The 60948-nt window shown below is 43.6% G+C and overlaps 4 protein-coding genes across 11 annotated transcripts; 2 read left to right on the forward strand and 2 right to left on the reverse strand.

Annotated features, from left to right (window-relative positions):
• The first annotated feature begins 7548 nt into the window (after positions 1–7548).
• LOC311141615 (glycerol-3-phosphate acyltransferase 3-like) lies at positions 7549–32375 on the forward strand. 6 transcript variants are annotated; one of them, XM_084176999.1, is made up of 15 exons: positions 7553–7615; positions 15753–15916; positions 16137–16304; positions 17020–17086; positions 19103–19251; positions 25800–25945; positions 26195–26269; positions 26413–26502; positions 26684–26777; positions 29770–29885; positions 30408–30463; positions 30845–30930; positions 31063–31191; positions 31279–31358; positions 31511–32375. In XM_084176999.1, the coding sequence occupies exons 3-15, from the start codon at positions 16161–16163 to the stop codon at positions 31623–31625; spliced, it is 1347 nt and encodes a 448-aa protein (XP_084033125.1). In that variant the 5' UTR covers positions 7553–7615; positions 15753–15916; positions 16137–16160; the 3' UTR covers positions 31626–32375. The 6 variants fall into 6 exon arrangements, with proteins under 6 accessions (XP_084033124.1, XP_084033125.1, XP_084033127.1 ...); XM_084177001.1 differs by having other exon boundaries at positions 31477–32299; XM_084176998.1 differs by lacking the exon at positions 15753–15916 and having other exon boundaries at positions 7549–7615.
• A 5958-nt stretch (positions 32376–38333) lies between these two features.
• Positions 38334–40903, reverse strand: myl7 (myosin, light chain 7, regulatory; the record flags this gene model as incomplete). Its single annotated transcript, XM_084177009.1, has 7 exons — positions 40890–40903; positions 39415–39516; positions 39127–39202; positions 38944–39048; positions 38774–38852; positions 38632–38680; positions 38334–38438 (listed from the first exon to the last, which is right to left on the reverse strand). The coding sequence occupies exons 1-7, from the start codon at positions 40890–40892 to the stop codon at positions 38334–38336; spliced, it is 519 nt and encodes a 172-aa protein (XP_084033135.1). The 5' UTR covers positions 40893–40903.
• Positions 40904–43299: 2396 nt separating this feature from the next.
• LOC311141616 (hexokinase-4-like) lies at positions 43300–48566 on the reverse strand. Its single transcript, XM_084177002.1, has 10 exons — positions 48399–48566; positions 47536–47698; positions 47097–47251; positions 46837–46956; positions 46603–46698; positions 46353–46452; positions 46022–46205; positions 44606–44761; positions 44204–44437; positions 43300–44092 (listed from the first exon to the last, which is right to left on the reverse strand). Exons 1-10 carry the CDS (start codon positions 48477–48479, stop codon positions 43945–43947), a joined length of 1437 nt encoding a protein of 478 aa, XP_084033128.1. The 5' UTR covers positions 48480–48566; the 3' UTR covers positions 43300–43944.
• Positions 48567–53373: 4807 nt separating this feature from the next.
• On the forward strand, positions 53374–59398 carry LOC311141620 (synaptobrevin homolog YKT6-like). 3 transcript variants are annotated; one of them, XM_084177007.1, is made up of 8 exons: positions 53374–53540; positions 53820–54027; positions 54311–54393; positions 54488–54588; positions 54752–54856; positions 55036–55101; positions 55288–55389; positions 55593–59398. In XM_084177007.1, the coding sequence occupies exons 2-8, from the start codon at positions 53924–53926 to the stop codon at positions 55626–55628; spliced, it is 597 nt and encodes a 198-aa protein (XP_084033133.1). In that variant the 5' UTR covers positions 53374–53540; positions 53820–53923; the 3' UTR covers positions 55629–59398. The 3 variants fall into 3 exon arrangements, with proteins under 3 accessions (XP_084033133.1, XP_084033134.1, XP_084033132.1); XM_084177008.1 differs by having other exon boundaries at positions 53376–53540; positions 53824–54027; XM_084177006.1 differs by having other exon boundaries at positions 53393–53544; positions 53824–54027.
• The last annotated feature ends 1550 nt before the right edge of the window (positions 59399–60948 follow it).

The following is a 60948-nucleotide window of genomic DNA, read 5'->3' on the forward strand; positions in this document are numbered from 1 at the left end:
GTGAATTCATGCAACATATCTTGACAGGCTATTTATAATTTCACCACATCAGTACATTTGTTACGATAAAAATCCATATAAAGTACAGTAATTTGTTAAATTATAGGTAAGTGTAAAAGTGAAACCATTGTTGAAATACGATAAAAGACTGAGATAATGGGAAATCGAATGAGAGATGGCTGATCTTACTCTGTTGGAAGATTTGGCAGAAGCTGCATTTCGTAGAGAGAGCATTTTTAGAGACAGGTAGGACTTTTTTTGTAGAAACTACAGATTGGTATGGGGAAACGATATTTGATGAGCCAATCTTCTAGAATCTTTGCGAGGATTAAGATCTACTTTAGAAAGGCAAACACATGCCATTCCGCTGCACATCAAAGTGCTATCCAACCTCAGGTTTTTGGTAACGGCCACTTCAGCCGGAGCATGCCGATAGGCATCTCACATCCATCAGCAAAACGAACTGTAACCTACAATTCCATACACCATCCCACAACAGGTTGAAGTCAAGAGGGGTTTCTTTACCAAATGGGTTCCCAAATAATATGAACGCAGCGATAGATGGCACCCACGTCGCCATAAAATAATCATCCCAGAACGAGTTTAACTATGTGAACAGAAAAGGCTTCCACTCTTAATGTGCAGGTGATAGGTTATGTGATGCGCAAAAAAACGCAGGCAGTTTGGAACAACTTAAAAATTAGACGTTTGAGAAAGATAGATGAATATCTAATTCTGATGTGAGACTGTGAGAGCTTGTTGAAAAAACGCTGCTCAATGTGGTGGCAAGATGGCCAGGTGGAACACATTACTTGTTCATTGTGCAGAACAGCAATGTTGGCCTATACGCCTACAGGAGGGAGCTGTTGAGGATGGATGGCTTATTGGTGAGTGTTGCCTGCTCATTTGACGTATATTTGCCATTGCTAAAGCAACTTGAATTGTCCTAATGGTCTTCTCTTTGCAGCTATGTTTTCATTTTTACTGGTCAAACCACAACTGAAGAAGCCAAATAAAACATTTTGGTTGTACCCAATCTATGACACTAGCACCTCTACTTCAGTCTCGAAAAATTATTTTTTTCTTAGCATTTTGGCGTTGTATATTCCTCACGAGCTTTAAAGGGATGATTTTGACCATATATGGTTAATTAGGGGCATTTCGAAATGCAAATAGCCAAGGTCATGCACGAGCACTGAGGCTGAGAACAATATTGGTATTTATCAATGGTTATACAACGGGTGGGTCTAATCCTGAATGCTGATTGGTTAAAACCGCATTACAGCCGGTGTCTATTCCACAAGTTACTACCAGCTAAACCTATGATGTTAAAATGCCTATTTACCCTGTTCCATCTGACTGCACAATCCACTGTCTCATCAGGCCAGCCAGGCAATTTATAAACTTGATCTCCACTATAAAATGCATCTAGACATGATCTCACATTTCTTTTAGACTAACATTTAGTTTTCAACAGCAGAGGTTTGTATAAACCTTGCTGTCTGTCTCTCCGACATTTGCAACATTGTTTCAATATTCAAATTCGATCTCCAGATGTCATATAGTAATGAAAGAGTCGGGATGAGACAGACAGGCAGGCAGCTTTTCTCAGCCAGTCGAAATCATGAATCAGCATAATCTTTTATGGATATACAGTATCAGTCAAAAGTTTGGACACACCTACTCATTCCAGGGTTTTTCATTCTTTTTTACTATTTTCTACATTGTAGAATAATAGTGAAGACATCAAAACTATGAAATAACATGTATGGAATCATGTAGTAACCAAAAAAGTGTTAAACAAATCAAAATATATTTTATATTTCAGATTCTTCAAATAGCCACCCTTTGCCTTGATGACAGCTTTGCACACTCTTGGCATTCTCTCAACCAGCTTCATGAGGTAGTCACCTGGAATGCATTTCAATTAACAGGTGTGCCTTCTTAAAAGTTAATTTGGGGACTTTCTTTCCTTCTTAATGCGTTTGAGCCAATCAGTTGTGTTGTGACAAGGTAGGGGGGTATACAGAAGATAGCCCTATTTGGTAAAAGACCAAGTCCATATTATGGCAAGAACAGCTCAGATAAGCAAAGAGAAACGACAGTCCATCATTACTTTAAGGCATGAAGGTCAGTCAATACATAACTTTTCAAGAACTTTGAACGTTTCTTGAAGTGCAGTCGCAAAAACCATCAAGCGCTATGATGAAACTGGCTCCCATGAGGACCACCACAGGAATGGAAGACCCAGAGTTACCTCTGCTACAGAGGATAAGTTCATTAGAGTTACCAGCCTCAGAAATTGCAGCCCAAATAAATGCTTCAGAGTTCAAGTAACAGACACATCTCAACATCAACTGTTCAGAGGGGACTGTGTGAATCAGGCATTCATGGTCGAATTGCTGCAAAGAAACCACTACTAAAGGACACCAATAAGAAGAGACCTGCTTGGACCAAGAAACATGAGAAATGGACATTAGCTCGGTGGACATTTGTCCTTTGGTCGGGAGTCCAAATGTGAGATTTTTCGTTACAACCGCCGTGTCTTTGTCGTTGAACGGATGATCTCCATATGTGTATTTCCCACCGTAAAGCATGGAGGAGGAGGTGTTATGGTGTGGGGGTGCTTTGCTGGTGACACTGTCTGTGATTTATTTTCAAGGCACACTTAACCAGCATGGCTACCACAGCATTCTACAGCGATACGCCATCCCATCTGGTTCGGGCTTAGTGGGACTATCATTTGTTTTTCAACAGGACAATGACCCAACACACCTCTAGTGTAAGGGCTATTGTACCAAGAAGGAGAGTGATGGAGTGCTGCATCAGATGACCTGGCCTCCACAATCCCCTGACCTCAACCCAATTGAGATGGTTTGGGATGAGTCGGACCCCAGAGTGAAGGAAAAGCAGCCAACAAGTGCTCAGCATATGTGGGAACTCCTTCAAGACTGTTGAAAAAGCATTCCAGGTGAAGAGAATGCCAAGAGTGTGCTATTCTGTCAAGGCAAAGGGTGGCTATTTGAAGAATCTCAAATATAAAATATATTTTGATTTGTTTAACACTTTTTTGTTTACTACATGATTCCATATGTGTTTTTTCATAATTTTGATATCTTCACTATTATTCTACAATGTACAAAATAGTAAAAATAAAGCCTTGAATGAGTAGGTGTGTCCAAACTTTTGACTGGTACTGTATACAAAGAAATACCAACAGAAAACAGGTAAAAGTGTCACACCCTGGCTCTGGGGACTCTATATGTTGAGCCAGGGTGTGTAGATTCTATGTGTTTATGTTCTGTGTGGGAGTTCTAGTTGTTGATTTTCTATGTTGGCCAGAGTGGCTCCCAATCAGAGGCAACGAGTGTCAGCTGTTGCTGGTTGTCTCTGATTGGGAGCCATATTTAAACAGTCTGTTTCCCTTAGTGTTTGTGGGATCTTGTTTCCGTTTGGTTGTTTCTGTGTTAACCGTAGGACTGCACGTTTCGTTTATTGTTTTGTTGTTATATTATCACTTAAGATAATAAAGTTAAGTAGGTTCGCAACTAACGCTGCGCATTGGTCTACTCTCTACGACGATCGTGACAGAAGATCCCACCATACCAGGACCAAGCAGCGTGTCCAGGAGCAGGCAGCCTGGACGTGGGAGCAAATATTGGACAGGCAGGGGTCCTGGACCTGGGAGGAAATCCAGGCCGGGATGGATCGCCGTCCATGGAGTGAGACGGTAGAGGCGCGACGGAGAGAGGAGCAACGGCGTCAACAGTGTCGTCGTCGTCGGACGGACGAGAGGCAAAATTTTAGGGGGGGGCACATGGCATGGATGACGGGGCTGCTGGAGGCAGATAAGGGCCGAATTCAGAAGGCCACCAGGTTACGGGAGCCATTGGTGAGAAGAGGGAAGGAAGATGTAGAGGCGCGGCGAGAGGTACTGAGGTGTATTGCCGGTCCGGCCCGTTCCTGATCCCCGTTTAAGGCCAGTGGTGTGTGTTCCCAGTACGGTCCGGCCTGTTCCTGCCCCTCGCACCAAGTGTACGGTGCGTGTCGCCAGCCCGGCCCGGCCTGTTCCTGCTCCTCGCACCAAGTGTACGGTGCGCGTCGCCAGCCCGGCCCGGCCTGTTCCTGCCCCTCGCACCAAGTGTACGGTGCGCGTCGCCAGCCCGGCCCGGCCTGTTCCTGCTCCTCGCACCAAGTGTACGGTGCGCGTCGCCAGCCCGGCCCGGCCTGTTCCTGCCCTTCGCACCAAGCCTACGGTGCGCATCGCCAGCCCGGCCCGGCCTGTTCCTGCCCCTCGCACCAAGCCTACGGTGCGCGTCGCCAGCCCGGCCTGGGCTGTTCCTGCCACTCGCACCAAGCCTACGGTGCGCGTCGCCAGCCCAGCCCGGCCTGTTCCTGCTCCTCGCACCAAGCCAGGGGTGCGAGTCGTCAGCCCGGTACGGCCCGTTCCTGCTTCACGCACCAAGCCAGGGGTGCATATCGTCAGCCCGGTCCGGCCCGTTGCTGCTCCACGCACCAAACCAGGGGTGCGCATCATCAGCCCGGTCCGGTTCGTTCCTGCTCCACGCACCAAGCCAGGGGTGCGTATCGTCAGCCCGGTCCGGCCCGTTGCTGCTCCACGCACCAAGCCAGGGGTGCGCATCGTCAGCCCGGTCCGTTCCTGCTCCACGCACCAAGCCAGGGGTGCGCGTCGTCAGTCCGGCACAACCCGTGCCTGGGTCACCGGTGCCTGATCAGGTACTGGTCAGCTGCTCCACAACGGAGCTCAAGCAATCCGCTCCTTCGATGTCCAGTCCAGCTCCAGCCAGCGGGGCCAGACCGGACCAGGGGCGCTACGGGGGGATTATTGAAGGGTGGTGGTCAAGCCCGGAGCCGGAACCGCCTCCGAGGAGGAATGCCCACCCAGCCCTCCCCTGTTTGGGTTTTGTTGAGGCGCGGTCGCAGTCCGCGCCTTTGGGGGGGGGGGTACTGTCACACCCTGGCTCTGGGGACTCTATATGTTGAGCCAGGGTGTGTAGATTCTATGTGTTTATGTTCTGTGTGGGAGTTCTAGTTGTTGCTTTTCTATGTTGGCCAGAGTGGCTCCCAATCAGAGGCAACGAGTGTCAGCTGTTGCTGGTTGTCTCTGATTGGGAGCCATATTTAAACAGTCTGTTTCCCTTAGTGTTTGTGGGATCTTGTTTCCGTTTGGTTGTTTCTGTGTTAACCGTAGGACTGCACGTTTCGTTTATTGTTTTGTTGTTATATTATCACTTAAGATAATAAAGTTAAGTATGTTCGCAACTAACGCTGCGCATTGGTCTACTCTCTACGACGATCGTGACAAAAAGGAAATTAAGTGCAGCTAGTTTGTTGTCTTTCCAGCTTCAATTTGAAGTGATTGTGTTAGCTGTGTTGTTGACTAGCTCCTCTAAGCAACAGTGTCCTGACGAGAGAGTGACAGTACAGGTGCATCAAAGCTGGGAATGAGAGACTGAGAAACCTCTATCTCCAGGCCATCAGACTGTTAAATAGTCACCACTAGCCGGCCTTCGCCCAGTGCCCTGCCCTGAACCTTAGTCACTGTTCTAGCCGGCTACCACCCGGTACTCTACCCTGCACCTTAGAGACTGCTGCCTTATGTACAGTGGGGAAAAAAAGTATTTAGTCAGCCACCAATTGTGCAAGTTCTCCCACTTAAAAAGATGAGAGAGGCCTGTAATTTTCATCATAGGTACACGTCAACCATGACAGACAAATTGAGATTTTTTTTCTCCAGAAAATCACATTGTAGGATTTTTTATGAATTTATTTGCAAATTATGGTGGAAAATAAGTATTTGGTCACCTACAAACAAGCAAGATTTCTGGCTCTCACAGACCTGTAACTTCTTCTTTAAGAGGCTCCTCTGTCCTCCACTCGTTACCTGTATTAATGGCACCTGTTTGAACTTGTTATCAGTATAAAAGACACCTGTCCACAACCTCAAACAGTCACACTCCAAACTCCACTATGGCCAAGACCAAAGAGCTGTCAAAGGACACCAGAAACAAAATTGTAGACCTGCACCAGGCTGGGAAGACTGAATCTGCAATAAGTAAGCAGCTTGGTTTGAAGAAATCAACTGTGGGAGCAATTATTAGGAAATGGAAGACATACAAGACCACTGATAATCTCCCTCGATCTGGGGCTCCACGCAATATCTCACCCCGTGGGGTCAAAATGATCACAAGAACGGTGAGCAAAAATCCCAGAACCGCACGGGGGGACCTAGTGAATGACCTGCAGAGAGCTGGGACCAAAGTAACAAAGCCTACCATCAGTAACACACTACGCCGCCAGGGACTCAAATCCTGCAGTGCCAGACGTGTCCCCCTGCTTAAGCCAGTACATGTCCAGGCCCGTCTGAAGTTTGCTAGAGTGCATTTGGATGATCCAGAAGAGGATTGCGAGAATATCATATGGTCAGATGAAACCAAAATAGAACTTTTTGGTAAAAACTCAATTCGTTGTGTTTGGAGGACAAAGAATGCTGAGTTGCATCCAAAGAACACCATACCTACTGTGAAGCATGGGGGTGGAACCATCATGCTTTGGGGCTGTTTTTCTGCAGAGGGACCAGGACGACTGATCCGTGTAAAGGAAAGAATGAATGGGGCCATGTATCGTGAGACTTTGAGTGAAAACCTCCTTCCATCAGCAAGGGCATTGAAGATGAAACGTGGCTGGGTCTTTCAGCATGACAATGATCCCAAACACACCGCCCGGGCAACGAAGGAGTGGCTTCGTAAGAAGCATTTCAAGGTCCTGGAGTGGCCTAGCCAGTCTCCAGATCTCAACCCCATAGAAAATCTTTGAAGGGAGTTGAAAGTCCATGTTGCCCAGCAACAGCCCCAAAACATCACTGCTCTAGAGGAGATCTGCATGGAGGAATGGGCCAAAATACCAGCAACAGTGTGTGAAAACCTTGTGAAGACTTACAGAAAACGTTTGACCTGTGTCATTGACAACAAAGGGTATATAACAAAGTATTGAGAAACTTTTGTTATTGACCAAATACTTATTTTCCACCATAATTTGCAAATAAATTCATTACAAATCCTACAATGTGATTTTCTGGATTTGTTTTTCTCATTTTGTCTGTCATAGTTGACGTGTACATATGATGAAAATTACAGGCCTCTCTCATCTTTTTAAGTGGGAGAACTTGCACAATTTGGTGGCTGACTAAATACTTTTTTCCCCCACTGTACATTGTCATTGAACACTGGTCACTTTAATAATGTTTACATACTGTTTCACCCACTTTATATGTATATACTGTGTTTTAGTCATGGCTCATCCTATATAACATATTTGTTTATTTTTCTGAATTGTGTGTATTGTTATTTTTTTATTGCTAGATATTACTGCAGAAAGCTAGAAAAACAAGCATTTCTCTGCACCTGAGATAACATCTGCAAATATGCGGATATGACCTATAAACTGTTATTTTATTTGGCCAAGGGATGGCGCTGTTCTACCTGACAGCGCGCTTTTACTACAGCGGTGGCTTGCGGTCTCAACCTCAGTCACAGTTATTTGTATGAGTTCTACAGCAGGGAAGGGCATGATAGTATGGACTGGAGTTTGACAGGTAAGATCCACAACGCGCCGGCCTGAATATCAGGGAAATAACTTTGTGATTGTCCAGCCAGGTCTTGAAAATTCGCCCACGGTTATTTGTCTAGCGATTTGGTGAAGTTGTATATTCATTGTATGTTTATATGATTGCCTATTGTTGTTGAATTGGGTTATTGGTGACGTGCGTATATGTTGCTCAAGCTCAATCAAGTTGGTAGGCTTTCTTTGAAATGTCATTGCCCACTGAGCCTACCTACATTTGTGAAAATCAAATGTTGAGCTTCTTTCTATCGCATTTGAAATTGTCACGTGTTGCTGTTATTTTAGACATGCGCCTTGGATGTGTTGAACGCTCATTTTGCGTTTGATCAAATAGTACACTTTCTATGTTATTCATATATTTGTTTCATTCTGCTTTACGTAGTCACACACTTACCTGCTGTGAGCCCATGTTCTGCCTTCTTCCTGAAAATCAGGGTTGTATCATTTTCTTACTTATCTAGCCTATAGTTAAAGGGATAGTTCATCCATAAACCGAAATGACAGATTGGTTTCTTTACCCAGTAAACAGTCTATGGACAAGACAGCGATCCATGCTTTGGTTTTGTTAACCTGGCCACTGTCTCCAAAAGCTGACTTTTCTAGCATTTGTTGCACAAATCCAATGCAAGTCAATATCTCTTAGTATTTTTCATATTTCATGTCAAACGCTAGCCCAAGATGTATTCCTTTTAATGTCCTATTTGCCTTAAATGTTATGTTTGTATTTGTATTTATTACGGATCCCCATTAGCGTCTGCCAAGGCAGCAGCTACTCTTCCTGGGGTCCAACCACAATTTACATACAATAAAACAATACATAACACAACACCTTATTACACACTACTCTACCATAACATATTTACAATACAACATCAATAATACAGCAAAATAACAATATTAACATGTGTGTGTGTAGAGTGTGTGTGTTAGCATGCGTTTGCGAATGCTGTGTGTGTGCTTGTGTGTGTGTGTGTGTGTCTCTTCACAGTCTGCGCTGTTCCATAAAGTGTAGTTTTATCTGTTTTTTAAATCTGATTTTACTGCTTGACTGAGTTACATGATGTGGAATAGAGTTCCATGTAGTCCTGGCTCTATGTAGTACTGTGCGTTTCCCGTAGTCTGTTCTGGACTTGGGGACTATGAAGAGACCTCTGGTGGCATGTCTCGTGGGGTATGCATGGGTGTCCGAGCTGTGTGCCAGCATTCCATACAGACAGCTCGGTATATTCAGCTTGTCTACACCTCTTAAAAAAACAAGCAGTGATGAAGTCAATCTCTCTTCCACTCTAAGCCAGGAGAGACTAACATGCATGTCATTAATGTTAGCTCTCCGTGTACTTTTAAGGGCCAGCCGTGCTGCCCTGTTCTGAGCCAACTGCAATTTTCCAAGTCCCTCCTTGTGGCACCTGACCACACTACTGAACAGTAGTAAAGGTGCGACAAAACAAGGGCCTTTAGGACCTGCCTTGTTGATAGTGTTGTTAAGAAGGCAGAGCAGCGCTTAATTATGGACATACTTCTCCCCATCTTAGCTACTGTTGTATCAATATGCTTTGACCACAACAGTTTACAATCTAGGGTTACTCCAAGCAGTTTAGTCACCTCAACTTGCTCAATTTCCACATTATTTATTACTAGATGTAGTTGAGGTTTAGGGTTTAGTGAATGATTTGACCCAAATACAATGCTTTTAGTTTTGGAGATTATTAGAACTAACTTATTCCTTTCCACCCATTCCGAAACTAACTGCAACTCTTTATTAAGTGTTGCAGTTATTTCAGTTGCTGTAGCAGCTGACGTGTATAGTGTTGAGTCATCCGCATACAGTGGGGAAAAAAAGTATTTAGTCAGCCACCAATTGTGCAAGTTCTCCCACTTAAAAAGATGAGAGAGGCCTGTAATTTTCATCATAGGTACACGTCAACTATGACAGACAAAATGAGGAAAAAAATCCTGAAAATCACATTGTAGGATTTTTAATGAATTTATTTGCAAATTATGGTGGAAAATAAGTATTTGGTCAATAACAAAAGTTTCTCAATACTTTGTTATATACCCTTTGTTGGCAATGACACAGGTCAAACGTTTTCTGTAAGTCTTCACAAGGTTTTCACACACTGTTGCTGGTATTTTGGCCCATTCCTCCATGCAGATCTCCTCTAGAGCAGTGATGTTTTGGGGCTGTCGCTGGGCAACACGGACTTTCAACTCCCTCCAAAGATTTTCTATGGGGTTGAGATCTGGAGACTGGCTAGGCCACTCCAGGACCTTGAAATGTTTCTTACGAAGCCACTCCTTCGTTGCCCGGGCGGTGTTGTTTGGGATCATTGTCATGCTGAAAGACCCAGCCACGTTTCATCTTCAATGCCCTTGCTGATGGAAGGAGGTTTTCACTCAAAATCTCACGATACATGGCCCCATTCATTCTTTCCTTTACACGGATCAGTCGTCCTGGTCCCTTTGCAGAAAAACAGCCCCAAAGCATGATGTTTCCACCCCCATGCTTCACAGTAGGTATGGTGTTCTTTGGATGCAACTCAGCATTCTTTGTCCTCCAAACACGACGAGTTGAGTTTTTACCAAAAAGTTCTATTTTGGTTTCATCTGACCATATGACATTCTCCCAATCCTCTTCTGGATCATCCAAATGCACTCTAGCAAACTTCAGACGGGCCTGGACATTGGACATGTACTGGCTTAAGCAGGGGGACACGTCTCGCACTGCAGGATTTGAGTCCCTGGCGGCGTAGTGTGTTACTGATGGTAGGCTTTGTTACTTTGGTCCCAGCTCTCTGCAGGTCATTCACTAGGTCCCCCCGTGCGGTTCTGGGATTTTTGCTCACCGTTCTTGTGATCATTTTGACCCCACGGGGTGAGATCTTGCGTGGAGCCCCAGATCGAGGGAGATTATCAGTGGTCTTGTATGTCTTCCATTTCCTAATAATTGCTCCCACAGTTGATTTCTTCAAACCAAGCTGCTTACCTATTGCAGATGCAGTCTTCCCAGCCTGGTGCAGGTCTACAATTTTGTTTCTGGTGTCCTTTGACAGCTCTTTGGTCTTGGCCATAGTGGAGTTTGGAGTGTGACTGTTTGAGGTTGTGGACAGGTGTCTTTTATACTGATAACAAGTTCAAACAGGTGCCATTAATACAGGTAACGAGTGGAGTACAGAGGAGCCTCTTAAAGAAGAAGTTACAGGTCTGTGAGAGCCAGAAATCTTGCTTGTTTGTAGGTGACCAAATACTTATTTTCCACCATAATTTGCAAATAAATTCATAAAAAATCCTACAATGTGATTTTCGGGTTTTTTCCCCTCAATTTGTCTGTCATAGTTGACGTGTACCTATGATGAAAATTACAGGCCTCTCTCATCTTTTTAAGTGGGAGAACTTGCACGATTGGTGGCTGACTAAATACTTTTTTCCCCCCACTGTACATAGAAACACTGTCTTTACTCAAAGCCAGTGGCATGTCGTTAGTAAAGATGGAAAAAAGTAAGGGGCCTAAACATCTGCACCTGGGGAATTCCTGATTCTACCTGGATTAAGTTTGAGAGGCTTCCATTAAAGAACACCATCTGGGTTCTGTTAGACAAGTAACTCTTTATCCACATTATAGCAGCGGGTGTAAAGCCATAACACATACGTTTTTCCAGCAGCAGACTATAATCGATAATGTCAAAAGCCGCACTGAAGTCTAACAAAACAGCCCCCACAATCATTTTATCATCAATTTCTCTCAGCCAATCATCAGTCATTTGTGCTGTGCTTGTTGAATGTCCTTCTCTATAAGCATGCTGAAAGTTTGTTGTCAATTTGTTTACTGTAAAATAGCATTGTATCTGGTCAAACAATTTTTTCCCAAAGTTTACTAAGGGTTGGTAACAGGCTAATTGGTCGGCTATTTGAGCCAGTAAAGGGGGCTTTACTATTCTTAGGTAGTGGAATGACTTTTGCTTCCCTCTAAGCCTTGGGGCACATACATTCTAGTAGGCTTAAATTGAAAATATGGCAAATAGGAGTGGCAATATCGTCCGCTATTATCCTCAGTAATTTTCCATCCAAGTTGTCAGACCCCGGTAGCTTGTCATTGTTAATAGACAACAATAATTTTTCACCTATTCCACACTCACTTTACGGAATTCAAAATTACAATGCTTGTCTTTCATAATTTGGTCAGATATATTTGGATGTGTAGTGTCAGCAATTGTTGCTGGCATGTCATGCCTAAATTTGCTAATCTTGCTCAAGCAATTGAACAATTGTATGGTTGAGAGGGATGAGGCAAAAGGAAAGGCAAATAAGTCTGGTTGCACAACCGATTGGCAAACGTATTGCAAATTGAGAAATCATGTGACTAAACTGAATAAAAAGAAGAAGAAACAACACTATGAAACAAGGATAAATGACATAAAGAATGATAGCAAAAAGCTTTGGAGCACCTTAAATGAAATTTTGGGATAAAAGGCAAACTCAGCTCCATCATTCATTGAATCAGATGGCTCATTCATCACAAAACCAATTATTAAAGTAGTTGGCAATATCAGTTGGTTTTGTGATGAATGAGCCATCTGATTCAATGAATGATTGAGCTGAGTTTGCCTTTTTTCCCAAAATTTCATTTAAGGTGCTCCAAAGCTTTTTGCTATCATTCTTTATGTCATTTATCCTTGTTTCATAGTGTTGTTTCTTTTTATTCAGTTTAGTCACATGATTTCTCAATTTGCAATACGTTTGCCAATCGGTTGTGCAACCAGACTTATTTGCCTTTCCTTTTGCCTCATCCCTCTCAACCATACAATTTTTCAATTCCTTGAGGTAAACTGGCTTTGGCAGCCAAAACAGCCAAATACTTCATCTAAACATGAATGGATTCTTAATTGCGATACGGTTCTAGAAACATAAAGCCCTCTACTTTCATTTCACATCAAAACATTTTCACAAATGCTAAATATACACTTACTGTACACTGTTTTAATACAGTTGCAGTCGACACTACTCAGTTACAACACTTTTCTGGCGTCCTTCCGTTACGAACAGGTGTTCGGAGACGAGATAGTTAATTAGAACAGGTGGTCGTGCCTCTCTTCTGTAAACAAGCGCTGTAACATGGAAATATCGTTGTGTGGGAATCCTAACCCTATAATGGTGTGTAGTAATTAAACCTTTTGTTTTATGAAAAGTATTTATTGATTGGAAGTAAACTTCCAAAGGTTTCCAAAACCGTATCGCAAGCGAGGATTATTAACGTGTAGACAGAGCGTCGGGACTATTGTACAGTACACAGTCCCACGCCGTCCTCAATGCTTCAACTGAGAACCAAAGAGGGAGTCCTCTTTGGTGAACGAGAGCTAGTCCAAAGCATCATTGATCAAATCATGGATTGCTGTTTTACCTTGCCCATAGACTGCTTACAATATGTAATTTGGTTGAACTAAATCTTTAACTGTAGCAATTGAGGTAGTACTGTCAGATATTGAACCAGCAACATCCTGAACTCCTGTGTCATAAAAGACCAGGCAGCATGTCAGACTGGGCTAAAGTACACTTACAGTGCCTTCGGAAAGTTTTCAGACCCGTTGACTTTTTCCACATTTTGTTACGTTACAGCCTTATTCTAAAATGGATTAAAGAAATAAAAATCCTCATCAATCTACACACAATACCCCATAATGACAAAGTGAAAACAGGTTTTTAGAAATCTTTGCTAATTTAATGAAAGTAAAAAACAGAAATACCTTATTTACATAAGTATTCAGACCCTTTGCTATGAGACTCGAAATTGTGCTCAGGTGCATCCGGTTTCCATTGATCATCCTTGAGATGTTTCTACAACTTGATTGGAGTCCACCTGTTGTAAATTCAATTGATTGGACATGATTTGGAAAGGCACACACCTGTCTATGTAAGGTCCCACAGTTTACAGTGCATGTCGGAGCAAAAACCAAGCCATGAGGTTGAAGGAATTATCCGTAGAGCTCCGAGACAGGATTGTGTCGAGGCACAGATCTGGGGAAGGGTACCAAAACATTTCTGCAGGATTGAAGGTCCCCAAGAACACAGTGGCCTCCATCATTCTTAAATGGAAGAAGTTTGGAACCACCAAGACTCTTCCTAGAGCTGGCCACCTGGCCAAACTGAGCAATCGTGGGAGAAGGGCCTTGGTCAGGTAGGTGACAAAGAGCCGGATGGTCACTCTGACCGAGCTCTAGAGTTCCTTTGTGGAGATGAAAGAACCTTCCAGAAGGACAACCATCTCTGCAGCATTCAAACAATCAGGCCTTTTTGGTAGAGTGGCCAGACGGTAGCCATTCTTCAGTAAAAGGCATGACAGCCCGCTTGGAGTTTGCCAAAAGGCACCTAAAGACTCTGACCATGAGAAACAAGATTGTCTTGTCTGATGAAACCAAGATTGAACTCTTTGGCCTGAATGCCAAGTGTCACGTCTGGAGGAAACCTGGCACCATCCCTACGGTGAAGTATGGTGGTGGCAGCATCATGCTGTGGGGAAGTTTTTCAGTGGCAGGGACTGGGAGACTAGTCAGGATCGAGGCAAAGATGAACGGAGAAAAGTACAGAGAGATCCTTGATGAAAACCTGTTCCAGAGCGCTCAGGACCTCAGACTGGGACGCAGGTTCATCTTCCAACAGGACAACGACCCTAAGCACACAGCCAAGACAACGCAGGAGTGGCTTGGGGACAAGTCTCTGAATGTCCTTGAGTGGCCCAGCAAGAGCCCGGACTTGAACCCGATCTAATATCTCTGGAGAAACCTGAAAATAGCTGTGCAGCAACTCTCCCAATCCAACCTGACAGCGCTTGAGAGGATCTGCAGAGAAGAATGGGAGAAACTCCCCAAATACAGGTATGCCAAGCTTGTACCGTCATACCCAAGAAGACTCAAGGTTGTAATTGCTGCCAAAGGTGCTTCAACAAAGTACTGAGTAAAGGGTCTGAATACTTATGTAAATGTTTTTTTTAAAATAAATTTGCAAACATTTCTAAAAACCTGTCTCCATAGAATAACTCTGGAGCTCTGTCAGAGTGACCATCGGGTTCTTGGTCACCTCTCTGACCAAGGCCCTTTTCCCCTGATTGCTCAGTTTGGCCCGGGTGCCAGCTCTAGGAAGAGTCTTGGTGGTGGTTCCAAACTTCTTCAATTTAAGAATGATGGATGCCACTGTGCTCTTAGGGACCTTCAATCCTGCAGAAATATGTTGGTACCCTTCCCCAGATCTGTCCCTCGACACAATCCTGTCTCGGTGCTTTACGGACAATTCCTTCGACCTCATGGCTTGGTTTTTGCTCTGACATGCACTGTCAACTGGGGGACATTATATAGACAGGTGTGTGCCTTTCCAAATCATGTCCAATAAATTGAATTTGCCACAGGTGGACTCCCAAAAAGTTGTAGAAACATCTCAAGGATGACCAATGGAAACAGGATGCACCTGAGCTCAATTTCGTGTCTCATAGCAAAGGGCCTGAATACCTATGTAAATAAGGTATTTCTGTTTTTAATTGTGTATACATTTGCAAAATAATCAAAAACCCTGTTTTTGCTTTGTCATTATGGGGTATTGTGTGTAGTTTGATGAGGGGGGGGAAAACAATTTAATAAATTTTAGAATAAGGCTGTAACGTAACAAGATGTGGAAAAAGTCAGGGGTCTGAATACTTCACGAATACAGGGAGGTAGCTGCTTTTAATAACACTAGTATTTACACACTAACGTTGCTGTGAATTAGCTTGCAAAAAAAACGAAATAATAATAATAATAATATGCCATTTAGCAGACGCTTTTATCCAAAGCTACTTAGTCATGTGTGCATACATTTTTACGTATTTTATTTTTACGGAATAGTCCGCCAGAAGCCAGAAGTTTAATTCAATTTAATTTCTACTTACTCTGTCGATTGTCTGTAGGCTTGGTCCTTATGCAGGGGGGAATTTGAGAAAAAAACACCTAATGGAAAGTATAATTAAACAGAATTTCCAAACGTGGGTCTGTTGTAGACCCATGCAATTCCTCAGCGAGGTCAGTTTCTCTCTGCTTACCTCATGTCAAAAATAAAAGTTCCCCACACGTTCTTGCTTTTTTGTGCAGGTATGGCGCACGTGCAGGACCTTTATTTTGACATAAGGGAAGCGGAGAGGAAGTGGCTCTACAAGAGACCCACGTTTGGAAAGTCTGTTTAATTTATGCTCTATTAGATGTTTTTTCTAAATTTCCCCCCTGCATAAGGACCAACCCTATAGACAATCGGCAGAGTAAGTTAAAATTGTATTTTGTTTAACTTCTGGCTTCAGACGGACTATTCCCTTTTTTTGCAAGCCAATTCTTAGCAACGCTAGTGTGTAAATAAAAAAGCAGCTAACAGAAAAGGCTACTCTGATACCCTTGGTTGAATGTTTTGTGTATTTATGTCCCCTAGCCCCCTATATGTACTCTATTACTACTACTATCTTTCTCCTTTTGTTATTTCCACAGGGTGACAGAGAGAAGTCTGTAGCGATGGAGGATTTCTGGGCCATGGTGCTGGCAGGGCTGAAGGTGTGGACCTACCTCATTGTGGCTCTTCTCATGGTGCCCGCCATGTTTGGCTTCTCCCTGGGAATCTCTGAGACATACATGAAGATCCTGGTCAAAATGCTGGAGGTAAAATGCCTCTGTCCAGAAGTAGCCAACCATCAAACATTCACTGGCACAGGGGTACAACAAATGGGAAAGAGGAAATCTAATACCTACACACTGTTTAAACGCTAGTAAACTTCCTCCAATCAGACAATATGAGGTGTACAGCTGCATGTGTCTGTAATTGTCTTAAATGTTGGCTATGCATCATGTTCTAAATATAAGCTTTGTGTCCTAAATGTATGCTTTTTTCATACTACACAATATAATAAGATACAGTACACATGACTTGGCCAGTAGGCTAGCCATGGTCCTTCATTTTATTTACATTGGAGATTGTATCAGTTTCAGGAATGCGGGAACAAGAAATGCATTGTCACTCTACTGTCATGAACAGCTGTCACATGTTTACTGTAGGGAAAGTCTACTGTACACAACGATCAATTAGCACAACTCTGAACATGTGACTTAGGTCCTGTGAATGCTACATGGAATGTATAGATGTTTTTAGACAGAAAAGTATGTTCTACAGTGTAATTGTTTATTATTTTTGTAATCGTCCTGTAACCTTATGACCTCCTGAATAAGCCTCTGGACAGTGATTGAAAGGTTTTCTTGGATGAGAGTTCAGGGGTAAATGTGTGTGTGTGTGTGTGTGTCCTTTCTGTCCTGTCCTTCTGTGGGTCAGGGGGTGAGGGGCCTAAGGCTAAAGATATTTCTCATCTCTCCTGTCCTCCAGTGGGCCACGTTGAGGATCCAGACAGTCAATAAAGAGCAGCAGATACTCAAATCCTCCTCATTCAATGGTGAGTCAGTGAGCAGAGCTCTCACACTGATCAATATATTCATTTGATTGATTGATTGAATGATTGATGGATAGAGAGATGAAGAGATGTATTTATTTATTCATTGGTCTATGATAGTGAAATGATCGGGGGGATTCCCTAAAGTTGCGTAGTTGATATTTTAGGCTTACAAGTCTGGGTAGTAGATATTTTAGGCTTACAAGTCTGGGCAAGTGTGGGAACGAGAAACAGTGACGTTTTCAGTGACTTACTTTATTTTACCCTTGAGAAACTCATCATTAATTAACATGTTATACAGTATGTTATCTGTTTCAGTCCAGTCTGGTTCTCCTATCTCTCAAGGACACTGGGTCACAAATCCACTGTTGTTCAGAAGCTGTGTTCAGAAGCTCAGATAGATGTAAAGTGCCCTAGAATAAATTAAGTATGTTAGTGTACCATAGTAGTTAGAAGGGTTGAGTGCATGGAAATCACTCCTGACATGAGTTTTGCTCAGGTGTCAATGGTTGACTGCAAATTGATAATAGGTTGCATTTTAAAATACAGCTTCTCAATGTGCCCAAGCCGCGTTAAATGGTAAGGGCGGGATAAGTCATATAAAACGATACCTCTGAGAACCTAGAGACAGTGTAAACCTGTTTATAGGGCAGGGGCGTGCAGTGGAGAAGGCTTGGAGCAGTGTTTGTTGAGTAGAAGACTGTAATTGGTCCAGCTCAGTCACCTGAGAGCATTTCCAATGTGCTATACTGTATGATGTGGCGCTGGGCTGGCTGCCTATCTGTCAACTGACGCAATTCCTCCCGTCACAATCAGCAGTCATATAGGCTAGTCAGGGAGCAATTCAATTAAACTTGCAGTGCTGTGTTCACTAGCTAGCACAGCACATCGATATGCCATTTTTATTTGTTGGCATATCAAAGTCACTCAGTCTCTCTCTCCTGGACTTTGCCCTTTGTTATCAGATAGTGTCTCCTTAGCTGATTCCATTGTCTTCAGACCTGCTGGAGGGAGGGATACACTTTGGGGTGGGGTTGGGTAATCTGATCCTAGACCTGTGATTACCTCGATGATAGACACACAAAGGGAGGCCCTTTAAGGAAAGAAAGGAGCCTCATTTATCAGTGAACACTGCTGTCTGATCAGTTCAGCTGTTGTGTTATCTGAAGTGGTCGTAAAGTGCAAGGCCACTGACATTTTCTCTGTTTGATGGCCTGTCAATATGGATTCTGTAGGACAATTCTATTGGTGAGGCCTTGCCAACAGTGATAAACTCTGGATTTCATCTATTTATATCTGGATTAGTGTTACCTTAGGATAAGGTTAAATAAGGATTACTCAGATATCAGCCCAGGATATCTTGTTTTCTCAATATGGGGCAACAGTGTGAGAGTTAGGGACACAAGTGTGTTTGCAATCCTCTGATTCATTTCCTTCATCAACAGCTTGTCACACCCTGGCTCTGGGACTCTATATGTTGAGCCAGGGTGTGTTCATTTCTGTTGTGTTTATTTCTATGTTGGCTAGAGTGACTCCCAATCAGAGGCAACGAGTGTCAGCTGTCGTTGGTTGTCTCTGATTGGGAGCCATATTTAAACTGTCTGTTTTCCCTTTGTGTTTGTGGGTTTTTGTTCCGTGTTGGTCATTGTTACCGTGGACTTCACAAGTCGTTTCTTGTTTTGTTTATTGTGGTCTATTATCACTAAAGATAATAAAGGTTAACCATGTTCGTTCATCACGCTGCGCCTTGGTCTATTCCTTACGACGATCGTGACACAGCTCCTAACAAGTCCACAGTGGTTTGACCAATTTGTCCTCCTTTCATTCAAAATGTATGAAAATTCAAAGCCTATTGGCTCTAGGTTTGTAATACTGTGAATGGTCTTTTATCTATGGTAAAAGATAACACTGAATCATCTTCCTTATCAACTACAAATGGCGGTACGATATAATCCAATCTAAAAATGATAAGGTGGATTAGTTGAACGTGCGTGTGTGTGTATGTGTGTTTTTCCCCAGGCCTCGTCCAGAGGGATGATGGTTCTATGGAGGAGGAGCTGGGGGAGTTAAGGCGCAGTCGCCCAAAACCACCAGTCGGGGGAGACTTCACCCTCAGCGACTGTTTCTACTTCTACAGACGAGGCATCGAGGATATTGTAGAGGATGAGGTGAGATCACACACTAGAATAAGATTGATGCCTAATTCCAAATGTACCCCCAACCCCAGACATTCCATGCTGGCCTCTAGTAGAGCTGAGTAATACATGTAGCTGCACCTAACCCTCTGGTAGGCTAGGAAGAGTTTCCTAATTTATTGCCTACTGCACACCCCTCCAGTCCTTTCAAATCAATGACCACGTTTACATGCACACCAATATCCCGTTATTATTCGGGGATACTTAAATATTCTGTTTTTGAGTTGACGGTATATGAACATCATATCCCGTTTACAATACCCCGAATAAGCTCGTATCCCAGTACAATAACCCGAATTAGATGCCTGGGATATGCTGATCTTAGAGGGATACTGTGGCATGTAAACATCTTATCCCGTTTACTGTTGTTTTTGTTTGCATTGTATAACCTTTGAAGTTCATTTGGAAACAGCAATAGTTGGAATTGTAACTGAAGTCTGGACACTGACTGTAGGCCTCACATGTAGCCTATTATAATATTAACTCCTGCAGAATTGTCACGGTTTCGGCCGAGGCTGCTCCTCCTCCTGGTTCGGGCAGGCTTCGGCGGTCGTCGTCCCCGGAGTACTAGCTGCCACCGATCTATGTTTCATGTTCGTTTGGTTTTGTCTGGATGTTGTACACCTGTGTCTTGTTAGTCCTCGTTAGTGTCCGATTTAGTTCTCGTTGTGTGTGCTTGTCGTTGTGTGTGATTGCGCTTCTGTTTTGTGTTTGGAGCTACTTTTTCCCTCCAGTGTTTTTGGAGAGGTTATGTTGCACATGTTTGTGCACCGTTTGTTTTGTCACCTGTGTGCGCCGTGTATTCGCCTTCGGGCTTATTGTGCTTCCGTCTTTGATATATATTGCACTAAAGCCTTTGGACTGAGCCTCTGCGTCCTGCGCATGATTCATACACCACACCCACCTTCAGCACGCCTTGACAGAATCACACACCATAATGGAATCAGCAGGATCGGGCTTGTCACACACAACGACAAGCACACACAACGAGAACTAAATAGGACACTGTGTCGCTCGAGGAGCATCTCCGTGGGCAAGAGGGCCAGATAAGACAACTGGAGACCGCTCTACAGGAGGTAATCAACACCTTGCACCGATGGGAGGCCAGCAGGGTACCCACACCTCCACCTACCCTGCCCACCCCATCGGTCGGTCCACCAGTCCCAGGTTCGGAACCCAGGGGGATTCGGCTCTCGCTCCCGAGGGCGTATGACGGAACAGCTGCCGGGTGTCAGGGGTTCCTCCTGCAAGTGGAGCTCTACCTGGCCACTGTACACCCGGTGCCCTCGGGATACAAGAGCGTTTCCGCCCTCATCTCCTGTCTCACGGGCAAGGCGTTGGAGTGGGCTAACGCCGAGTGGAGGAAAATGGACGCCAACACCATCACCTACGCCGAGTTCTCCCGCCGCTTCAAGGCCGTGTTCGACCATCCACCTGAGGGCAAAGCGGCGGGGGAGCGTCTAGTTCATTTGAGACAGGGGAGGAGGAGCGCTCAGGTGTTCGCTCTAGAGTACCGGACTCTAGCGGCGGATGCAGGGTGGAATGAACGGGCTCTCATTGACCATTTTCGATGTAGCCTACGAGAGGACGTTCAACGTGAGTTGGCCTGCAGGGATACCCATCTTACCTTCGACCAGTTGGTCGATATGTCCATCCATCTGGACACCCTGCTGGCCACCCGTGGACGTCCCGAGGGGAGTCCGTCCATTCCGCCCTCCGGCACCTCCGAGCCGAGCCCTATGGAGCTCGGGGGTGCCGGCGCTAGAGAACGGAGGAGGAGGAGCCCGAAGGGGCCTGTCTCCTGCACCAAGTGCGGTCGTGGAGGGCACACTGCGGCCAGGTGCTGGGGAGGGTTCTCCGGGGGAGAAGACAACAGGCCACGCACTGGGGGGGCCTCCCGGGTGAGTAGACGTCCCACTTACCCAGAGCTTTCTGTTGCGCACTTTTGTATACCTGTTTGTTTTCCACAGGTTGCACCTCATTCCCAGCATAAGGCGCTAGTAGATTCAGGCGCAGCTGGGAATTTTGTTGATCGAAAGTTTTGTTTTGAGTTAGGGATCCCTCTCCTACCTGTTGACAAACCTTTTCCCGTTCATGCCTTAGATAGCCGCCCGTTGGGGTCGGGGTTGATCAGGGAGATCACAGCGCCACTTCGGATGTGTGCGCAGGGGGGTCATGAGGAGACTATACAGCTGTATCTGATCGACTCTCCTGCGTACCCAGTGGTGCTGGGGATTCCCTGGTTAAGCACCCATAACCCTGCTATTTCGTGGCAACAGAGGGCTCTCGATGGGTGGTCTGCTCAGTGCGAGGGGCGATGTCTGGGTGTTTCCGTGGGGGCGACTTCGGTGGAGAGTCCAAACCAAGTGCCCGCACTGCACATTCCGCCTGAATATGGGGATTTAGCTCTCGTGTTTAGAAAAACTAGGGCGACGCAGTTGCCTCCTCATAGACAGGGGGATTGCGCGATTGATCTCCAGGCAGGAGCAGCGCTCCCACGGAGCCATGTGTATCCTTTGTCTCAAGAGGAGAGAAAAGCTATGGAGACTTACATAGCCGAATCTTTGAGACAGGGATACATTCGGTCCTCCACTTCTCTCGCCTCCTCGAGCTTCTTTTTTGTGAAAAAGAAAGATGGAGGGTTGCGCCCGTGCATTGATTACCGTGGTCTCAATCAGATTACTGTGAAATACAGTTATCCACTCTCTCTGATTGCGACCATGACGGAGTCATTGCATGGAGCGCGGTTTTTCACAAAACTGGATCTCAGGAGCGCGTATAACTTGGTGCGCATTAGGGAGGGTGACGAATGGAAGACAGCGTTTAGTACCACGTCAGGTCATTTCGAATATTTCGTCATGCCATATGGGTTGATGAATGCTCCATCAGTCTTCCAATCCTTCGTAGATGACATTTTCCGGGATATGCAGGGACAAGGGGTGGTCGTGTACATTGATGACATTCTGGTGTACTCGTCTACCCGAGCCGAGCATATAACCCTGGTGCGTCGTGTATTGAGGAGGCTGTTGGAGCACGACCTATATGTCAAGGCAGAGAAATGTCTGTTTTTCCAGAAGTCGGTCTCCTTTTTGGGTTATCGGTTGTCCGCGTCAGGGGTGAGAATGGAGGTGGATCGTGTGTCCGCTGTGCGTAATTGGCAAACCCCAACTACTGTAAAAGAGGTGCAGCAGTTTTTGGGCTTTGCGAATTACTACCGGAGGTTTATCCGGGGTTTTGGACAGGTGGCAGCTCCCATCACGTCCCTTCTGAAGGGGGGTCCGGTGCGCCTGCAGTGGTCAGCCGATGCGGACAGGGCCTTTAGGAGACTGAAGGACCTGTTTACGTCGGCTCCGGTGCTGGCGCATCCGGATCCCGCATTACCCTTTCAGGTCGAGGTAGACGCGTCTGAGGCTGGTATAGGGGCCGTTCTCTCTCTCAACGGTCCGGCACGCCACCTAAACTCCGCCCCTGTGCTTTTTACTCAAAGAAGCTCAGCCCGGCGGAGCGTAACTATGACGTTGGGGACAGGGAGCTGTTAGCTGTAGTTCAAGCCCTTAAGGTGTGGAGGCATTGGCTTGAGGGGGCTCAACACCCTTTCCTCATTTTGACTGGCCATCGGAACCTGGAGTACATCCGGGCAGCGAGGAGACTGAACCCTCGCCAGGCTCGATGGAGTATGTTTCTCACCAGGTTCGTATTTAAAATCACGTACATCCCTGGGTCCCAGAATGGTAAGGCGGATGCGCTGTCCCGGCGGTATGACACGGAGGAGAGGTCCGTTGAGCCCACTCCCATACTACCGGAGTCTTGCCTTGTGGCACCGGTGGTGTGGGAGGTCGATGCCGAAATCGAGCGAGCGTTGCGTACCGACCCCAGCCCTCCACAGTGTCCTGAGGGTCGGAAGTACGTTCCGCTCGAGATTCGGGATCGACTCATTTACTGGGCTCACACGTCACCCTCCTCTGGACATCTGGGTATCGGCCGGACGGTGCATTGCCTTAGCACTAAATACTGGTGGCCCACTTTGGCTAGGGATGTGAGGGTTTATGTCTCCTCCTGCTCGGTGTGTGCCCAGTGTAAGGCGCCCCGACATCTGCCCAGGGGTAAGTTACAACCCCTGCCCGTTCCACAACGACCATGGTCCCACCTCTCGGTGGATTTTGTGACAGACCTTCCCCTCTCTCAGGGGAATACCACCATCCTGGTCGTTGTTGATCGGTTCTCTAAGGCCTGTCGTCTTCTCCCTATGTCGGGTCTTCCTACTGCCCTACAGACCGCTGAGGCCCTATTTACCCACGTCTTCCGGCATTACGGGGTACCCGAGGATATAGTGTCTGATCGAGGCCCCCAGTTTACCTCTCGTGTTTGGAGAGCGTTCATGGAGCGTTTGGGGGTCTCTGTTAGCCTTACCTCAGGGTACCACCCGGAGAGTAACGGGCAGGTAGAACGTGTCAACCAGGATGTGGGTAGGTTTCTGAGGTCGTATTGCCAGGACCGGCCGGAGGAGTGGGCACGGTACATTCCCTGGGCCGAGATGGCCCAGAACTCTCTCCGCCACTCCTCTACTAACCTAACCCCCTTCCAATGTGTGTTGGGTTACCAGCCGGTTCTGGCACCTTGGCAGCAGAGCCAGATCGAGGTCCCTGCGGTGGATGATTGGATGAGGCGCTCGGAAGAGACGTGGAACGCTGCCCACGTCCACCTGCAGCGGGCCGTCCTTCGTCACAAGGCGAGCGCCGATCTCCACCGCAGTGAGGGGCCGGTGTACGCACCCGGAGATCGAGTCTGGCTCTCTACCAGGAACCTACCCCTCCGCCTGCCCTGCCGGAAGCTGGGTCGGCGGTTTGTGGGGCCCTTTAAAGTCCTGAGAAGATTGAACGAGGTGTGTTATAGGTTACATCTACCTGTTGAGTATAAGAATATTAACCCCTCGTTCCATGTGTCTCTTCTCAGGCCGGTGGTAGCTGGTCCACTCCAGGACAATGAGATAGGGGAGACTCCTCCGCCCCCACTGGACATCGAGGGGGCGCCGGCGTACACCGTTTGGTCCATCTTGGACTCTAGACGCCGGATGGGGGGGTCTCCAGTATCTCGTGGAGTGGGAGGGGTACGGCCCGGAGGAGCGGTGCTGGGTGCCGCGGAGGGACATCCTAGACCCATCTCACCTGTCGGAGTTCCACCGGGACCATCCCGCGCGCCCTGCTCCGCGTCCTCCTGGTCGTCCCCGAGGCCGGGGTCGGCGCACGGCTGGAGCCGCGCGTCAAGGGGGGGGGGGGGGGGGGGGTACTGTCACGGTTTCGGCCGAGGCTGCTCCTCCTCCTGGTTCGGGCAGGCTTCGGCGGTCGTCGTCCCCGGAGTACTAGCTGCCACCGATCTATGTTTCATGTTCGTTTGGTTTTGTCTGGATGTTGTACACCTGTGTCTTGTTAGTCCTCGTTAGTGTCCTATTTAGTTCTCGTTGTGTGTGCTTGTCGTTGTGTGTGATTGCGCTTCTGTTTCGTGTTTGGAGCTACTTTTTCCCTCCAGTGTTTTTGGAGAGGTTATGTTGCACATGTTTGTGCACCGTTTGTTTTGTCACCTGTGTGCGCCGTGTATTCGCCTTCGGGCTTATTGTGCTTCCGTCTTTGATATATATTGCACTAAAGCCTTTGGACTGAGCCTCTGCGTCCTGCGCATGATTCATACACCACACCCACCTTCAGCACGCCTTGACAGAATTGTGTTTCTTGCAGTAAAATGATAGACCAAATATAAATTTTGAGTAGAGAAATATTATTTATTTATTTATTTCATCTTGAGGAAATGTGAATGGGCATTTCTTTTCAGCAAAATATAAGCTTGACAGTATTTCACTTTCAACCCAAAATATGCATCCAAAATTAACTGAATTTCTATCAGAAACATGTTGGATCGTTTTCACAGCTTTTAATTTCCTTAAAACTGGTCAACAAACATATGTCATTTGGAAATTTTGTGTGGAAAATCTCCCCGGTCCCTAAACGTCTTGTCTGCAAGAGAAGCAGAAATTAAAGACAACTTTACCGCATTCATTCTATCGATTTATGACATTATTCTGGTGAGCAAGGCTTTATTTAGTATTCCAGACCATCAAGTAATGGCAGAAGCCTACCTAATGTCAGAAATTATAAGCAGAACAATATCTAAATAAGGCTTAACTTTTTCAGCACCCCGTCAAAAATGTGTTCCGTCGTCCCTGGGCAAATTAGGAATTTTCTGTTTATTCATGGATACAGAGATACTCGTGAGCAGAATATCAAAGGTGCATGTAAACATCTTATTCTGAATAAGACCTTAACCGGGATATGAGCTATTATCTGGAATACTGTGTGCATGTAAACGTGGTCATTGAATGGGTATCAGGAAGTGCTTAGGGCCCAGGGAATAGGGATTGATTCAGGATTGGACAAAAGAGTACAACCTCTATAAAAAAAAATCCAGACTTACTTTCTGTACAGGTAGGCCTACTACGTTATTTTTTATGTTGTTCCTCTGACCTCCAGGTGACCCAGCGGTTTTCGTCAGAGGAGCTGTTGTCGTGGAACCTGCTAACTCGGACTAACATCGACTTCCAGTACATCAGCCTCAAACTGACCATGGTCTGGGGCCTGGGCGTGTTCATACGCTACTGCATCCTGGCTCCGCTCAGGTAATTACTGGGAGTGTGAAATCAGTCATCATCACTGTGCTCCCCTTTAATAAGGCCTTAGCTCTCTTACAGTTCACATCCATGAACCAAGCATACGTGCCACTGACTGACCATGGTGTTGCTGCATAGACAGGATTTACACCCAACAAAGCAATAAACCATGTAGTGTCGACAATGCATTAATCCATGACCAATATAATGTGTTGTAGTGTCTCATGTATGTTCCTGAGTCAGAATGTTTTCTTTCAGGATCATGTTGGCATCTATAGGCCTGACCTGGCTGGTGATCGGAACCACTGCTGTAGGATTCCTCCCTAACTGGAGGTACAGTTACACTGCATTGAATCTACAGGTTCACACGGGATTGTTTTAAAAACGGAGATGTTTGTCTTGTGTTATTGTATTTAATCAGCTTCATGGTAGCTTCTTACGTGTGTGTGGTGTGTGTGTCCGTGTGTGTTTTCTAGGCTCAAGTCCTGGCTGAGTGAGTGGGTCCATGTGATGTGCTACAGGATCTGTGCTCGAGGCCTCTCCTGCACCATCCACTACCATAACAAGTCAGTGAACACTCCTCTCCTCTGACACATGCATACACAGCAGGCTTTCACACACCATCATGTCCCCCTGTGACTCTACGGAAGGTCCTCGTGATATGTGCACAGAGCTTTGTTTTGATGTAAGATGCACGTCTGTCACTTAAACGTGTGTCTTGCGTGTGTTCTCTGTCTTGTTTTACAGAGAAAACAGACCCAGAAAAGGAGGAATCTGTGTGGCCAATCACACCTCCCCGATTGATGTTGTCATTCTCTGCAATGATGGGTGTTACGCCATGGTATGTAAAATAAAGCAGAAATTAAGCCTAGCTTGAAATGGCTAAACTTTTGATTCATTTTTTATACCTTTATAATCAATGTTCCTTCTAAACTGGAACTGCCACGATGAAGAAATATCAACCTGCGCAAAGAAGCACGAGATTGAACTTCACTCAACTTTCTGGAGTTTTCCCCCTTAGTTTTACTATCAATGTTTCCCTTTACTGTGGGAATTGTGATTTGAATCAACGCAATATTAGCCACTTTCAATGCAACATACCGAAACTAAACGAACTATGCAAGACTTAGTATGCAAAAATTAACTATGCAAGAGATTTTGTTGTAGGCAAAACGCATCAGGTAGGATTGTATTGCATTGACACACACTACTCAGCCCGTACTCTACACAGACAAATGCAGCATAACCAGAGCTACAGTAGGCCTATATCAAATCAAATTGTATTTGTCAAATGTGCCGAGTACAACAGGTGTAGACCTTACAGTGAAATGCTTACTTACAAGCCCTTAACCAACAATGCAGTTTTAAGAAAAATAAGTGTTAAGAAAGTATTTACTAAAATAAACTGAAGTAAAAAAATAAATAAGAAAATAGAAAATTAACATAATTAAAGAGCAACAATAAAATAACAGTAACAAGGCTATATACAGGGGGTACCGGTACAGAGTCAATGTGCAGGGGCACAGGTTAGTCGAGGTAATTGAGGTAATATGTACATGTAGATAGAGAGAAAGTGACTATGCATAGATAATAAACAGAGAGTAGCAGCAGCGTAAAAAATGGGGGTGGGGGGTTCAATGCAAATAGTCCGGGTAGCCATTTGATTAGCTGTTCAGGAGTCTTATGGCATGGGGTTAGAAGCTGTTAAGAAGCCTTTTGGACCTAGACTTGGCGCTCCGGTACCACTTGCCGTGCGGTAGCAGAGAGAACAGGGTGGCTGGAGTCTTTGGCAATTTTTAGGGCCTTCCTCTGACACCGCCTGGTATATGCAAATAGACCATTGCCATATATGGATCTGTGCCATTCACATTGAACTGGACTGTGTTTACAGCATGAGTGGTCATGAGTAGATGCGCTTGTTTGGAGATCAAAGCCAGAGCTGCATGTAGCCACGTGAGCACATGTTTTCATATCCTTTGCTAGTTAGTGAGTTATTAGCCCAGTTATAGATAATTTATAGTCAGCAATGGGGGAGTGATTGCTTCCTACAAAGCACAAAACGTGTACATTTCTAGACATCTTTGAAAAGCGAGTTGGGTAAAGAGCGTTTTCTTGTCTTAAAGGGGCAGTGTTGTATTTTGAAATGTCTTGAATAAGCTAAGTAGCCAATAGGCAGAGGGTATCATAAATTGTCTGATTCTCTGTAATAATGGTATGGGAATAATAATGCATTTTATTTTGTAAAGTGGTTTCTTGCATCAAACAACACAACATTTTCAGTCACCTTGTCTGAAGGACAAGTGAATAAACAGGTCAATGTCAAGCCCTGAATGTTTTTTTTTTCAAAAGTCTAATGGAATGAAGGCCTACATTGAACACCCCACATTGGCTGCTACTGTAGGCTGAATTATAGAACAGCTATTTCCATGTTCAAATGTTATAGGATGCATTTTCTCAGTTGTTTTTGATGGCAGGCCACTCTGTTAGGCCTACATTACGATCAAATAGCCACGGTAGCCTACTTGACCACTGTCTGAAACTGTAACTTAAAGCGGTGTCTCAGTGTTCACAGTAAACGAGCGCTGGAAGTTGCACAGAATTTTCACAATGTTCAAGTTTGCACTCAGCAAAATAAAATAAAATCTAACTTTATTTAAAGTGCATTTTAAATCGCAACACACTTTATATTAAAACAATAAAATGAAAAATTTAAAATCAATCAGGAAGCAGTAAAAAGGATAATAAAAGAACATAAAACAATCACTGATTAAATGCCAGGCTAAAAATGTTTTTTTTTTTTTTATGTGATTTTAAACTATCAATGGTGCCTGCCCCTCTTACCTGACAGGGCAAGCTGTTCCATAACTGAGGGGCTTTGATAGAGAATGCTCTGCCCCCTCATTGTTTCTGCATCTAGGTACAGAAAGCAAACCGGCTCCTTGGAAGCGGAGAGCCCTCACTGGGTTGTATAGAACGAGCATGTCTGTCAGATAAGAGGGGGCAAGGCCATGCAGGGCTTTAAAGGTTAAGAGTAAGATCATAAAATCAGAACAAAACCTTACAGGCAGCCAGTGTAGCGCAGTGGTGTGCTCGTGCCTTCTAGTGTTGGTTAAATTACAAGCTGCAGTGTTCTGTACAATTGTAGGCTTTTAATAGAGAGTCTAAGCAGGTGGAGAAGTGGGCATTGCAGTAGTCTAATCTATTTTAAACAAATGCATGGACCATTGTGTCTAATTCTGGAAATGTTCCTGTGATGGAAGTATGGGTTTTGGATATGCTTTTTATGTGTTGTCAAAAGTTAGACCAGGGTCAAAGGTAATACCAAGGTTGTTAACAACCGTGTTTGGTGTAATGAGGCAACCATAAATGTTGAGAGTGAGGTCTGACACTGTGAGTTTCTTGTGGCCAAGTAGGATCATTTCTGTCTTGATTGTCATCCAGTGTTTAACATCAGTGAGGCATGTCTCAAGGCGGGCTGACTGTAAAGTATTGTCAGGTTTCAAAGATAAATAAAATTGGGTATCATAATAATAATAATAATAATAATATGCCATTTAGCAGACGCTTTTATCCAAAGCGACTTACAGTCATGCGTGCATACATTTTTGTCATCATGATCATCACTATGGCAATGAAAGTGCATGTTGTGCTTACGGATGACATTGCCAAGGAGTAGCATGTATAAAGAAAGTGCAGTCTCAGTGCTGTGAAATGGTCTATACATTTATCTGTTGCTAATTTACTATCTTCTACTACTGTAATCCTGTTCAGATTAATTGTCTGTGAAAGGTATTATGAGGACGTTAGATGTAATTTGATCTGATGGGTTTTAGGTGGGCCAGTCGCATGGTGGTCTGATGGGAGTGCTGCAGAGGTCCATGGCCAGGTCCTGTCCTCACATCTGGTTTGAGAGAGCTGATATGAAAGATCGCCACCTAGTGACCAAGAGGTGAGCTTATCTGTTCACTATCTTATCAGCCAGTGGGTTGGGCATGTTCCTGGCACCAGACACTGGTATTCCGACCTCTACCAACACTGTTCAGACAAGCACTGATATGCCCATAGAAAATTGCTACAGACAAATAAATCAGTCATATCTTTTTTTCTTTAACCTTTATTTTGACAGGGAGTCAATGCTGAGACCAAGGTCTCTTTTCCAGATGAGCCCTGTTTAGCACAACAATACACATCAAAATACAATGTTTTATCATAGGTATTCACTTATCTTATCATATTTCCTTATCCAGATAATATACTCGTGCCAGACAGATGACGTATGTTATGTAGGTGCTTGTCAAAATCCCCAACTCTAGCACATTCAAGCATAAATGTCATTGCCATTTAACTGGGGATATAATTTAATACTAAGATATCCTGATATGGACATACATTATATGGTTCTAGTTAAAGCTATGTTCACACTCCTCCCAGATATAAAGTTAGGTTTTCTAACTGTTCTTAATGTTTACAGGTTGAGAGATCACGTGAATGACAAGACAAAGCTTCCTATATTGATCTTTCCAGAAGGTAAGTGCTACAATGGAGTAGGGTGAAGTCCTTTAGACACTGATCTAAGCCAATGTCTGTTTAGCATTGGTTCGGATAAGCTGCATTGGTGTTGCATTGGTTACATTTTACATTTACATTTTAGTCATTTAGCAGACGCTCTTATCCAGAGCGACTTACAGTTAGTGAGTGCATACATTTTCATACTGGCCCCCCGTGGGAAACGAACCCAGGTAGAGTAAGGTCATCCTATACCTGTACATATGAGTAGCATCTGCTAGAATGCATTTATCTCCCTTATCTGTCATTTTGGAGAGCGTTGTTGTTATCATAGAGATCTTTATATGTCTCTGGTTGTTCTGGTTGTGGCTTATCTCCAGTCCATATTTCTGGTTTCCTCAGGGACCTGTATCAACAACACATCTGTCATGATGTTCAAAAAGGGAAGTTTTGAAATCGGAGGAACAATATACCCAGTAGCTATAAAGGTAAGGTACTTCTGTTCAGTGTTTGATTTCTCCCTAAATCATGCAAAGATGACATTGGAAAAGTTGCACGAGAAAGTCAGCACAGATTTGAAGAGGTTTTCTGTCAACTGTGGGACCATCTCCCTCCCTCAGTATGACCCTCAGTTTGGGGATGCATTCTGGAACAGCGCCAAGTACAACATGGTGAGCTACCTGCTCAGGATGATGACTAGCTGGGCTATAGTCTGTAATGTCTGGTACCTGCCAGCCATGCACCAACAGGTGTGTATACAACAACACACACACGCACACTTACACAGTACCTGCCAGTTATGCACTAAGTGCCACTGACTTATTTCATGTTTTCAGGAAGGGGAGGATGCTGTCCAGTTTGCCAACCGAGTCAAGTCTGTCATCGCACATCAGGGAGGACTAGTGGACCTGTCCTGGTAAGTATCTCCTCCCATCTTACTATGAATGGCATCCTGTCTGTCTCATACTGGACTTCTGCTATGCATCTCTTAGACCTCAGCATGGACACACAATTGCAGTATCTCTTGCACACAGATTATTTGTGTGCAACACGTTTGTTCTCCTGTAGGGACGGAGGCCTAAAGAGGGCAAAGGTGAAGGACACGTATAAAGAAGCGCAGCAGAAGAAATACAGCAGCATGGTGGTGGGGGGTGAGGAGGACCGCAGCAGTAACGGCGACTGACACCCTCCTCTACCGTATGAAAAGGACCGCTCATTCTCTAGCAACCTACATCGCGACCGCTGGAGACGAGAGTTTTACTTTGGCAGTGGTCACATCACATTTCGGTTTCTCCAATGATCACGCAGTGTCAAAACATATTTTGCTTTCACATTCACAGTGTATAGAAGGGGACATAGGCCCATCCAAAAGCTCTTATCAGGGAGTTTGGACAGGAGCTGGCCATCACTGCCTGAATACTCCACTACTGACTACTACTGACAACCACGGACTAGACTGCCATCGTGTGAAAGAACCATTCAGTGATGTAACATTGAGAGTGTGTTTGTGTCTGTAGAGGATGATAACTGATAAGCAAATGGCATTACAAGAGGAAGGACTCTCGTGTACTGTGATGACACAAGTGCAGTGGAACTGTAAAGGAGATGAGGTGGCAGGTCCAATAGCATCCGTTTTGGATTTGAATAGCTCTTTCTTGTGCTGCTATGAAACACTGTTCTAATTCTCTGCTGGAAAATGACTATAAAATCCTGTGTTAAGGCATTACAATAAATGGATAACCTTGTGAATAGTACAATTGTGACTGTAGCCTTTTTGTTGTTTGATCGCAAAGTTCTAAATGTCAGAAAGTGTTATGCGTATGCCATGACTGTCTGTAGTTATGAGCTGCTGTACATTCAGAGCCAGTTAATCAATCCTGTCGATCAGTCATTGCTGCTAATCGTTTGGAAATAAACATTAGCCTACAGCTGTTCTCTCTTTTTTGTGATGTTCATTAACAAGCTAAGCTACCAGAGCAAGATAGTCAGAATCAGGAAAAACACTGTCAATTGATGCTTTGAAGTGTTTTACATACAGTACTGTGACATTATTCAACATAGGTTATGAAAGGGAGCCAAACAGTACAATTAATAACAGTAGGCAATTGTTCAATAGGCAAAGTGATAGGCATAGATTGCAGTTACAGTCATTCTCAAATCAAATATATTCTCCCTCTCCCCATTTCTATGATTCATCACAGTAACAGGCAAGGAAGAGAACTTGGGGTGATCATAAAGACTCAATACAATGGGATTATATGGCACTAAGTAATGCAATATGGTGTTGGGCATCAAAGCAACAAGTGTGCAGTCCATTCGTAGTGTTGTGTCTCTACAGAAGTGTACATGTTTGGGATTTCTTCGAGCTCTTTTCGTTGGTTTGTTTTCCTGAGGTTTTGCCTTCATCACTGGTTCCCTTCTTCTGTTGTGTGTTAGGATCTATGCTCACACCTGGAAGAGTTAAGCCAATTAAGTCATATTTTGGTAAAACGTATCTTAACACTAGCATATAAGGTGCAAAAAAATCCCTCTTCCTTAATAACGTACCGGGTGAGAAAGTGTCCATGTTTTCTCCATCTGGACCAGCAAGATGTTGACTGGCATCCTGTTTTTAGATTAAGCAAACTTTATTTAACTATGTGAAAAGACAGAACAACATCTAACGTGTTGATTTATTGTATCAATTCATGTACAGTTGAAGTCGGAAGTTTACATACACTTAGGTTGGAGTCATTAAAACTTGTTTTTCAACCACAAATATCTTGTTAACAAACTATAGTTTTGGCAAGTCGGTTAGGACATCTATTTTGTGCATGACACAAGTAATTTTTCCAACAATTGTTTACAGACAGATTATTTCACTTATAATTGACTGTATCACAATTCCAGTGGGTCAGACGTTTACATACACTAAGTTGACTGTGCCTTTAAACAGCTTGGAAAATTCCAGAAAATGATGTCATGGCTTTAGAAGCTTCTGATAGGCTAATTGACATATTTTGAGTCAATTGGAGGTGTACCTGTGGATGGATTTCAAGGCCTACCTTCAAACTCAGTGCCTCTTTGCTTGACATCATGGGAAAATCTAAAGAAATCAGCCAAGACCTCAGAAAACCAATTGTAGACCTCCACAAGTCTGGTTCATCCTTAGGAGCAATTTCCAAACGCCTGACGGTACCATGTTCATCTGTACAAACAATAGTACGTAAGTATAAACACCATGGGACCACGCAGCCGTCATACCGCTCAGGAAGGAGACACGTTCTGTCTCCTAGAGATTAACGTACTTTGGTGCGAAAAGTGCAAATCAATCCCAGAACAACAGCAAAGGACCTTGTGAAGATGCTGGAGGAAACAGGTACAAAAGTATCTATATCCACAGTAAAACGAGTCCTATATCGACATAACCTGAAAGGCCGCTCAGCAAGGAAGAAGCCACTGCTCACTAAATGGCCATAAAAAAGCCAGACTACGGTTTGCAACTGCACATGGGGACAAAGATCGTACTTTTGGAGAAATGTCCTCTGGTCTGATGAAACAAAAATAGAACTGTTTGGCCATAATGACCATCGTTATGTTTGGAGGAAAAAGGGGAATGGCTTGCAAGCCGAAGAACACCATCCCAAACGTGAAGCGCTGGGGTGGCAGCATCATGCTGTGGGGGTGCTTTGCTGCAGGAGGGACTGGTGCACTTCACAAAATAGATGGCATCATGAGGAAGGAAAATTATGTGGATATATTGAAGCAACATCTCAAGACATCAGTCAGGAAGTTAAAGCTTGGTCGCAAATGGGTCTTCCAAATGGACAATGACCCCAAGCATACAGTCGTGGTCAAACATTTTGAGAATTACACAAATACAAATTTTCACAAAGTCCGCTGCCTCAGTTTTTATGATGGCAATTTGCATATACTCCAGAATGTCATGAAAAGTGATCAGATGAATTGCAATTAATTACAAAGTCCCTCTTTGCCATGAAAATGAACTTAATCCCAAAAAATCACTTCCACTGCATTTCAGCCCTGCCACAAAAGGACCAGCTGCCATCATGTCAGTGATTCTCTCGTTAACACAGGTGAGAGTGGCTGGAGATCACTCTGTCATGCTGATTGAGTTAGAATAAAAGACTGGAAGCTTTAAAAGGAGGGTGGTGGTTGAAATCATTGTTCTTCCTCTGTTAACCATGGTTACCTGTAAGGAAACACGTGCCGTCATCATTGCTTTGCACAAAAAGGACTCTACAGGCATGTATGCTAGTATGATTGCACCTAAATCAACCATGTATCGGATCATCAAGAACTTCAAGGAGAGAGGTTCAACTGTTGTGAAGAAGGCGTCAGGGCGCCCAAGAAAGTCCAGCAAGCGCCAGGACCGTCTCCTAAAGTTGATTCAGCTGCGGGATCGGGGCACCACCAGTGCAGAGCTTGCTCAGGAATGGCAGCAGGCAGGTGTGAGTGCATCTGCACGCACAGTGAGCCAAATACTTTTGGAGGATGGCCTGATGTCAAGAAGGGCAGCAAAGAAGCCACTCCTCTCCAGGAAAAACATCAGGGACAGACTGATATTCTGCAAAAGGTACAGGGATTGGACTGCTGAGGACTGGGGTAAAGTCATTTTCTCTGATGAATCCCCTTTCCGATTGTTTGGGGCATCCGGAAAAATGCTTGTCCGGAGAAGACAAGGTGAGCGCTACCATCAGTCCTGTGTCATGCCAACAGTAAAGCATCCTGAGACCATTCATGTGTGGGGTTGCTTCTCAGCCAAGGGAGTGGGCTCACTCACAATTTTGCCTAAGAACACAGCCATGAATAAAGAATGGTACCAACACATCCTTGAGAGCAACTTCTCCCAACCATCCAAGAACAGTTTGGTGACGACCAATGCCTTTTCCAGCATGATGGAGCACCTTGCCATAAGGCAAAAGTGGCTCGGGGAACAAAACATCGACATTTTGGGTCCATGGCCAGGAAACTCCCCAGACCTTAATCCCATTGAGAATTTGTGGTCGATCCTCAAGAGGCGGGTGGACAAACAAAAACCCACAATTTCGGACAAACTCCAAGCATTGATTATGCAAGAATGGGCTGCCATCAGTCAGGATGTGGCCCAGACGTTAATTGACAGCATGCCAGGGCGGATTGCTGAGGTCTTGAAAAAGAAGGGTCAATACTGCAAATATTGACTCTTTGCATAAACTTAATGTAATTGTCAATAAAAGCCTTTGACACTTATGGAATGCTTGTAATTATACTTCAGTATATCATAGTAACATCTGACAAAAATATCTCATAACACTGAAGCAGCAAACTTTGTGAAGACCAATACTTGTGTCATTCTCAAAACTTTTGACCACGACTGTACTTCCAAAGTTGTGGCAAAATGGCTTAAGGACAACAACGTCAAGGTATTGGAGTTGCCATCAAAAAGCCCGGACCTCAATCCCATAGAACATTTGTGGGCAGAACTGAAAAAGCGTGTGCGAGCAAGGAGGCCTACAAACCTGACTCAGTTACACCAGCTCTGTCAGGAGGAATGGGCCAAAATTCACCCAATTTATTGTGGGAAGCTTGTGGAAGGCTACCCGAAACGTTTGACTCAAGTTAAACAATTTAAAGGCAATGCTACCAAATACTAATTGAGTGTATGTAAACTTCTGACCCACTGGGAATGTGATGAAAGAAATAAAAGCTGAAATAAATCATTCTCTCTACTATTATTCCGACATTTCACATTCTTAAAATAAAGTGCTGATCCTAACTGACCTAAGACAGGGAATCTTTACTAGGATTAAATGTCAGGAATTGTGAAAAACTGAGTTTAAATGTATTTGGCTAAGGTGTATGTAAACATTCGACTTCAACTCTAATTGTTTAATTGGCCTGTTATTATAACACTGACGACACGTACCCCCAAAATGGTGCTATTGTGTTTTTTCTTCCCTGCCTGGCTTTCCAGATACCTGTTAATATCAGAGCATAGCAGACTCACTAAATTCATCGTATTACAGATACAGAGTAAGTGTACAGTAGCTACCTTGCAGTCCAACCAAGGTGCACAAATTGAAAACAAACTTTATGTAAAAAATAAATAATAAAAAATATAATATGCCATTTAGCAGACGCTTTTATCCAAAGCGACTTACAGTCATGTGTGCATACATTTTTTTTGTGTATGGGTGGTCCCGGGGATCGAACCCACTACCTTGGCGTTACAAGCGCCGTGCTCTACCAGCTGAGCTACAGAGGACCACCCATACACAAAAATGTGCAAGAGACATGTGCAAGAGACATTCTACCATTGTCTGAGGAAAGAGCTTGACCAGTTGAAACAATGAGCCTGTTTAGTGCCTGACATCCCTATGTCCTCCAGCATAGTTCCAATGAAAGAGAGGGTACTATTGGATGGACAGGGAGAGGCAGCACTAAAACAGCTTTTAATGACCAGCAAAACAATTCCTTCAAATGATAACAGCAAAGTTATTAAAATAACCTAAAACATTGTATTACATTGTTTTACTTTTGTTCAAATGTTAATTGACCATTGTAGCAGACATATGGACATGAATACATTATGTTGTGTTTGATGAGGATGCAAAATAATGTTTTAACCAAGATGTCACTTTAATTCAACACAGAGTAAAGATCAATCCACCCACCTTCTTAGATAGGAATCACAGTTCTTGACCAGTTTTGCCTCTTTTTTCACCCCATCTGGCGTCCATGCTATGGATGTATCTATCCCCACATCTACTCTACCCTCAGCTCCAGAAGATATAGGCATCTCTGCTTCGTCTACAACAACAACATCTCACACGGCAAAAAACACAAAATCTTACAAACACCTAACAGTAGGGACTTAGAAGGGGTAGCTTGTATCCCCAGCCTTGCTTACAAATGTGGGTTAATCTTGGCTGTCCAGCTCTGTTTGACCAGTAGATGTGGTGGCTGTTTGGCAGTGGAGTTTACAAAAGGGTTTGTTGTTGTATCCACGGCAACCGAGGCCTAAATGACTGGAAACAGAGCCATATATTTAGAATTGTATTCTAAATACATGGCTCTGACTGGAACTACACAGACTCATTGCATTGTGGCCCTTTCTCCTGAATGCACCTAACAAATCACATTTGGGGTATTAAAGCAGTTATAAATAGGATTTTCCTGTGTTTTATATACATTTCCACACTATGAGGTTGGAATTATACTGTGAAATTGTGAAAATGATGATATATCTCTTTTAGTGTAAGAGCCTGAAATTACAGCCTGTTTTGGTGGGATGGCATTTTGGCCTGCCTGGTAAATTAGTTAACAGACCAATAAGAAAGAGAGTAAAAAAAACCAGCTAGTTTTCAGTTTTCCCCTTCCCCACTCAGACCACTCCCAGACAGTCCTAGCAAAATTCTTGCTTGAGAAATTACTCTTGCTAAGAAACTATTTTTGTTTCTTTTTGACCATTTTAATTGAAAACAATCACAGTAAGGTACCTAATTGTGTCCCAGAAATGATTTGATATTGATATAAAAATGGCTGCATTAATCTAAATCTTGCAGTGTTTGAGGGGGGAGATGGATGTGGGGGATTAATTAGGTTGACTTGAACATGTTTTGTAGTGGTTAGGTGTAGTGTGTGAGTGTTCTGGTCCCAGTATGGACATCAGCTGTCAGAAACAAGAGTTTGTATGACTATAAAGATGACAACGCTTTTATTCAACTGTGAGATAACACAAATTGTAACTGTACTGTATCTAAACGTAACTACAAACAAATGTAAACTTTTTACAGACAGGTGTTGATTTGATTACTTTACTGGATTGGCAAAAGACAACCACAGAGGAGATTCCAGTTCTGCTCTATCAGGGGTTATGGGTTGGGTCAGGGTTTTTTGCTGAGGGTCTTTAGGACTCCTCCTTCTCGTCTCCGTGTGTGATGATGTAACACAGCGACTTGTAGTCGATGTTGCCGGCCACGTCAATTGGAGCCACAGAGAACGCCTGGTCCACCTGAGGATTTCATCAGAAGACAGAGAGTGATTAGGCAACAATGTGCATAAATATTGACCATAGGCCTACTGTCTATGTAGAACTGCTGATAGAATGGTTTATCTCTCGCTCTAGTATTTTGTCAAATGTGTGATTTGTTTATTTATTATTTTAAAGAAAAAAAATAGGTTAGAAGGAATAAAACAATACCAACCTCCTCTGCTGTGAATTTATCAGCCTGGTTCATCAGTAATCGTTTAAACCTTTAAAGAATACATAACTAATTAATAATTAATTGTCCACATTATGTGTCATTGCAAATTTTGGCAATCTGTGTAGGTTCAAATGATACTGACTCATCCTTGTGGACGAAGCCTGTGCTGTTTGGGTCAAAAAGCTTGAAGGCAGCGAGGATGGTGTCCTCAGGGTCTGTGCCTGTAGGGGGAGGGTTACAGTTCAGTCAACATGAACAAACAAAAGACGCATACAGCAGAAGGGGTGGAGAAGTAGAGGGATGGGGTCTCACCGTTGAGTTTCTCTCCAAATAGAGTGAGGAACACAGTGAAGTTGATGGGACCCTTCCCCTCGTTCAACATCTCATCCAGTTCCTCATCTTTAACGTTCAGCTTCCCTGGTACACAAAAACATAAATCAACATACACACGCGCATACACACACACACATTTTTAAAGAGAGACTATCAGAATACCTAGCTGTCCATAGGTTTCTCTCAGGTCCTGTTTTTTGATTACACCATCTCTGTCTTGGTCAATACAACCGAAAGCCTGGAAATAAACACAGTACATCCGTTGTTAATAGATTTTCCTCCCAGAATTTTACCTTCATCATAAAATAAATAATGATTATCCAAATGTTTTTATGTCTTATATTTAGAGTCGTTTCCTCTGATGTCTAATGTCTATGGACCAGCCATCCAAACTGCACCAAAATGGCACTTTTATTAAGTAGACAGTGTAAGTGTACTGTAGCTACATACCTCCTTGAACTCCTGTATCTGGGACTGTTCGAACATGGAGAAGACATTGGAACAGCTCTTCTGGGCTCCCCTCTGTCTCTTATTAGCAGCCTTCTTACTGGCCTGAGAAACCAGAAAAATAGACAAGAGGTTACACATGATCATTTTACTGTCACCTGTTGTAAACGAATGAAAGCAGAGAGGGAATAAAAAAATATATATACATCAACATGTAACAATGAAAACCATGTATTCTATGTGAAAGAATGAAAAGGAGAAATAAGGTCACACATGTCACATACATTTTACATCTTTTTACAGTAAAACATCCAGGTTTACGTGACCAAGGTCATCCAAAGTTAGTATGATTTCCATTTAAATAAGCACAAATGACTTTCTAAGGACTTTGTAATTTCTCATTTCTAATTAAAATAGTAGGACACATACTATAAATGGGTTTTTGACTCTGTTGAAGTTGTACCTTTTAGTTACAATTTGAAACCTAACACTAGGCTTACTCTCTACATAGTCAAAAAACATTCTAGGGTCGTTAGTATTTTTAAAATTGTTTAAATACAATTATTTCACCTAATTTTAACATTCTGTCATAAAGAGCACAACTTCATAAAAAAACATATTTTCCCATCTCAAGAGGTTAAATAAAAAAAGGACTACAGTAAGTGCCTATTAAGTGGCAAATAAAGTAACAGGGTTGACAATTGGATTGTGACAGGGGGAATGGAAGCTTGTTGTGTGCAACAGGGAGTGGCAATTGAATGCAAGCTTGAATGCATGTTTTAACAATTAAATTGTTAAAACATTTCTAGCCTATCTATGGGTAACAGGGTTGACTCTTGTGTGCCACCCGCTCATTGTTCCACCACAAAACACCCAAAACATTCTGCAAATAGTACAACCAGCTCTATAACTATTAGATGTCTAATGTTTCATAAAAATAAAAAAAAGATTTAAAAAGGAATAGTTTCAATATATTAAAACAAGAGTAAAGTTCACCTAACAGGGTTGAACTTAAAATGAGGAACAGACTTCAATGAATCATTAATCACATGAAATAAATAACAATCCTCAGAAATGACTTTGTCAAAGCAACAAGCAATAGCTAGGGCTTTGCAATGATGGTGAAACTTGGATAAATCCTCCTAGAACTGACACAGGGTTGACGGAGGGACAGGTACAACTAATTTTGGCACTTTAACAAATTATTTTTTATAAACAATCAGATGTATTGATTTCTCAATGTGGACTATATTAAAGGGCACTTCATTTAATATAATAGGCTTTTAAAATTCAATATTGGTGCACAATTTCTACTTAAAATATCAAAGGGACGCAAAAGGCACTCTTTCGTGGAACGACCCTAATATTTCCTCATAACAATGAACTAAATTCCAGATAAACGTTACAAAAGGTTTTGCTTATGAGTAAAGTCAGATGGCAAATGATGTATAATATTGAGTCATTGTTCTAGTACTCACCATGTCTGTGTGTGGTATAGTAGCTCTCTGTACCCAGGACTAGGTGTGATGCTGGGGAGGGTTTATGTATGGCTCATGGTATCTTCTGCCCTCCTATAATAGGCCTGCGGTGTGTATCACAGTCCCTTACATGGCCATCGACACTCTCTCTCTCTCTCTCTCTCTCTCTCTCTCTCTCTCTCTCTCTCTCTCTCTCTCTCTCTCTCTCTCTCTCTCTCTCTCTCTCTCTCTCTCTCTCTCTCTCTCTCTCTCTCTCTCTCTCTCTCTCTCTCTCTCTCTCTCTCTCTCTCTCTCTCTCTCTCTCTCTCTCTCTCTCTCTCTCTCTCTCTCTCTCTCTCTCTCTCTCTCTCTATGTGGACACGATAAGGACCCAAGGACCAGAATTCCACTGCGGGTGGAAAAAGGAGATAGGGAGGGAGAGAGCAGGGGGAGGAGAGGTGATAGGTTGAGAGACGAGAAGGGAGAGAGAGACAGAGGGGGAGGTGGATTTGCAGAGATAGTGTGAGAGAGAAGACAGTGGGATATGGCAAGATAGGAAGTGGAATATACAGTGGGGGAAAAAAGTATTTAGTCAGCCACCAATTGTGCAAGTTCTCCCACTTAAAAAGATGAGAGAGGCCTGTAATTTTCATCATAGGTACACGTCAACTATGACAGACAAATTGAGAAAAAAAAAATCCAGAAAATCACATTGTAGGATTTTAATGAATTTATTTGCAAATTATGGTGGAAAATAAGTATTTGATCACCTACAAACAAGCAAGATTTCTGGCTCTCACAGACCTGTAACTTCTTCTTTAAGAGGCTCCTCTGTCCTCCACTCGTTACCTGTATTAATGGCACCTGTTTGAACTTGTTATCAGTATAAAAGACACCTGTCCACAACCTCAAACAGTCACCTCCAAACTCCACTATGGCCAAGACCAAAGAGCTGTCAAAGGACACCAGAAACAAAATTGTAGACCTGCACCAGGCTGGGAAGACTGAATCTGCAACAGGTAAGCAGCTTGGTTTGAAGAAATCAACTGTGGGAGCAATTATTAGTAAATGGAAGACATACAAGACCACTGATAATCTCCCTCGATCTGGGGCTCCACGCAAGAGCTCACCCCGTGGGGTCAAAATGATCACAAGAACGGTGACCAAAAATCCCAGAACCACACGGGGGACCTAGTGAATGACCTGCAGAGAGCTGGGACCAAAGTAACAAAGCCTACCATCAGTAACACACTACGCCGCCAGGGACTCAAATCCCTGCAGTGCGAGACGTGTCCCCCTGCTTAAGCCAGTACATGTCCAGGCCCGTCTGAAGTTTGCTAGAGTGCATTTGATGATCCAGAAGAGGATTGGGAGAATGTCAGATGAAACCAAAATAGAACTTTTGGTAAAAACAACTCGTCGTGTTTGGAGGACAAAGAATGCTGAGTTGCATCCAAAGAACACCATACCTACTGTGAAGCATGGGGGTGGAAACATCATGCTTTGGGGCTGTTTTTCTGTAAAGGGACCAGGACGACTGATCCGTGTAAAGGAAAGAATGAATGGGGCCATGTATCGTGAGATTTTGAGTGAAAACCTCCTTCCATCAGCAAGGGCATTGAAGATGAAACGTGGCTGGGTCTTTCAGCATGACAATGATCCCAAACACACCGCCCGGGCAATGAAGGAGTGGCTTCGTAAGAAGCATTTCAAGGTCCTGGAGTGGCCTAGCCAGTCTCCAGATCTCAACCCCATAGAAAATCTTTGGAGGGAGTTGAAAGTCAGTGTTGCCCAGTGACAGCCCCAAAACATCACTGCTCTAGAGGAGATCTGCATGGAGGAATGGGCCAAAATACCAGCAACAGTGTGTGAAAACCTTGTGAAGACTTACAGAAAACGTTTGACCTGTATCATTGCCAACAAAGGGTATATAACAAAGTATTGAGAAACTTTTGTTATTGACCAAATACTTATTTTCCACCATAATTTGCAAATAAATTCATAAAAAATCCTACAATGTGATTTTCTGGGAAAAAAAATCTCATTTTGTCTGTCATAGTTGACGTGTACCTATGATGAAAAGTAGAGGCCTCTCTCATCTTTTTAAGTGTGAGAACTTGCACAATTGGTGGCTGACTAAATACATTTTTTCCCCACTGTAGATGATTGTGGCTATTATGTGACGCAATGTGAGTAGTCAATAAAATCTCCCCTGAGATAACATGTTACCCATGAGTATGGCTGTAGTTTACAGTTCTATTTAGTTGCATTTGGTGGAAACGTTGTGTGCGTTATTCATTTTACTGAACAGAAACAGAGACTTGACAGTTCGTTATGACAGCAGAGCATGTGGTCACGTACAGCAAAGCCACTTCTATTATTTGGCCCCTTCCTTTTCAAAGGATGATAGACACACAAAAAATACATTCAATCTTTTTATGTTACAGCAACTTTATTTACAACAACAAAAAAATCACATTACGAAGCACATTCTCGTTCTTAGATATACATATTAGGAATTAAGACCTTTACGCTCATCACAGATACATAGCTTTTATAAATACAATTTCCCACGAACAGTAAATGAAAGACTACACTGCAATACATTTGTAACGGACAATCCTTTAGTTTTAAATTATATACGGTAGCATCTCTGGATTAAACAGACAGCATCAAACAAAAAAACACACTGACGTTATAAATCAATGCCAATCCTTTTCACATGAACATTATATTACAGTATTAATCAAGCTTCAAACACCTGCAATCAGTGGAAGCTTGAGAACATGTTTAAACAAGGGTTCAGGACTTGCTGTGACATACCACCTATGCATTGTGGGACTGCAGCGAATTTACAGAGGCTCCTCGGTTCAAAAACACATCTGTATAATACTGTTCACAGGGAAAAGTACTGATTTAATCTGTCTCTGTGTTTTCTATGTTGTGTGTGCTGTGTGGTGGGGTTCTTTTTATGTACAGTGAGTTATTCACACACATATCTCTCACCAATGAGGAGTGAGGCTTTACTCTGTGAAAGCTTCAAGAGGAGGCCAGAGCTGGGAGGCTGTTAAGACTCTCACGGTGTCAGGATGCACGCTGCCATCTTACAGGCTACTGCCGAGATAAGTGCCGCCCCCCGGCCACTCCCTTCTTCTGATTGGATGAAGGTGATGTCACAGTGAGGCGTCAGCTCCCGTACAACTTTGTGGAACCTGTCCTGGAAACTGTGGAGGGAGATTAATATCAGGGTTAGATTAAAAAGCATGACATCGTCACTAGATATGACTAACATTATTTGTATGTTATAGACTTGGTGACTCCTCCCCCCTCCTCACCAGGGGTGGAGTTTGTAGACGGAGCCGTCGATGCCCACAGTGATCTTCAGCACCTCCTGGCTGCGGCGTTCTCTCATGCGGTTGATGACACCGGCTAACCCTGCCCCACACATGTGTGCTGCCCGCGTGGACACGCTCTCACAAGCTAGACGCACTATGTCACAGTCCAGCTCCGACGGCAACACGCCCAGTGTAGACAGGATGTTGTAGATCTGCTTCCTGTCTCCAGAGTCACTGAGGAACACACAGGGAGAGAACACACACTTAAGACTTACTGAGGGAAGCTTTACTGTCTCGGACAGAAGACAGTCACTGACACAAAGAGTTGTAACTGTGTTGATGTCATTGTAATAGTGTTGGCAGTTGTAATTCTAATTTCATTGTTGTGTTATGACCCCTCACCTCTCTATCTGGGAGACGTAGCGTGTCTCAAAGCTGCCACGAGTCTTCAGTAGGTCAGAGGCCTCTCCGTTAAACAGCAGCTCCTCGTTCACCAGCTTCAACAATACCAGCCTCACCAGCTCTCCCATGTACTTCCCACTGATCAACTTCTCATAGCTACAGAGCGATGGAGGGGAGGGGGGAGAGGAAGGTAGAGAGAGGGAGGGAGAAGGGAGAGTTGAGGGAGGCAGCGGGGCAGAGCATGTGGATGGAGAAAGAGAGAAAAAGAGTTATGCGTCACACAACACGTGAAACGACATCCCTATCATCATCATTTCCCAGCTAGGCCGGGGAGAAACAAGAAAGAGAGAGATTGAAAAGCAGGAGAGCAATCTCTCCGTCTCGCTGTCGCTGTGGAGCGGAGAGAGAGATAAAGTGCTAGGGTGAGTGAGGCTCAGCTCAGCGGTTGCCTGTGTGAAGGGGCTGTCAGAGCAGACGGTAAACAGCCATTAGCCTGGCTGACATTAGCTAGCGCTGGACAGGAGCTCATTAATCTGACCCTGGTGTATAGAGACTGGGATGCCACTAGCCACGGCTTGGAAAACAAGAGAGTTACCTAGTGACCACATATAGGCTGCAGGTTAGTGTCAGGTGAGTGTCGTAGACAGGTGAGAGAGAGAACGAGAGAGAGAGAGAGAGAGAGAGAGAGAGAGAGAGAGAGAGAGAGAGAGAGAGAGAGAGAGAGAGAGAGAGAGAGAGAGAGAGAGAGGCACGTTTCCACCTGTGCTCATCCTCAGTGTGGTAGACAGACGAGAGAGAGAGAGAGAGAGAGAGAGAGAGAGAGAGAGAGAGAGAGAGAGAGAGAGAGAGAGAGAGAGAGAGAGAGAGAGAGAGAGAGAGAGAGAGAGAGAGAGAGAGAGAGAGAGAGAGAGAGGCACATTTCCACCTGTGCTCATCCTCAGGCTGCATATAGCTCAGTTGGTAGAGCATGGCGCTTGCAACGCCAAGGTTGTGGGTTTGTTTCCCACGGGGGGCCAGTATGAAAATGTATGCACTCACTAACTGTAGGTCGCTCTGGATAAGAGCATCTGCTAAATGACTAAAATGTTAAATGTAATGTGCATTGTGTCATAGAAAGTACAGCTCTTTCAGAAACTCTCCAGACTCTCACATACTTTGAGCTTCTAAGAATGGACACATTTATACATGTCTGGATACACATGCAGCCAATACTGCACAAGAGAAACTAGGTACTACCACAAATAGAACGATAATAATAATAATAATAATAATATGCCATTTAGCAGACGCTTTTATCCAAAGCGACTTACAGTCATGTGAGTTTTATCACCAGTGGAGAATGTAACACCCCCTAAACTTAGGAAGCCCTAATTAGGTCATTGTGCTGAGATAGACAGAGTAAGGCCCAGAACTCACAGTTGTTGTCCAGGGTTGAGTGATGTCTCATCCACCACCCTGTCGTACTCCAGTCTAAACTCCTCCAGCTCTCCGTTGGCTCCGAAGGCCCCCCACTCTGTGTTCACACACATCCTCCCCTCTTCCCCCTCCACCAGCTCCACTGTCCGCATCTCCTCCATGTAACAAGCGTTACACCCAGTACCTGGGGACAGGACAATGGTCATATTACATTTGATTTGTGTGTCGTATTACAGACAAATACCAACATAGTTGGCTTTAAAGAGAGGTAGAGAGATGGTAGGTAACAGGAGATAAGTGGATGTGTGTGTGCGTGTGTGTGCGTCCTTACCCACAATCATTCCCACTTCACAGCTGCGGTCCTCATAGTAACAGGATATCATGGTAGCAACTGTATCGTTCACCATGGCAACAACGTCCATCTCAAAGTCCTGAAGAGTAAAGGAACATTTCAGTACGGCTCTATTTGCATGAATCTCCTACGCATGTTTTACAAATGTATCATAGCATATCTATCACAACATATATATTATTCTATGTATCAGAAACATAGAATACTAATCCTGAAGTGACAATCCTACCCCTCTCCTCTTGATGGCATCTCTCAGTAGTCCCACCACGTTGTTACCCTCTGCTCCAGACGCCTTGAACCCTTTGGTCCAGTTCAGTAGGATGCCCTGGGAGGAACACAGAGGGTTAGGGTTGGTAGCAGGGCTCAGACACTAACTCAGATACTCAGATAGTCACTCGCAGGTCAAATCTCTAATCTGAAGTCTCTAACACTGGGCAGGTCTTGTACTTAGTCCATCTCAAACCTTGTCTATGTTCTCGTGTCGTACAGGAAAGGAGAATGTGAAACCCAGAGGAAGCTTCTTGTGCTTGATGTGTTGTCTGTTCAGGAAGTCTGATATACACTCTGCAATGTAGTCAAAGAGCTGAGAAGAGAGGGGATGGAGGGAAAAGGAGAAAGGGAGAGAGAGGATGGTGAGGCATGATGATTTATGGGAGACACTGATTACACTAGTCAACACAGTGCAGTTCTGAGTGAACCCTTCTAAGTACACTGCACTCTCACCATCTCAGCCGTGCCTGTCATGGCGTCCTCTGGGATGGAGTACATCTGGTGTTTGGTCTCCACCTTCCATCCCCTCTCCTCATCCTCCCCCACCTTCACCAACATCACACGGAAGTTAGTCCCCCCCAGGTCCAGGGCCAGGAAATCACCAACCTCTGACAAAGCGCAACACACAGAAGGGTGTCATATAAGATCACACACACACACACACACAGCAGGGGTTTCTGGAATAAGAATATTTTTCTATCTCATTGTGGCATATCTTATTTTTTTTAAGGCACTACAAATTGAATATAAAATAAATCTAATAAGAAATGTAATGTTCGTTCATGTGCCATCACTCTCATTAATTCCCATTTAGTACAAATAGCCTAGTTATCATGCATTTACATTGTTATTTCACAAGAAAGCATTGAATAAATGAGGTATATGCCTCTACCTGATCCCTCAGGGGTAGAACAGACGTAGGTGGGCAGCATTTTGACACTGGCCTCCTGGTGCGTCTCTACGCGCAGTCCCCGGTCCATCTCCCTCATCATCCTCTTCATTACCTCCTTCAACTGCTCCTTCTTCAGCCTGAACTCCGACAGGATCTGCTCCACCTGGGGAGGAAAGGACGAACAGGGTCACAGCAAGCCCCCACAAATAACCATCATACTATTCAGTCATGGAATACCTTTAGAATAGAATAGAATAACATTATTTCCCCAAGGGAACTTAAGGTGTGGCATTTCTCAAGTCCAAGGACACTTTACATACGCACGTCATAAATAGAGTACAGAACTCAAAGCACAGTAAAGTAAAGTGTGAAAAAATGACAGTAAGGGTAAGGATAATGAAGATCTATTTAATGTTTAACTTCAGCCCTTTCTCTCTCTATTTTTATTCATCTAAAATGTCATCTGTGGAAACAGAAACATTGAAATCAAATAAAAAATGTAATAAATTGAAAGAGATGGTGTTATGGTTGCTCTGAATTACATTTCACCACCAAGATACAGTTTCATCCAGGTATTTCACAAATAGGACAAAGTAGTAAACTAAACATCTGACAAAGCTTCTCACCCATAACTTCCTCTCAAACAACATGGAGCAGTATGTGTGTGAAGACTTGAGTTAATTCAGACAACATTCATGCAGAGTAGAAAGTCCAATTATAAACATTATTAAGGCAATAATGTACAAATCAACTCAAGTAACCCAACCCAAACAAGATTATTCAGAGGTTCAGACCTAGACTGGAGACCAAAACTAGACTATTCAGAAATTCGGACCTAAACTCTTCAGAAATGTGTATCTTACCATGAGGACTGTCTCTAGCACAGTGCTAAGGATACAAGGCATCGTCCCCATCTGGCCCGTGTAGGAGTTGATGCACAGCATCTTGTCTAGCTTTCTAAATCACTTGCCGTGTGTAGTGGTGTGTGGTGAGTGTGTGTCTGGCATGAGTGTGTGTGTGTGTGTGTGTATGCAGAGTCAGTGAACTGTAAATGCAGTTGAATGAGGACCTCAGCTGTTTTTATGCTCTGGTAAAGTGGGCTGGCCGGAGAAGATGGCGGCCCACACAAAGGCCCACCCCCTAACCCTTCATCCCATCTGGCCAAGGACATGTGGTCAGATGATATCTACGATATGTAAGACAATATGACCCTAGTAATACTGCAAAGTGTTATGTTTGGGGCAAATCCAATACAACACATTACTGAGTACCACTTTCCATATTTTCAAGTATAGTGGTGGATGTATCATGTTATGGGTATGCTTGTAATCGTTAAGGACTTGGTAGTTTTTCAGGATAAAAAATCAACAGAATGGAGCTAAGCACAGGGAAAATCCTAGAGGAAAACCTGATTCAGTCTTCTTTCCACCAGACACTGGGAGATGAATTCACCTTTCAGCAGGACAATAACCTAAAACACAAGGACAAATCTACACTGGAGTTCCTTACCAAGAAGACAGTGAATGTTCCTGCGTAGCCTAGTTACAGAGTTGACATTAATCTGCTTGAAAATCTATGGCAAGACCTGAAAATGGTTATTTAGCAATTATCAACAACCAATTTGACAGAGCTTGAAGAATTTTGAAAAGAATAATGGGCAAATGTTGAACAATACAGGTGTGGAAAGCTCTTAGAGACTTAACCAAAAGGCTCACAGCTGTAATCACTGCCAACAGTGATTCTAACATGTATTGATTTAGGGGGTTGAATACTTATCTAATCAAGATATATTAGTGTTTTATTTTTCACATTATTTTTAGAAATGTTCAAAATGTTCTTCCACTTTGACATTACAGAGTATTTTGTGTAGATCGTTTACATTTAAAAAAATAATTAAATCAATTTTAATCCCACTTTGTAACACAACAAAATGTGGAAAAAGTCAAGGGGTGTGAATACTTTCTGAAGGCACTGTACCTTGCGACAATATAGAATGTGAATTATCACCACAGGTCAATTTGAACCGCAAAGTATTGGAGTGACCAAATCTTTCACATGTGTAATGACAAACCCAAAAGCAGGCAAAAAAAAAAGAAACCTAATCAGATTGATTAAAGTTGATCTAAACTAAAACCTCTGAAAAGACATACAGCTTACTATTACCGTTGCTATTCAACAGAATGTCTAGTACCAGTAGCCTTCGTTAATTTCCACTCTGTATCCATGTGATGGCATGAATGACCTGACTTGAAGGTTTGTCTGTTTAGTAGAATGGGTAACATGGTCATTTGACCTTGGTCATTAACATAGAAAATTCATAGATTACTGTCTTTGCTTAGAAAACGTGGCAAAGGTGTGACCTATTTCATTGGATTCAACAGAAGCCTCTCACAAGCACATGATTTACAGTAGACCTGTATATGTGTACCTACAGTCCTAAGATATCTTCACATTAGGGAGGCAGATCAGACACTGGTATAAAGAGTGTAATATTGCTGTATTCAAAGTCTTAGTCATTGTTTAACTAGATCAATATTAGATGTCAAAGCATCTAAATTTAGCGCACTGCAAAGTTGAATGGCCGATAAAATCAATAATGAAGCGTTGTAGCCAAAGGTCTCCTGTGCTTATCACCCAGAAAGGTTTAATTTTAGACATGACCGATGGTACTGTGTCAAAAAACGCTCCAAAAATAGCTGTGGTGACCCTTTCCTGAATGCCCTGATCTCCTGGTTTCAGAGTAAATGCAACAGTCACCCTTACCAACAGGCTGACGAACACTGTGTCAACTACAACTCGCCTTATCAGGAGATTAATCATGGATTTAATTTAAATAGCGCTTTAATTTATCTAGCACTTACAGGAAGAATCTCAAAGACAAAAACCAGAATTAGCTAAGTTAATTGGTAGTTCATGCATGAACAAAGCTGCCTGAACAAAGATCTTCCATGGAGGCTGGCACAAGTCCAGATGATATATGACTCGGCCTGTCTCCACAATAATAAGAGATTGAGTTCATTCAAACATTCCTTATTCTTTATCAGTATAATATTGTGTAATAAATCATTGTACTGTATTATGAATTCAAACATGAAGAATATGTTTTATTGTGTGTAAAGTTCAATTTAATAGCTCCCCCCCCCCAACATGCACATCTGCAACATAAGTCAGAAAAGAGGTGATTACCTTAATTCTACCTGCCTGTATAACCCTGGGCAATTATGCTATAGGTGTTACTGTAACACACACACACAGGCACATGCATGCTGCTGTTTGACAAATCCATCCATGTTTGATTTGTGTCAGGTCTTTTTGTGGATGGAACTTGAATGTGTGCCAAGTACTTCTCCATAGCTGATTATGATGGCTAATTTAACCCAGTTAGAGCTCTCCTACTGTGCTGTTTGCTGAGATAGCCTGATGGAGGCGATGGCCTGATGGGCGAGGCTTCCATCCACCTGCCTCACTCCTCAGATAAGACTAAATCACCCACTTTTTCTTCATGAAAACTGTCTACAGTCATTCAGCTAACACATCCACCTTCTCAAAATCAAAATATGGCGAGTCATCTCTCAAAAGTAAAACAAAAATAGTACTACTTGTACAATGCCACATTTAGAATGCTAAATGCTGTAGGCAAGTCAATCTAAATAGCCTAATAATTCATTTTTCATATTCACCTTATCTGATACACTGTTTCATGCTTTCATGGACTTTTGCTAAAACTCGGTTTGCTAGAAAGTAGGGTTTTCCCTTGCCCTGGAATGAGGTGAGATTTCTGAGACTTTCTAAATAGGGCAACTTAAAGGGGCCCTTCAGGGAATCTTCCATTACATGGATAAGATTATCACAATATTTTTTACCTTATCCATCGTATGAGGATCCATATCATACATGTCCTGCCGGTCATGGGTGCTGTCTGCTGTGGAATTTAAGCGTGTTGTCTAGTTGGGCTACAAGAGCAGGTTAAAAAGTAGCGGTTTGTCTTGAAGGTGCTACATAAAGAACGTAGAAACCGTGAAGATAAATATTAAAATTAAAATTAATCTGTGAATACAGGCCTATTGAACGTGTTTGACAAGTGTCCAAATCATTTATGTCCAACCAGTTCCTCAGTGGTCAACATTTTGCCTGCTGTTAGGCTAGTTATTCTGTAAAATAATACACACTATAGGCCAATATAAATAAACAAACACTATTTCAGTTCAAAGTGTTCACTCAAATGCCTGGAAAAGTCTGTATAGGCTAGTCCTAAATAAATACAAAATCTTCATTCGTGCGCTTTTGCAGTTCATGACGCATCCACTGCGGCCATCAATAACAGAAGTGCACTGGCCAAAAGCAAACTATTCAACCTCAGATGAAATCAAGTCCTTCTCACCATGATCCTCAGATCCAAAAATGTAGCAGTAACATTCGAATAATCTCCATCCAAGTAACCTCAATGTGTATCCAAAAATAAATGTTGTATTGCTTTTCCATTTGAGAAAACAATCTCACATTCACCTCCAAAGCTCTCAGCCTACATCTCATTAACTAGACGGCAATTTGTTCTCAATATCTATGGCAACCAAAACGATCCTATTAAAGGGGGGAAAAACACCCCTCATCCTGCCACAACCAACCCGTCAACAGATGCTCACAATAGCTTTCTTTCACTGTCTCCATGCCCAACATTTTCAATCCGCTGCCCTGGGAGTCAATAATTTATCTGCACACTTCTAGTATGGAAAACACTTAGCACTGAGTTAAGTGGCCAGGAGGAAATTGTTAAATGAAGCAAAATTACTTAGGAAAACAACGAATGAGGGTGATGAGAAATCGGAAATGGCAAAGCCTATACCCGGTCTATAGGTCACTGTCTATTTAAGAATGAGAATATGCCTCACACATGCAATACAATTTACGGGAGCCTACTATTTTTTTATTTGAGGAGAAGTGTGATGTGTAAAGGCCTATTGAAACCAATTACAACAATGTTGACTGTCAACACTCCAAATATGTTTTTGCTATCATTCCGTGCCCCAGGTGAATTGGAGTTGATGACAACGCAAAGACTGTCAATAACCTACAGAACTTGAGACAAACACATGCAGTTTTAAGCCATGGAACACCTTGATTGGCCATTGAGCCACCGGCAGCTATTGCGCTCCTAATTCTGTCTGTACAAATAGTACAAATATTTCAGACACACCCCCTGATTTATAGCTCTACCACCAGCGCTTAGATTTACCATTGCATTAAGTTTGTCAAAATAGAGCCCCAAATGTTTTATATGAGGCGACAGTACAGAATGTCACATTTTATTTGAGGGTATTTTCATTTATGTCTGTTTTACCGTTTAGAAATTAAAGTACTTTTTGTATCTTGAGGCTCCCTGCCGCCTATGTTGTTGACACGTTACAATAGGCCTATAGAAAAATAAATACGTGAAAACATTAGGCATCATCATTTAGGCCAGTACCTATAGTTGACTATTTGTTATATAGTCACAAATAGATCTGTAAAATGGGTTGGGCGGCTGGGATTGTAGATAATATAGGAAATAAGAATAGCCTACCTGCTGCTGGCTGAAATTGTGAAGACTAGGCCTATGCATATATCAGTTATAAAAACAAAATATACATTGTGTCCCATGTATTTGCATTATTTTTTTATATTTTTTTCCGCTCAGCAAATATACGTAAAAAATGTTCTGACAGTAAGCCTACACGCAACACAACATTTGCTTTATTTGGCCTATGCTTACTTTTTTCATACCTCAAGCACAAGCGATCTGGAAGTAGGAAATGTACACAGAATTATGATGAGGCCGTGTTGCATTCCGGAACAATTATCCTGTGGGACATTGCTTTAATCGTGACGTGGTTGGTGTGGCTAAAAGGAAACCAACTGACCATAATACTGATAACAATAGTGAACGATCTGTAGCTAGTTATTATGGAATAATTCAGTTGGTATTTTATTCTCAACAGTTAGCAAACCGTTTAGTGCAGTCTTCTCTGGTAAGTAAGCACGACAAGGGAACTTGAGCCATCGGTGTTGGCACATAGGTTAGCTAACAACAACAATTGTGCTAACGTTAGCTAGCAAGCAAAACAGAGATATGTCGAAAACGGTATCTACATGTCGATTAACGTTAGTCTATCGTGGTAGCGTTAGCTAGTTTAGCAATCGTTTGTATTATAGAATATGTGTGTAGTAGACAGTATGCTATCTTACAGACTGTGGCTAGACGGATGGCTTGGCTCATGTGATTTGAATTTGTGTCCCTTTCTTGACAGGTAGGCATTGAGACCTCTTTGCCTTGGGGTTGTAGTAGTTGTTGATTTTAGGCTGCTGCGCTGGGACACGCCAATCATAACCCTGTGACTGTCTTTGCGTCATCATGAAGCTGTACAGCCTCAGCGTCCTCCACAAAGGAGCGACTAAATCCAACCTCCTCAAATCCGCCTATGACCTCTCCTCCTTCAGCTTCTTCCAGCGCTCCAGGTGGGTCTTCCTCTTGGCACCTGGGCTGGGGTGCATCTCAGTAGTCTAAAGGGGGTTCCTTCCCTCCATCTACACTGATCTGAAGACAGGATTTATGAAAGCAATGTGCGAAGGACTCCGACTAGGCATATACTTCACCTGTCCAGTTCTTGTACATCAGTGCAGATGAAGGCGAAGATGACACCCCTGTCAATAATAATAGCTTATCTTAAACCTGTCATGGGTTTAGACTTCATAAGAAGAACACTGTTTTCACCATTGTCTGTGTGTTTGGTTTTGGCAGTGTCCAAGAGTTCATGACCTTCACCAGCGCCTTGATTGTGGAGCGTTCTGCAGACGGCAGCCGAGCCTCAGTCAAAGAACAAGGTTAAGCCCTGATACATTGGGCTATAACATATGGGAGTTTTTTTATTTGTTATGTGAGGACACACCTATAATTCCTACCCTTTCCTCCCTCTAGGGTACCTGTGCCATGTGTATGTGAGGAATGACAGTCTGAGTGCAGTGGTGATAGCAGACAGCGAGTACCCCCAAAGAGTCGCCTTCACACTACTAGACAAAGTGGGTACACTGCAGAGAGATGCATTACCTCCTTAGCAACAAGTGAAGAATATTACTCTGGCCTGGGTCTTGTTCCTGTCAAGGTTTCTTCCAAAGTTATTGCTCCTCGCCAGGCCCTTTTGGCTTTATGTTTAATGTAATAGATTGATGTTTGATCATGCAGGTGCTAGAGGAGTTTTCCAGGCAAGTGGACAGTATAGACTGGCCATCTGGAAACCCAGACACCATCAACTACAAAGCCCTGGACATCCACCTGGCCAAATACCAGGTACACATGGCGTCCTGTCTCTAAAATAGACACATAACATACATTGCACATGTATGTACAAGTCAATTACAAAATAGATCAATAAAAGAACACTTGAATAACCAACCCTACTTTGAATCTTTCACGTTTCTTCTTGGATGATTGTGAAGGTTTGACAGAATTTGTGTTTTTTTCCTCAGAACCCCAGAGATGCAGATGCGATGACCAAAGTGCAGGCTGAGATAGACGAGACAAAAATCATTTTGGTGAGACACTTTAGTCGACGCTCCCTTACAACTCCAAAACATCTCACATAATGGGGAAACTTTAGATAAGCTCATAACATTTTCCCAGTGTAGGAAGCTTGCACTACTGCATGTCAAACACTGTTAGTGCCTGTGGTTGGTAGGATGCTGTATATGAAGTGGACTGTGCTGTGATTGTCTCTGCAGCATAACACCATGGAGTCTCTGTTGGAGAGAGGGGAGAAGCTGGATGATCTGGTACAGAAGTCTGAACACCTGGGGAACCAGTCTAAAGCCTTTTATAAGACTGTGAGTAGTGACTGTGGACTGAGCTCTCCAGTTAAAATAATCACAGCATCTTAGATTAAACATGGGCTACTTTTATCCCAACTTCATTTGCAACACTTTATCAAAACTCTTTATTAAGACTCATTTCCATTACATAGGTAGCCTTCTCAGTGTGAAATTGATATTGCTAATCAGTCACTTTGTCTTTGTTTTCTATCCAACAGGCACGGAAGCAGAACTCATGCTGTGAGGTCATGTGATGTTGCTGGACTGTCCTCTTGGACACGTCTCTCTTGGCCTTTCTACTCATTCTACAACTTCCACTCAGTCTCTGGGAGGTCGGGGGGAGTGGGTGGGATCTCTGGAATCTCTCTACATGCTGACTGGTGGGGGGGAGTTTCATCTGGAAAAAATATCATACTTATTTGCTTAATTGTAACCGCTCAAAAGGGGTTTTGAGGAGGTTCATAGCCAGCCAGGACGTGGTCAATAATCAATAACGTGTTGATGTATCTTGATGATTTGTTGTTCAAAATGTCTTAAACCGTTTCCTGAATTCAGACTGCATCAGAGTCTTAATCTGAGTTTGATCTCAGCTTTCTGGAAGTTTTGATCTTATGCTTGGCTTTAAAGAAACCCTGACAATCTCCCTCTGTGCTCAATGTAGTAACTCACAGGATCAGCTGGTGATCTCATTAAGGGATGGTAGTGACATCTTATTTCCTCTGTCCAGTAGATGACACTATTTCCTCACATTCGTAGTTCAGGTATGTTCAATTCTGTATTTAAAGGGCGTCTGTGTAGCCCGGAGTAATTCCATTTAGTGTAATGTGAGTTGAGTGAGCGAAGTGTCTATATAACTGGGACTGAGACAACAGAACTCCATGATCAAATCCTCTGAGTTTGTTTTTAAAGCTCATTTTCACAGGACATTCATTGGATTAGGTTACATATTGTTGTGTTTTGATTAAGGTTACATATTGTTGTGTTGTTGTTCTCAATATGAAGATGTGAAAACTTTGAAACATTCCCAGGTTTTTCAAATTCACAAGTTGATTGGTATTGTAGCACATGCGGATGAGCTTATGTTGAACTAAATGGCGTAGCCTCTACTTATAGAGCAGTGTGTAGTGATGTCTACAGATTCTCATTGATAGACAAAGCCTTATTCAAGTATGGGTTAGATTGAAATCCCCCTACGTATGAGTATGTGTTAGGAAAGTGTCCTATTGGAAGGGCTCCTCGACTTTGTAATCCTTCTAAAGCTTTTTGAATTTTTTTGTGTTTCTAGTCTGGACAAAGTCTTAAGACATGGCCCACGATGAAACAGCCAGGACCCACCCACCAATGGGTTCCTCATTCACAATTAGGTGTCCTGCTGCAGTCTTATGTCTGCAGCTCTGCCCCTTGTTGGCAGTGTGAACATACTACATCTGGATTGGATTTAAACTCTTTACATTTTAGTCATTTAGCAGATGCTCTTATCCAGAGCGACTTACAGTTAGTGAGTGCATACATTTTTCATACTGGCCCCCCGTTGGAAACGAACCCACAACCCTGACGCAAGCGCCATGCTCTACCAACTGAGCTACAGGAGGCTGAATGATCATGACAACACATGTTGGGTAGTTAACTTCACTTTTGGAACAAGGAAATTACCACCTGTGATTATTATTCCATATGGGGAGCAATGCTTGTAATGTTTCAGGTAGAAATGTAATGTATAGAACAGACTCGATTCCCTTTTCAGCATAACACTGAATCGTATGTGTTCTACATAAACATTTCTATCAAAGAATTCTGTTTCATTTAACAGGCTCAGCTTTGTGTGCACAACAGGCTCAGCTTTGTGTGCACAACACACTCCTCACAGACATCACTTCTTTCATTGTGATCAGTATTATAACATACACATTTGACTTTTGATGTTTTTTTTAGCAGAAATGGCTTCAGATTTTCATTGTGCTCCCAGACCCCAGCGGATGTGTTGTTGAACAAGTGAGATGAAGAGAGGCCTTTGATATTTTAGGTGTAGTATATCTTGCTGCTTTATTTTGTGTGTATGACCTGGTTGTGTGTGTGTGTGTGTGTGTATTTGTAATTGTGTTTATGTGACTGTGTGCAAAGACCTAATTAGTCTGAGACTTGAACTGCTCTTATTGCTTTGTCACAACTTCTGTGCAATAGTAGGCAGACTATATTCTCTCCATATAATGTTTTATCTTGAAACCTGTTTCTCATTTGAGTGGGGCAAACAGATTTGTAATTTGACCCCAGTGTTTCCAATGAAAGATACTTCTATGACCCTTGTACATGCTTATGATGTCCAACTCCCCAAATTATGCCGCGTACATGTGCTAGTGGGAACTCTAAAATGTCCGACTTGCTAACGTGGCACGTGTGCCAGTAAGCAAGTCGAGAGTTTCCTAGTTTCGATTAGCATGTAAATGAGCCATAAACCATGGGTGAAAGAAAACAGTTTCCTTAGAGTACCACCGTATGAGTCATAATACCCATAAAACCTAGCGGTCAAACAAGGAAATGTTTTAAAATAAGTGCTTAGTGTAGGCTTACCCTGGCATAACGTTTTGATAACCGTGTAAATCTCTAGGACAAGGTGACTTTTATCAATACATTCGCCTGTATTTACCCCCCAAAAATAACATGCTAATTATCTGCTAATGTGGCTATCATAAAGAACTACAAATGCCATGATCTGGACGAGACTGCCGAATCGAGGCAAAGGTAAGAATCTCTGGATTAACTATCTAATAATAGCTAAATTCTGTACTGAATAAATTGGCAAAATGACTTTAAATTTACAATTCTGTGAACTGTCTTGTGCAAGTTTTAAATTGACGCAATACCATTACCAAAGCTGTCGACTAGAGATGTGCAGGAGCTTGCAAGGATTTGTAGTCTTGCATAATGTCTACTTTGATGTTAATTAGCATTTTCGAATCTGAGAGTAAATGGAGCCGAATATATTGATAAGTCACCTTGTCCGAGAGAGCGATACATAGTTATCAAAACGTTATGCCAGGGTAAGCCTACACAAAACACAGCCCTTATTTTAAGTGTTTCTAAAATAACCTGTGGGAAAAATGAATGCCGGAAAAACTATTGGAACCATTTTCCTGTTAGACCGCTAGGTTTTATAGGTATTATGACACCTCCACTGTGGGGCTCTATGGGAGCTCTGAGGAATTTGCTTCTGTAAATGTTTTCAACATTGTGCTAAATACTATAACAAATGCTGTTCAAAAAGTTAAACTGCAGCTTTTTTAGTAATTTCTCCACTTTAAAATTTGTGTGGCAAAAGATGTACTGTCATGTATTTGTTAAATAGCACATCTCTTGAAATTGGAAGCAAACATTGAAACTGTATCATCTCTTTTGAAAATTAATTTTGCTTAAACTGTTTACAGAATTTCTAATCTTTCCTAGATAAAATACAACATGCCTTGAACACCTGTTTCCTGCTTATCATTGTGTTGTAAAATGTAGTGTTATAAAATGTAGAGTTGTCATTTTGTAATAAACCAAGTAACTGGGCAAGATAACAACCTATATAGCAGTGTGGAAAATGTATGCGTAATGATACATTTTAGATGGTCTTCTTTGGGATTTGGTTGGCAGATCGCATCCAACTTTTAGGTGCATACACCGCTACCTACTGTACTGGTGTGTGAGGCCATGCATGGCCTACCTACATTATATTGTAACAACCCGGTATTGTGTTCTGTGTTCGTCGGTGTGTTATTGTTCTCATGGGTGCTAGCAGGGGTTAAATATGCCAGGACAGACGGAAAGGTTGCGGGGGTATGATGGGTAATCCCGCTGGGTTTTGAAATGCATAAATAGGGGTTACTGTCTCATCTCTCTCTCTTCTGTTCGGGACCCTGATCTGCTCCTATGAGGGTGACCCTTAACTTGACATGGTATATTTGTGTACGTTCGGAATTTAGCGGTGTGGACTGTGGCCTGAACAATAGCCCAGTTTAGGAATAAACCTGTGTTCTGCCCTGCACATCTGGTGTCCGTCTCTTTTTCCTATATGACCCAGCCGGGTCATTACATTGGTGTCAGAAGTGCTTTCGAACTACGGGATAGATCGAGATTAGGCGAGTTAGCTGTTTCAGTATAGGCCGTGGTTGGCTTTAGTGTGACTCGCATCTACGGTCATGATGCTCGGGGCGAGGCGGAAAATTAAGGAAGAGTCAGACAAAGTGTCCGTTGTGGGCTCGGGGGTACCCGGTCAGGAGGGTCAGGCGGCGACTGCTGTAGAAGAGCTGGAGAGCCACATGGCGGAAGTTAAATTGTCAGTCAGCCAGATGGCAGAACTGGCGGATTTTCCTTCACACCGCTCGACCAGAGAAGACGTCACGGCGACGGGGATGTCGACGTCACCGGGTGCGGAAATGGCTGGGCCTGCTTATGTAAACAGAGATGGCAGCGCCCTATTGCCATTAGCCACGGTAGCGGCTAAACTACCAAAGTTCAATGGACAAGGTAAATGGGAAGTTTATTTCACTCAAATCTAGTTGTTGGCTAGAGCCGGGAGGTGGTCTGACGAGACGAAAGCATTACAGCTTGCCCTGAGCCTGGCAGAGGAGGCGTCGGAATGCCTGCTAATGCTAGCCCCGGACGAGAGGGGCGACTACGGTGCGCTAGTGGAGGCATTGGGGAGCCGTTTCGGCAGCACAACATGCTGCGGATTGAACTGAGTAACAAAAAGAGACTTCAGGGGGAATCATTAAAGGCATTGGCAAGTGGTATTCTGAGCCTGACCAGGCGGGCTTATGCAACTATGCCGATTGGGGTGCAAGACGAGCTGGCACGGGACAGTTTTATTAGAGCGCTCTCTTCCACCGAACTGGGTAAGCATGTTCAGATGGCGGACCCACCATCTCTGCGGGCTGCAGTGGAGATAGCCAGGAAGAGGGAGCTGATCGGGAGTGAGAGTGGAGGTTGCCAGTCAACCAGAGGTGAGAGCAGCGGCGGCCGGGGTGCCGGGGTCACCAAACCAGAGTGGGTCGACGAGTTGGGCGGTTTGGTCAAGACTGCTTCGCTTGTCATTGAGAGGGGCTCCAGGCAACGTTGCAGTGTTACCTCAACTACCATTGTCTGCTGGGTTAGTGGCCAGCCTGGCCACATTCAGCGGGAGTGTGGCAGATTCTCCCGTCACCAGGGAAACGACAGCGGGTTCTCGCACAGGGGGCAGCGCGGGCCCCCCCCCCCGCCCCCCGCCCCTGAACCCACAGTAAGCAGAAGAGGTACCCAGCAGCGCAGGCAAGAGGGTGGGGACCTGCTCCCCCAGGGTGCAGCTGCCGCCGTGTTTCCTAGTCCGGTAGTTGTGGTGGGACGTACCACCGTTGGGGACCTCTGCAATGTCAAGGTAGAGGGGGTGGAATGTTTGGCCCTGGTCGACACAGGGTGAGACTAGACATACTACCTGTTGGGGTGCGGGTGGAGCCGACCCTTGTCCAGCTACGGACTGTCACGGGGGAGCTAGCCCCCATGTTAGGGAAGTGTCAGCTGTCTGTGACTGTGGGGGGGGGAAACTGTGGGGTGTCCGGT

Source organism: Coregonus lavaretus (assembly GCF_964263955.1).
Source record: "Coregonus lavaretus genome assembly, chromosome: 14".
Taxonomy (NCBI): Eukaryota; Metazoa; Chordata; class Actinopteri; order Salmoniformes; family Salmonidae; genus Coregonus; species Coregonus lavaretus.

Excerpts from the sequence above, each read along its gene's own strand:
- LOC311141615 (XM_084176996.1), top strand. The coding sequence starts at position 20,646 with ATGGACGCCAACACCATCACCTACGCCGAGTTCTCCCGCCGCTTCAAG. Across the intron at positions 25,946-26,194 it reads TGCATCCTGGCTCCGCTCAG|GATCATGTTGGCATCTATAG; the intron begins GTAATTACTGGG and ends GTTTTCTTTCAG. Across the intron at positions 30,931-31,062 it reads TATACCCAGTAGCTATAAAG|TATGACCCTCAGTTTGGGGA; the intron begins GTAAGGTACTTC and ends TCCCTCCCTCAG.
- LOC311141620 (XM_084177007.1), top strand. The coding sequence starts at position 53,924 with ATGAAGCTGTACAGCCTCAGCGTCCTCCACAAAGGAGCGACTAAATCC. Across the intron at positions 54,394-54,487 it reads AGCCTCAGTCAAAGAACAAG|GGTACCTGTGCCATGTGTAT; the intron begins GTTAAGCCCTGA and ends TCCTCCCTCTAG. Across the intron at positions 54,857-55,035 it reads TCCACCTGGCCAAATACCAG|AACCCCAGAGATGCAGATGC; the intron begins GTACACATGGCG and ends TTTTTTCCTCAG.
- LOC311141616 (XM_084177002.1), bottom strand. The coding sequence starts at position 48,479 with ATGCTGTGCATCAACTCCTACACGGGCCAGATGGGGACGATGCCTTGT. Across the intron at positions 46,453-46,602 it reads ATGCCATCAAGAGGAGAGGG|GACTTTGAGATGGACGTTGT; the intron begins GTAGGATTGTCA and ends TTTACTCTTCAG. Across the intron at positions 46,206-46,352 it reads TGAAGTGGGAATGATTGTGG|GTACTGGGTGTAACGCTTGT; the intron begins GTAAGGACGCAC and ends TCCTGTCCCCAG.